This window comes from Triticum urartu, chromosome 3 (assembly GCF_003073215.2).
Source record: "Triticum urartu cultivar G1812 chromosome 3, Tu2.1, whole genome shotgun sequence".
Classification (NCBI taxonomy): domain Eukaryota; kingdom Viridiplantae; phylum Streptophyta; class Magnoliopsida; order Poales; family Poaceae; genus Triticum; species Triticum urartu.
Window position 1 is genome coordinate 265,063,293 of NC_053024.1, and position 72,089 is coordinate 265,135,381.

The 72,089-nt window shown below is 45.2% G+C and overlaps 1 protein-coding gene across 3 annotated transcripts; it reads right to left on the minus strand.

The window, feature by feature from the left end:
* Positions 1-2,839: 2,839 nt before the first annotated feature.
* LOC125543787 (bifunctional 3-dehydroquinate dehydratase/shikimate dehydrogenase, chloroplastic-like) lies at positions 2,840-29,953 on the minus strand. 3 transcript variants are annotated; one of them, XM_048707255.1, is made up of 11 exons: positions 29,597-29,953; positions 23,487-23,592; positions 22,967-23,185; positions 21,436-21,782; positions 18,030-18,093; positions 17,837-17,933; positions 17,607-17,747; positions 6,106-6,254; positions 5,793-5,958; positions 5,604-5,687; positions 2,840-3,117 (listed from the first exon to the last, which is right to left on the minus strand). In XM_048707255.1, the coding sequence occupies exons 1-10, from the start codon at positions 29,782-29,784 to the stop codon at positions 5,644-5,646; spliced, it is 1,521 nt and encodes a 506-aa protein (XP_048563212.1). In that variant the 5' UTR covers positions 29,785-29,953; the 3' UTR covers positions 2,840-3,117; positions 5,604-5,643. The 3 variants fall into 3 exon arrangements, with proteins under 3 accessions (XP_048563212.1, XP_048563211.1, XP_048563210.1); XM_048707254.1 differs by having other exon boundaries at positions 5,641-5,687; positions 17,828-17,933; XM_048707253.1 differs by having other exon boundaries at positions 17,828-17,933.
* Positions 29,954-72,089: the final 42,136 nt, after the last annotated feature.

Below are 72,089 nucleotides of genomic sequence, written 5' to 3' on the forward strand. Positions count from 1 at the left end.
TCCTAGGCGCGGTCGAGCACTGTTCACGGCGGCGCGCACTATAGCACGGCGGGGACGAGGACGGCGGCCGGTGAGGACGAGGTCGCCGGTGGCTGGGGCGGCGGCGCAAGGGCCCGCGACGGCCGGATCTCGTGGCGCCGGAGGCACCGGGCGGCGGGCAGAGGCGGGGGCCGGCGGGCGGAGGCGAGGGCCGAGCCGCCGGAGTTGGCACGCGGCGGCCGGCGAGTCGGCGGCGAGTAGAGGCGGCGTCGGCCGCGGAGAAGAAGGGCGGCGCGGGCGGTGGAGGACGACCCGGGCGGCGGCGGCGGCTACGGGCCTCGGGGGCCGGCTGCAGGCCTCCCGGGCCGGCGCGGTGGGCGGCGGCGCGCGGCCACGTGGCAGGCAGGGAGTGGTTGCGGGCGGCGGAGCGGACGCGTCCGGTCCGCCCGGACGTGTCCGGCGGCTACGGAGGAGAAATTAGGGTTTCGGAGGGAGAGGAGGATCCGGATTTGGAGGGGGCTTTATATAGGCATAGAGGGAGTTAGGAGAGTCCAAATGAGGTGCGGTTTTCGGCCACGCGATCGTGATCGAACGCTCTAGGTGATGGAGCAGAGTTAGGTGGGTTTGGGGCCAAATAAGAGGGGTGTTGGGCTGCAACACACACGAGGCATTTACGGTCCCTCGGTTAACCGTTGGAGTATCAAACGAAGTCCAAATGATACGAAACTTGACAGGCGGTCTACCGGTAGTAAACCAAGGCCGCTTGGCAAGTCTCGGTCCAACCCGGAAATGTTTAATCCCCACACACGAAAGAAAGCTAGAAATGACCACCCGAGGAGAACGAAGCGCCGGAATGCAAAACGGACAACGGGGAAAATGCTCGAATGCAAGAGATGAACACGTATGCGAATGCAATGCACATGATGACATGATATGAGATGCATGACGATGATAAAAACACACGGAGACAAAGACCCAAACCCGAGAAAATAAAATAACTTAACGCCGGAAACGGCAAGAGTTGGAGTACAAATTAGGAAAGTTACATCCGGGGCGTTACACAAGGTTAACTCACTCCTCTCCGAACCTTCACTTTCCGCATGTGAGACATGGTTACTACCTCAAGCGAAGACACTTATGTGTGCTTAGGTACCGAGGAGACGACCATGGAGGATCTTAGATCATAGGACAAGTCACCACGGATGCGGATCAAGAATTGCCTCAAGTGGAGTCGCCACCAAGCTACAACGGTCAGGCGTCTGGCCGAAGCCCGAACATCTGGCACCACCAAACAGTGGAAGATCAGAGCAAAACAGGCGCCAGGCGAATCTACAACGGTCGGGCATTCAGACAACCCCCAGACATCCGACGCCCCGTGACAGGCCGAACATCAGGCGCCTCTCCGAAAATCCGCCAGTACCGATGTAGATGTGGACCACCACCCCGCCGGACATCCGGCGCCCCGAGTCGTGCCGGACATCCAGCGCCTGCGGCGCAGCCACGGCCAAGAGGCCATATAACCCTCCCCCCCCCCCCACTTCACCTAGACTATAAATAGACCATCCCCATCCTCTTGCTAGGGTTAGCAAAGTGATAGCTCGGATTAGAGAGACCTTTGCTCATCTACCTCTCTCCCATGGAGATCAAGGCCTCCATGTGAGAAGACCCCCTAGCAAGACCCCATCTAGGGAAGATCCATCTTGGATTCAAGACCTCATCTCCTTTATTGGATTTTGGATGAACCTTGTATCTTTGTTCCCTTTGTTGTTCATGTATCTTTGTGGATCTTGTGTGGATGTGTGATTTGACTTGTTCTTGAATCTTTCTCTTGTAATTTCTTCATGTTCTTCCCTATGTTCATTGTGTCGTGAAAGATCACTACCTAGGGCTTTGGCCCTACATCAATTTTGCAGATGCCTCTTGGCGATGTCCATCACTGCCTGACCCTACAGGAATGTGAATATACATTGCAGTGAGCAGGATGATCGAAGGATCCACTTCATGATTATGGCTTCCCGCAATACATGAGCCCCCCTCCTACAGCTGAAGCCAAAGCTAACTTGCAGTAGAAAAGCACACATCCAACAATGCTAATTGGTCCATGGACAACCAAACTCTTGCCCATGGAACAATTTCAAGGAACATTTGCTCCAAGCCACTAGGAAATCAGAGCTACAACCTCTTCCAGGTTTCCAGAAATGAATCCATGAAGATCTTCCTTATCAAAAGGAATCTCAATGGAGTGCCCGCAACCGAGCTAAAGATTCTCCCTGGAAGCTCCCAAATATAGCGACGGCATACATAAAATGAAAATGAGTCATTGGTGGTGAATATTCTACTATTTGGAAATATTGACGGTTAATCCATTTTGAATAAAAAAATGAAAAAAATCCATAGTACTAGTAAATTAAACTCTGAAAATAGGCTGTTCATGCCTTTGTCAATGTATATACAACCGAGCTGGAAGGAAGAGGATGATGTAAAAAGAAGGCACGAGCTCAAAATCACTTGAATTGACCAAGCAAGTGGACATGTGCAGTTCTCACACTAGTACTCCCAGTCTGCATATAAAGTTTGGTCAAAGTCAAACTTGGTAAAGTTCGACTAGCTTTATATTAAAAAATATCAACATTCACAATACGAAATCCATATTTTCAGATGCACCATGAAATGTATTTTCATATTATATAGTTTTAATATTGTAGATGTTCATATTTTTTAATATAAATTTGGTCAAACTTTGTGTAGTTTGACTTTGACCAAAACTTATACGCGCAGTAAAAAGAAATGAAGGGAGTAACATGCAACCACCACATGTAAAACAAAAAACATGCAACCACCGCATGTAAAACAAAAAGCATGCAACCACCGAATCATAGTTATGACATTTCCTTTTTGTCAATATGATTTGATTTGAACCTGAATTTTCTCTTTATTCGTGTGCCCCTTTTTACTACTTATACGTTGATAACAAGACGAATGCAACACTTTTTATTTAGATCAGGTGACAAGTAGGTGATACTTGACATTACAATAAGCCCCCACAGTGGAAAAATGGGTAGGCGTCAAAATTTGATATCCACTCATCTTGAAGAATCTTTGGGCTAATTTGTCCAAGCCAGTTATTTCACCATCAGCCTGAAAGCAAAAACAAACAGTAGTTACATCTTGAGCAATCCATAGAAAATATACAACTATAATACTAGCTTGTCAATATCTGTTATCCACTCAACTTGAAGAATCTTTTGGATAATTTGTCCAAGCCAGTTATTTTTGTTAGAGTAATCATATCCTATATACCTAAGAGAGTCATCCTCTTAACTTATTTATCTAATATGCCACCTCACCATACAACTATGAATGGGATAAGGCTCATCACAACATTCAACCATGCATGGGAAAATGTTTTCCATTCAATTATTCTACTTATATTCAATAAATATTGTTACAACTATACATAATAAAATATAAGTTGTGTACTTTAATTTTGGTTTTCATATTATCAACCCAAATTTTCATCAACCAATTCCTGCAGCAACGCACTGGGCATCCTCTATTATATATAATATAGTCATGTACACTTTGTATATTTCCCGTTTATAAGGGAACTCAAACATAGAGCTTTGCCAATGTATAAGGGAACTCAAACATAGAGCTTTTCCGTTTATAAGGGAACCAATTCTCTCCTTGTGGGAACTCTCCTAGTGGAGATTAAAGCCTCCTCTTGAAGGGACTTCATGGGAGTACAAGACCTCCTGAGGGAGAAAACTCCGTGGAGTACAAGGCCACCCTTGTGGTGAAGGCTCCATGAGCACAAATCCTCCTTGTATTAGGATTTGGGGAAGAACTCTATCTTGCTCCCTCCGTCTCTTGTGGATGGCTGGGATCAAGGAATTATCCATGTGTATCTTGCGTTGCCACTTGTGTGTTGATTTGTGCTTGTTTCCCTTGTGTTTATCACCTCTTTCTCTCGTGTTCTTCACGTTTTCCCTCAAATCCAACTCCAAGTCGTGAAGACCAGGCCACCCCTACGGGTTGCCCCGGATCAACACCCGGAGATACCCCTAGACACTCCGGCCCCAAGCCAAGAGCGCCCGGAGAAACAGCCAAAGCCTTCGGGCCATGTGCCTTCACCGAGCCTCTAGGAGACAGCTGGAGCTTCCAAGCCAACCACCCCGTACACTCCAGACCTTGGAGACTCCGGGTAACTGCCTGTGTGCAGCTTTTAGGCTCTTCCCTCCTTCCCCCTTCGTGGGATCCCCACCTCCTCTACAGGGTTAGCAAAGATTACTAGATAAGAGGGTGACTGTCTGTGTGCAGCTTTTGGGCTCTTCCCTCCTTCCCCCTTCGTGGGATCCCCACCTCCTCTACAGGGTTAGCAAAGATTACTAGATAAGAGCTTTTGCCATCTACCTCCCCTAGTGGCATTCCTCCATTGTGGAGAAGACTCCGAGGAGCACAAGGCCTCCCTTGTGGAGAAGACTCAGAGAAGACTGCACTGGAGTACAAGGCCTCCCTTGTAGAGAAGACTCCATTGGAGTACAGGACCATCCTTGTGGTGAAGGCTCCCATGGGCACAAGAACTCCTTCCATGGAGAAGATTCTGCATGTGAAATTCAAGACCTCCATCTCTTCGGATTTGGGGATGAACTATTCTTCGTTTACTTTTCCCTTTGATTGTTGTTTGGATTCAAGTGCATCTCTTGTATTGACCTTCGTTAGCTCGAGGCTTTTTTCCGTTGTCATTACTAGTGATTCCTCGTGTTTTTCCCCGTGTTCTTCATCATATCCACCTCCAATTCGTGAAGATCGGGCCACCCCTACAGTTTGCCCTATACCAGATGGTCTCCAAGAAGCGACTTTGGAAAAGTAGTTTTGATCAGTACAATGTGTGTTGGTGTTTCGCAAAATATATAGCACGGAATAAGTATTTTCTAGAATCAGCCCATGTTATTTTCATGTGTCAAAAGAAAACTCTTACAAAAATTTGCACAACAGAAGCTGAACAAAATTGGCAATACATCTACAGCAGCAATATCGCAAATTATATGCCTAATTTACACCCCATTATTATTACCATAACCGTTGTAAATAGCACACCTCTTCTGTGAAAATAAAAGAACAGCAATCTTTGCATTCTAACCCTACGAAATTCGCACTTAAATTGCTCTGGCAACCAAACAATCTGGTAAGGGCTACATTCTGCTTAGTAAAAGTAAGTAATAACCAGCCCGAACTTGTCACATTATGCACTACGAATAGTTGAATACTATTCCCAGCAAGAAAAACATAAGAAACTGCTTGCATTCATTCCCAAAGTCCTTTGGGGTTTGAGCAACCTTTGTTGTACAAATTCGTGAAAAACATGCGTGCATATAACATATAACAGGAAAGCAACAAAGCTAAATGAAGCATGACAACAATTCGAGATATTCTGTTCTTTTTTACTTTTCGAGTGGAATTGAGGATTTGACCTATTGTAGGTATGCATGTTGGACTTCTGGTTTTGATATGGCATGAAAGTTCATCGTTATAAGAATTAATGAGATAATCAAATCTGGTTAACATAAATCATGTTCTTAGCTTCACGCATTGTTGTGTTATGCATGTGTTACCACAATGACCTGTACGATGAAGATGCCAAAAGATGGACAAAGGAACCTGCTAGGTATACTGTGCTGCTATCTCGCGCATCAGGCTTTCAGGAGCTGCAGAAAAAGAGTGTAAAAAATAGTAACTTATGATAAGTAAGCTGCGGGTGCAGTCACATCATTTGGTAAAGTAAGGGTTATCCTGAAGTTGATAGAAGATACCTTCTATACCACCAGTGAAATGCTCAAATTGGCCCATGGCTTGTCTAACAAACATCTCTACACCGCTAACAACTTTCACTCCATGTTCTTTTGCTTCTCGTAGAAGCCGGGTAACTTTTGGGGCATATACCGCATCAAACACTACATCATAGAACCTTAAAGCTTTCTGCAGATCCAAAGGGAGAATTCCTCAAATACACCGAGGGGGCATGTTAAAGATGGAATGAAAGATTAAAAGGAAAAGGATCCCCAAATTTAATTTTGTTAGAATGAAACAAGTTTGCTTGCTTGCTCGTGTGTGTGTGAGAGAGACCTTCGGAACAGGAGTGCCATCAACATTTGGGTACATCCCCAATGATGTTGCATTAGCGAGGATCGTCCCTTCTTCAGGCCTGAAATTTTCCAGGTCGGCTAACCTCAGGGCCTGGCCACCAACTGCATTGGCAAGAGTAACTGCCTTTTCTGGGGAAATGGAGAATATTTTCAAATTACAAGATGTATTACGATACGGACATCATTCATCTAAATGACCATTTGGCTTACATCGAGTATGGACCAACAAGAGATGAAACAAAAAGCAATCATGTAAGAAAATCATACTAACTTTAAGATGGTATGGTATCTAGCGCAAAGTAGGTTCACTGCTCAATACGGTGTAAAGTGAGCCCTTTTAGGGAAAAAAAAGGGGGAGGTCTTAATCCTCAAACAGTTCTGAAAACAAAATTATACATCTCTACTATTAAAGGGGAGTTTGTTGGTTTCACTTACATCGCTTCCACTCCTCAAATCGATACATGCCACCTCCTATCGACTTTTTTTTAAACCATGCAATAACCCCCATTAATATTTTTCCAAACCAACTCAATACCACTCTCACTTTCCGCAACCCCCATTGTTTACTCACTTCGCACTCCGACAAAATTTTGCCACATTGTGCTTTGAGTATTTGAGTTGCGGTTCCCGTTTCCTAACGTGTTTCGGCTACTTAGGGACGGTTCGACATCAACATCACCGCCGCTCATCATCGACAACAACCACTTCACCATTTTGACACCATACCATAAGCAAGAATCGGTAACCTCATCTTGGTATCGTGACACCCCATTATTATACAATCTTGCCATTTACATTGATAACCACCATAGCCCAATTTTGCGTATCTTACCCATCGAGACTAGCCTTTAAGTATTGCCGGCAACGTGACTTGTGCACCTTAGTGATCATACTTTCCATAGCATACATACCATATCATCTTGGTGCATATCTCGGTATCATCTTTTGGTGTCATAAAGTTGTCATCGCATACACAATTGCTATCTTGGTTCGTGAAGCATTGCATGAGAAAAGAGCTCAAAAGAGAAAGAGCCAAACAAGCTTTTAAGCAAAAGGGAAACATAAGCAAAGAGCTTTTAAGCAAGAACCATAGCATCATACTACATTAAGATTGTCATACTAGATCATCTTGGATCATATCATTGAAACACCATACATAGAGCATACTTGGGATAGAAGTCGTTGCATTTTTGCTTAGTAGGTTGTGCACAAGTCTTCGTATCCGCCTATTATGCAATCGTGCTAGCATCTCTCTAGTGTTGTGCAACAAGAGCATTTTCGTGGATTTCACATTTTGGCTCACTCCTTGGTTGCACGACCCCATTTATCTCTCCGTGTGTGAGTTCCCGTGTACCATATCTTGCTATTAGTCTACTTGTTGCATTTGCAAATTTGTGAATCTTTTCCAACATTATTGAAGCTCACTAACAATTGCATCAAATTTTGTGCAACCATCCTAACCGAGCTCCACCATAAGCTTTTACTTGTGTAGGTGTGAGAAACTGACAAGAATTGGTACCAATTGTGCTATTTCCTTGTTCCACATTTGAGTGATCATTGATCCGTCTTGACCGCAACATCGGTCAAGGTACATTTGGAATAAGTTCTTCTCTTTCTCCCACTCACATATTTGTTTAGAATGATGGATAGGCCAAGCACTTCTACCAATCCACTCTTCATTGAGCAAGACGACGACATGTCCTCCTACGTCACAAAGAGCCACCTCTTTGGTGCACAACGTGCTTTGCATCAAGAGCAACAAGCAATGAACGAACACATCAACAACCTCGCCACCGACTTGCGACTCTCCGAGCAACGTACAAGAGACTATTTCGACAACAAGCTCGACGACCACAAACAAGAGAATGACGCAAGAATGGACGAGATTCGTGCTTTGTTGCTCAACCGCTCTTCTTCCACTTCATCCTACTCAAGACGGAGCCGCTCAAGTCGACACTCCGATGACACCATCTCCCGCTCAAGTACTCCGACATCGAATACTCTTTGAAGTGCCGCGCGCCAAGATCGTCAAGCAAACCGTAATCCTCTACACGACAACGACTCTCAAGAGCAACGACACCGTCAAAACCAAGCTACTTTTGCGCAAGCACGAGAACGGCAACGCCAACGCCATCAAGAAGAGGAAGAGCGAGCGAGACTACATCAAGATGAACAAGATGCCGAGGCACAACGTCAAGAACAACAACTACGTGAAGCTCAAGCACTTGAGGCGCAACGTGCCTTCGAGATTCAAGTCGAGTCGTAGCCACGCGCAACCGACAAGCTCGTGAACAACAAGAAGCGCTTCGCGAAGAGGTTCAAGAGAGGATTTTTCAATCAAGAGTGCATCGTCAAGTTCCTCAAGCTCCTCCACAAGTTCGACAAAGCACCTCAAGTTCACCAAGAACAAGAAGACAATGGAAATCCTTCAAGACAAGAGCAAGTTGAGGGAGACAATCCTCCTCATCAAGGATGTCATCACCCTCGACCCCAACACAATGAAGAGCAACGATACGGCAAGCTTAAGTTCACCATGCCCAAGTTCAATGGAAGCAATGATCCCGAAGAGTACCTATCATGGGCATTGAAGGTTGACAAAATCTTCCGCTTGCACAACTATGAGAAAGAGAAGAAGATCGCGATGGCAACCCTTGAGTTCCAAGACTACGTCCTCATTTGGTGGGAACAAGTCATTGAGCGCCGTGAGGCAAGAGGTGAACCACCCATCACTACTTGGGCGCAAATGAAGGATGTCATGAGAGCACGTTTCGTGCCAACATACTATAACCGTGACCTCTTCAAGAAACTCCAACTCCTCAAGCAAGGATCCAAGAGCGTTGAAGAATACTACAAGGAAATGAAGATTGCCATGATACGAGCTAATGTCACGGAAGATGATGAGAAAACTATGGCACATTTCTTGAATGGACTCAATCATCCTATCAAGAAGATCGCCGACTTCCAACCATACTCGAACCTCATCGAGCTAGTGCATCAAGCTACCAAGGCGGAACGTCAAGTGCAAGATGACTTCAAATATGCCAAGTTCGCATCCAAGACCTATGGTTTCTCCAAATCTCAAGTTTCAACGACTCCAACACCTCCTACCTCAACCAAGCCATCTACAAGCAACGGCGACAAGTCAAGTTACAAGAAAACTTCGACAACCTTAAGTCATCCTCCTACAACAAGCAACTTCAAGCCGTGAGCTTCGTCATCCTCTACCCCAACCGATGAGACCATCAAAACAAGTTCCTTCAAATGTTTTACATGCGGCGGTCGAGGCCACAAGTCCTTCGAATGCACAAACAAGCGCACCATGATCTTCAACGACGATGGTACATATGACTCCATGAGCGAAGGAGAAATGGAAGCCCTTGACCAAGTGGCCATGCACTGGCAAGTGAACGAAGATGAAGATGATCAAGTCTTTTGTGACAAAGATCCGAGCCCCGCTCTCGTTGTCTTCAAGGTCTTGACTCTTCAACATCAACAAGAAGACGACCAAAGATGCCATATATTCCATACCAAGGCCGGCATCAATGGAAGGTCCGTCAAGGTCATCATCGATGGAGGGAGTTGTCATAACTTGGCAAGTGAAGAACTATGCTCCAAGCTCCAATTGGCCAAGATGAAGCACCCACATCCCTACAAAATTCAATGGCTTAGCGACTCCGGCACTATCCAAGTCGAGCATAGAGTGCAAGTCTCCTTCAAAATCGGAGCATACGAAGACACAATGGAGTGTGATGTCGTTCCAATGTCCGTCTGCCACCTTCTTGGGCGACCATGGCAATTTGATCGAGGTGTCATCCACAACGGCCGCACGAACCACTATAGTTTCAAGATGAAAGGAAAGGAGTACGTCCTTCTACCTATGTCCCCAAGCCAAGTGATCGCCGACAAGCAAGCCACCTATCGTGAAGAGAAGAGTGAAAGAGCGAACCACCAAAAAGAGAGTGAGCACCACAAGCCAAAATTGAGTGCCTCCACGATGAGCGACAAGAACTTAGTTCTATTTACCACCAAACGTGAGATGAGAGAAGTGTGTGAGAACCCATCACGTGTCATGCACTATGTCCTTTTGTGCAAGGATGACGCACCAAAAGCTAACACCTCTCACAATCTACCGTTAGTGTTATCTTCTCTGTTGTAGGAATTCCAAGATGTTTTCCCCGACGAGCTACCTCCGCGTCTACCTCCACTACGAGGCATCGAGCACTGAATCGACCTCATCCCCGGAGCACCCCTTCCTAACAAGGCTCCCTACCGCGTCAACCCCGAGGAAACTAAGGAGATCCAATGGCAAGTACAACAACTCATCAACAATGGCCATGTACAAGAAAGTTTGAGCCCTTGTGCCGTCCCGGTAATCCTTGTTCCCAAGAAAGATGGTACATATCGCATGTGTTCTGATTGTCGTCCTATCAATGCTATTACCGTGTGGTATCGTTACCCTATTCCACGCCTAGATGATATTCTAGATGAGCTTAGCGGAGCCACCAATTTCTCTAAGATTGATCTTAAAAGTGGCTACTATCAAATATGCATCCAAGAAGGTGATGAATGGAAAACCGCATTTAAGACCAAATTTGGCTTATATGAATGGTTTGTTATGCCAATGGGTTTATCCGAAGCACCCGGTACTTTCATGCGACTCATGCATTTTGTTTTTCGACCCTATATTGGTGTATTTGTTGTGGTCTACTTTGACGATATTCTTGTGTTTAGCAAATCTCTCAAAGATCATGTCACCCACCTTAGGACCGTGTTGCAAACCCTTCGAAAAGAGCGCCTTTATGCTAATATGGACAAATGCCTTTTGGTGTTGATAAGCTTGTTTTCTTGGGTTTCGTTGTGTCTTCTAAGGGTATTCATGTAGATGAATCTAAAATCAATGCTATTAAAACTTGGCCCCAACCAACCAACTTGCAACAAGTGCGTAGTTTCCTTGGTTTAGCCGGTTTCTATCGTCGATTTGTGAAGGATTTTAGCACCATTGCTTCACCTTTGCATGCTTTGAGCAAGAAGAATGTGCCTTTTGTTTGGGGACCATCCCAAGATACCGCATTCAATGAGCTTAAGAATTTGCTTACTCATGCTTCCGTGCTTGCATTACCCAACTTTGACAAACCTTTTGAAGTTTATTGCGATGCTAGTGGTAATGGCATAGGAGGTGTGTTAACGCAAGAAAAGCGCACCATAGCGTACTTTAGTGAGAAACTTTCTGGAGTGCAACTCAACTACCCCATCTATGACAAAGAGCTATATGCTTTAGTGCGAGTTTTGCGTGAATGGGAACATTACCTTCGCCCTCATGAATTTATCATTCATACCGATCATGAAACGCTTAAGTACCTTAAGGGTCAAACTAAGTTGAACAAGCGTCATGCTAAATGGAGTGAATTCATTGAGTCATTTCCTTATGTCATCAAGTATATCAAAGGCAAGGAAAATGTCGTGGCGGATGCGCTTTCTCGTATATGCATGCTTGTTACTCAACTGGAATTGAATGTCATAGGCTTTGAGCACATAAAAGACTTGTATGCGCATGATCCTACTTTTGCTATTCCATATGCCAAATGTTTGACGCATACATCTTGGGAACGCTATTACATCAAGGATGGTTATCTTATGAGAGCTAACAAACTTGCATCCCCGAGTCTTCTCTTCATTTGTTGCTTTTGCAAGAATCTTATGGAGGACTAATGGGACACTTTGGACGCGACAAGACATTCGCTACGCTCTCCAAGAACTACTATTGGCCCAAGACGTCCCACGATGTCTCACGCTTCACCACCCGATGTTCGACATGTCGCAAAGCTAAGTCCAAAGCTCAATCTCATGGTCTTTATACACCCCTTCCAATTCCTTATCACCCATGGGAAGATATTAGCATGGATTTTGTGCTTGGTTTGCCTAGAACTAGAAATGGCAAAGATTCCGTGTTTGTTGTTGTGGACCGATTCTCTAAAATGGCTCATTTCATTCCTTGCAACAAGATAGACGATGCTTCACATGTTGCAAACCTTTTTTGTAGGGAAATCTTGCGCCTACATGGAGTACCAAAGACGATTGTCTCGGACCGCGACGTCAAGTTCTTGAGTTACTTTTGGAAGACCTTATGCACCAAGCTCGGAATCAAGCTACTATTCTCCACGGCATACCATCCACAAACCGACGGCCAAACGAAAGTGACGAACCGAACACTCTTCACTCTACTACGCGTGTTGATCAAGAGGAACATCAAGGAGTGGGAAGAGTGCCTACCGATCACCGAGTACGCCTACAACCGCGCAAGACATTCGACTACCGGCAAGTCCCCCTTCGAGGTCGTCTGCGGATTCAACCCGTTGTCCCCATTGGACATTCTCCCTCTACCACTACAAGAACGCGAGTGAACGAGTGAACTATCTCAAGAAGATGCATGAAGATACAAGGCACACCATCAAGCGCCAAGTACAACGACTCGCGACCAAGCTCAACGTCAACAAGCAACCCATGATATTCAACATTGGAGATCTCGTGTGGCTACACCTTCGCAAGGAACGCTTCCCCAACGAACGCAAGTCCAAACTTCTACCACGAGCCGATGGACCCTTTAGGGTGCTAGCACGCTACAACAACAACGCTTACAAGATCGACCTCCCGCACGACAAACACAACGTGAGCGACGTCTTCAACGTCAAGGATCTCTCGCCGTGCCATGGTGATGAAGATTTCGATCCGAGGTCGGATCTTTCCGGCGGGGAGGGGGGGAGATGATGCGGAGCATCCCAAGGTCATCCCCATGGACCTACCTACGCCCCCTACGACACCACTTGGACCAATGACAAGAGCCCGAGCAAAAGCTATCCAGGATAAGGTGAACTCGCTCCTCTCCGAACTACCACTTTCTATACATGAGACATGGCTGCTACCTCAAGCGGAAACACTATGTGTAATCATGTACTTGGAGGAAAGCCAAGGAGCAACTACATCCAACGGACAAAACGGCGAGGACACCAAGTGCCAAGGACAAGAAGAAGAGCTGCCACTGAAGCTACAGCCACCGGATGACCGGTCAGCGCCGGACGTCCGGCACCCGAAGCCCCAGCCTGCCCAGGCCCCGGCCAGTGCAAGCTACAACGAGCGAACGTCCGACGTCCCCGCACCCGAGCCAAAACAGCGGATGTCCAACGCGACCGAACGACCGGCCATCTTCGAAAATCCGGTGCCACCTCCATCGAGCCAGAAGCAGCGGAAGTCCGAAGACTGCCGAACGTCCGAACGCCCACGAGCCACCGGACGACCGTAACCCACCGGACGTCCGGTACCTGTCTGCGCACAATTTCGGGCCCGAGGCCCATGTACCCCTTCACTTCGCCCCCATTTGCACTAAGACTATAAATAGACCTCCTCCTCCTACTAGATAGGGTTAGCATAGGTTTAGCTCATTTGAGATAGAGCTTTACTCATCCATCCGGATCTACTCCATCGGGAGAGACCGCTCCCTCTTCGGAGAAGATCCACCTTGGATTCAAGACCCCTTCATGGGATGACCCCTCAAGACCTCCTCACGGAGATGAACTAGTTACCGTCTGTATCGTCCTTTGTTGGATTTGGACCGTGTGATCTCTATGGGTACTTGGATCTAGCACATGTGTGATTGTTTCTTGTTGATTTGAGTGATTCCTCCCCTTCCCCTCGTGTTTTCCCCCTCGTGTTCTTTGTGTTCTTCGTAGGATCTGCTCCAATCATGAAAGATCGGCCCCTAGGGTTTCCACCCTACATCAGCACGGGTATTTAGCTAGTTTACATATGTGCAATATTTACGCACAACTTTTCATCCATATCTTACCAACTGTGTTGTACATAACATAGACAAATATGTGGATCAAATAGAGAAACTTTTTGGTTTTTGGAGCTATAAATTCATCCTTTTGTGTAGCCAATAAATTAATGTATTTTTTAATAAAAACTTTACAGATATGTAGAACACATCCATGGAGAAAAATTGGAATTTTTTGAAAGTTCTAAATATATTTTTCGTATTTCTCAATATATTTTTCATATTTCCCAAAATATCGGGATCCATTGAGCCCGGGAGCTAAATTGCTACAAGCATCTAGATGAGGATTGCTTGACTGTTCCAAGACCTAGTTCCAAATTAGCGAGGATGATATAAGAGAACCGAGTCATGGGAAAGTCAAGTAATCCGAATAATAAGTTGGATGCAAATTAGTTAGAACAAACAAAGACATATCGGGGATGAGGCTGGCAAAGGTGGGACGTGAAGCGTTGATACCACACGAAAGGTGTTTGTTTCAAACCGTACCGAGAGCAGTGTAGCCTGCTAACATGGTTAGATCGCAATGGAACGACGAAGCTAGAAGGCTGCTTGCGGTAAACCTCTTCGTCAATGGTGACATTGACGAAGGTATTCTTGATGTCTAGTTGCCGAATGGCTCAACCGTAAATCTGAGAACGGTTGGGGAACTGAACTAAACCTCAATTGAACCCGCATGATCAATTTGGGCAAACCGAACCTAACTAAACCTCTTTAATTTTTATTTAAACCCAAACCAAACTAAACCACGTCCTCACTCCACCTAAACTAAACTGAGCCGATGGTTGAAACCATGGTTTTAGCCAATGGGTAAATAACAGTTCCATACCATGTTGCCTCCTACGTTCATGGCAAATGGCCTGGTGCTGCTCCCATCTCTCTGCCTTTGTGAACAGCTTGTAAAGGAGTGGTTGAGTGCGGCAGTGGTCGAGCAGAGCGATGCACCTCAGGCGCCGACGCCGCCCGTTCTTGTCAGTGCGGTGGGTCGTGCATGCGCGCGGCCGCCGTCGCACCTCCGAGTCCTGAGCTGAGCATGATCTTCAGCTGCTCCCACGAGGGTGTCGACGCCGCCGGCGCCGCTGGACGACTCTCCTTTGATGCGGCACTGCGGTTCAGCATCGCGTGGGCGGGAACGCCGAGACGGGAAGAGGTGGCGGCGGCGGCTATAGGAACAGGGAAAGAGCGAGTTGTCGAGCATACCCACGAACTAAAAAGCACCGATACGGCCAGAACTGCCGATTTGCCGTCCTGATACGGGGGGACACGGGGATACGCCCGGATACGGCTGGATACGCGTATCCCGCAGTATCCCATCTTTTTCGAATTAAAAAAAGAAATAAAATCGGGATACGGCCTAGATACGACGTGGACACGGTGGGGACTCGGCAGCCAGCCTCCAGTGACCATGCTGCTACCCAGTTATCTTCCCGATAGCAACCATGGTCGAGCAGTTAACCTCAATGGCTGCTAGCAAGGAAGGAGATCTTGGTAGAGAAAGATGGCAAGGCGGCCGCCAACAAGGAAGAAGCTCCGGCAGGAAGAAAGATGGGGAGTGTGGTGGCCAGCGAGGAAGAAGATTTGGGCGGGAAGAAGATGGGTGATGCAAGCTGCCGATTTGGCGGCGCTGTCGTTTCCTTTCTTCACTGGCGGCTAGAAAGGGAGTACGAGAATGGGAGGTTGGGGTCGGCTGGAGCAGCTGGAGTGCTACTACTAGTCTAGGGTTTTCTGAAATTGGGCCTTACATGGGCTCTAAGTGGACGGACAACTACATGGGCTCTGAGTGCACTGCTCTCAGTCTTTGAATAGAAAGGAGACAATATATATCCAGTACTAAAAAAATTTCTCATTACATCTTAATTCAAATTTATTTTTCTAAATACTTCCATATCTATTTTTCTAAATACTTATATACCCCGCCGTATCCCCGAATGGCTGTTTTTGGAAAATGTCGTATCCCGTATCCCCGTATGCGTATCCCCGTGCTTCCATCCCCGTATCCGTGCTTCTTAGCCTACGAAGTTCGAACCAATCTCAGGAACCGGTTTGGAACCACGGGTTGAGCTTGGTTGGAAATAGAACGGTTCAAGCCCATACCTGATCACACCCACCTATTATTCACATGAAATTGAACCCAACCAAACTGTTAGCAGATACAATCCATTAGCGACCAAACCAAGGAAGCCCACTTGATTAAACTGAACCAATACACCCGGTTATACGAAAACCATCCCCAGGTTTGGTCAACCGCGGTGATGGCAAGACTAAAGGTCTCGTCATAGTCGACCCACCGGCTAAGCCTTTGATGATCCAAAGCGCTTTGTACCGAGCGAAAGGAGCGACCACCTGCCCTTCTAAAGCAGCGCGCTTTGGTCATGGTGTGGCGCCAATGAGGGTCCCGAGAGTACTGCGGTAGGACTTGGCACATGTAAGACGACGGCGATCTCAATGGATGATTAGACAGTTCACCAAGACGACAATACCGTCCTTTGCAAGAGACCTCATGATGCGGGTCAATCCTAGGACAAAGCACAAGAGCACCAACGCGAACCGAGCATGAAGGCACGAGAGTGGCGTCGCCGGAGGCAAGCTTGACTGTGACAAGCCTGACCGCCAAGGAACTCGAGGAAGAACATCCAGAGTTTGAATAATTAGAGGCGTCAAACACAACTGGAATAGGTAGCGGGGGGCTAGGCTTGGACGTGCATGAGGGGGATGGTAGCAACGCCCGAGTGAGGACATGGTGGAGAGGCTGAGAGCACGTATGGTGGTTGCGAACTCAGCGGCGACAGTCATGGCGGGAAACCATGCTAGGTTGGATTTAACTAATTTGATATCATGTGATAGAGAAGCTTGTCCAACATCGTCTGAGATGGTTTGGGCATATTCAGCACAGGCCTCCAGAAGCTCCAGTGCATAGCGGACGGCTAAAGCGTGCGGAGAATGTCAAGAGAGGGCGGGGTAGACCGAATTTGACATGGGAGGAGTCCGTTAGACCTGAAGGATTGGAGTATCACCAAAGAGCTAGCTATGGACAAGGGTGCGTGGAAGCTTGCTATCCATGTACCATGAGTTGGTTGCGAGATCTTATGGGTTTCACCTCTAGCCTACCCCAACTTGTTTGGGACTAAAGGCTTTGTTGTTGTTGTTGTTGTTGTTGTTGTTGTTGTTGTTGTTGTTGATATCATGTGATAGAGAGCTGGGGAACACTGCACATGGCATGATGCACACGCAATTGGTACAACCACCATACAATCAAAATAACATATTGTTAGGAGGATAATCTAGGGTTAGGTGCAACTAAAAGCTAACTATCTATATTGCTAACAGTTAAATTTTAACATGAAGCTCAATAAGAGGTGAAGATATCAGGAGAAGGGCGAAATCACGATAAACAACGATCCATTGCACTAAGGTTGGCGCGCTCTAATCATAACACGACATGGCACTGGATTTGGTCGTTGGGAATTAAAACATGGGTGCAACCAATTGCTCTGTGCAATAGAGTTGGATGCTTGTCAGGAAGCCTAGTCAGCGTCACCAAGGGATTGGCGACAATGATAACATGTCCCGACCCTTCATTTTCCAAACATGTGGGCCCAAAATATCAAGACCGTATGAATATGAATTTCAAATCGGATAAATACAAATCTTACCATAGGTACGATTTGCTACTACAACTCTTGCACCCTTCTTCTTTGCCCCATAGGCAATTGCCTTAGCAGCACCACCAGCACCTACAACAACAATAAGCCTGCCAGACAATGGTGACATAGCAGCATCCTTTGACCCCAGACCTGTGGAACATAAATCATGTGATATTTGTGCATGACTCCCAAATAACTGTTAAAAGGGAATCGATTAAGATTGCTAAAACCTCCTATGCCATCCTCAATAGCAGAAATTGCTCCAATGTAGTCTGTATTGTAGCCCACTAATTTGCCATCTGATTTCCTAACTATAGTGTTTATGGCACCTATTGACTGCAGATTAACACAACAAAATAGCAGGTCAAACAAAGAGAAAGTGGAAGCTAATTAATGAAGTAGACACAAAAGAAGTACAGTGCATCCAGGTACCTTAGCAACAGCATCATGTTCATGGCAACAATGTACTGCATCCACTTTGAAAGGAAGAGAGCAACTGCGTTACACAAAGTCAAATGGTGTAAAACAAAATTGCTCTTGTGAAATGTGCCAATGAAAAGGGCTGAAATGACTTTCTAGAAATTGATTTTATAGGAGTGCAAGAGTTCTGGTTTTCTGAGGTACTGCTCGTGTTATGTGGGGTATTCCCTACACAAGGTGCAAAGCCCAACCTGGGGCTGGTTAGGTTGCAGAAGAGCAAGGGCATGTTGCCCTTCGAGTTGTCTTCTAGTAACTAAATTTTCTAAGCTCCCTAGGAATAGAGCGCACACGGTGTCCGGCATTCTTTTGCGAGGCGGACTCCACAGGTCCGCGTGAGGTTGCGAGTTGCAGTTGCTCTCCCTTTGGGGTGCTCCCGGCCGTCAGTGGGCGAGACATGCGTGTGGAAAACACTTTCTGTACTCTCAACCTTTCCTCTGAAATCTCAACCCCTTCCCCAAGCTCATCCCCTCACCTCTCTCTGGATCGCTGATCCCCTTCCTCGATCAGGGTATTACAAACATCAATGTTTTTTCAAGCAATGGGTTGCTGAAAATTTGGAGTTATCTATCAGTCCATGCATTTTTATCTATTTACTTTTTGTGTCATGTTTTCTTGTAAATTTGAAAGGTATAGCCAGGACCTAGCAATACATGGTTACCTTGCTTGGTGGATTGTAAATCTCAAATGCCTTGGTAGGTAGTAAGCTCAGGCACACATGGACAGAGTTACTGTTCAATTCTTAGCATGACTAGCAAGGCTGTTATCCTGGAGTTCCTATATCACAAGTGATCCTTTTGTTATGTCGAAGTATTGAATTTACATCTTTAGAAAATCAGTTCTTTTTTACGTACAGTAGCAAAGAAGCAGGGTCTGTCCTAGAGCTACACACTCTCCACAAACAGTCTAAGAGAAATACAATCATTATAGATTTTAGAGAGAGGTACCTACTTAATTCTTCAGTGCTTCATATCCTAGCGTTCTTCTTATGCTTAATGGTTTAGATTCTGATATTTTGGGATGATCTGACTCATACTTACTGATGAAGTAAACGATTACCTTCCCTTGATTTCCTTTCTTAGTTCTATTCCTTGATGTTGTGTTCTTCATCCAGTCTTCGTGTTCTATATTGTGCCAGTTCAAAAAAAATTTATTGTACATAACAGAAAACTTCAGTATTTAGCACCCGTTTGTGTAACTTTTGCTGGATCATCGCCTAGTTACTAACTAAAAGAATAAGAGAAGTGATGCATGGTTTTAAATTACATGATATATTTATAGTTGATGCTCTATAAGAATTTTTTACCATGCATGTATGTAACTTTCGCAAGAGTCCATCTTTCAGATTAGATTCATTCCAATAAATGAATAGTGTGTCTACACATTCTTATTTATGAATTTAAACCAAATTTAACTCCATGAAGTATTCTACATTAGTGCTCTTACTTCTTACTTCTATTGGCCGGAGAATCTCGAAATCCAGGTGAACAATGAACTACAAATAAGCAAAAATACTTTAAGGAATTCCAGGGCAACCAACAAACAAGATGGCTCATGCTGTTTTTTTGTCAACTAACGTACCATGAATGAAGACACGATCAACCGTAAGTCCCCGATTCCTATTGTCAACGATTTGTTGGATGAGCTTCGAGATGTGTGCTTTTTCACTAAGCTCGACCATCGCTCTAGCTACCATCAAGTGTGCATGCACCCCGATGAAATCGCCAAGACAGCCTTCCATAGCCACAATGGCCATTATGAGTCAACTAACGTGCCATGAATGAATACACGATCAACCGTAAGTCCCAGATTCCTATTGTCAACGATTTGTTGGATGAGCTTCGAGATGCGTGCTTTTTCACTAAGCTCGACCATCGCTCTAGCTACCATCAAGTGTGCATGCACCCCGACGAAATCGCCAAGACAGCCTTCCATAGCCACAATGGCCATTATGAGTAACTTGTCATGCCATTCGGCCTGACTAATGCTCTGGCGGCATTCCAAGCTTTGATGAATGATATCATTCGACCATTCCTCTGTCGATTCGTACTTGTATTGTTTGATGATATATTGGTTTATAGCTCATCCTGGTTAGAGCACCTTCACCACCTACATGCTGTTTTCCAGGTTTTACGCCAACAAATACTCTTCCTTGTTGGATTAAACACCTGGTGCAGCCAACACTGAGTCAGTGCCTCAGTGGATTCAGCTCTACGGGACCGCAATGCCTTCCTCCAGGATGTCCGGGGACACATCCTGCAAGCCCAGCAATATGCTAGAGTTATATGATGATAATCACCGGGAACTCTTGTTTGAGATGGGAGAATGAGCTTGGTAGTGACTACGCTGCAGAACAGTAGAATCCTTGGCAGAGCATGTGCACGGGAAGCTCGCTCCCACATACTATGGACCATTCAAGGTATTGGAGCGTATATAGGGTCAGTAGCATACCGTCTGGAACTCCCTCCAGGTACAAACCGACATGATGTCTTTCATGTTAGTCTTCTGAAGAAATTCCATGGTGACCCTCTGGCTAAGACCTCCTCACTGCCTCGTGTGGAAGACGGCAAGGTGATCATGCAGCCAGCCAAGATCCTCGGTGTAAGCCTACGTCGTGATGTCAAGCATGTGCTTGTTCAGTGGGAAGGTACAGCTGAAGATGATCGCTAATGGTCAGGCTGCAGCAGAGCAAGGCAAGTTCCCTTTTGAGTTGTCTTCTAGTTAGGATTGATCCCTAATGGAATAGTCAGTTCGTACTTGAATAGTTTGATTGAGTATATGCAGGTAAGAGTCTGAATTCTAGTTGTGTTCCAAGTCGAGTCACGTGTAAGGCTTCAACGAAGGTCTGGTTCCTAATCTCCTGTTGTCTCCTCTACCCCGTTACCTCTCTCATAGCAGATGGGGCGTCACCTGCCGGCCAGCAACTCATCTGCCCAAGAGTATCTCCCCCGGCACGGCATAAACCTCCTATCTAAGAACCATAATAGCTCGTTCTCTAGTTCACTCCTTGTGTTAAAAATGCTTGTGTTAGCTACCTTGCACAAACCACGCAGATCAGTGTTTATTAAGCATGCTAAGAATGTTTGAACTTGAAAAAGGAAAGATGATGAAAAAACACATTAAAAGGGCAAAAGTGGGGATATGCATAGCTAGTGATACAGTTATACAAATGCACAAGTGAACAATTATGAGATCTGATGTGGTGGGAACCTCTGATAGATTTCTCAGTCTTTCAGGGATTATTTCCAATATGCACAGCCACGTGCTCATCAAGATCATAGCAAAATAATCATTTCATTCTAAGCAATCCTACAGATTAGTAATGTATTCTTTTTCTACTTTGCTGAATTAGAATTAGTACCTAAATCCTGAAAAATCTGGAGATGAATATGTGTCAAGAAATCTAGCAAGATCGTCTGCCAGAAGTGGAAGATAAACAGCATTGTATCCAACAGACTGTAGACATTTATTGTGCAAAATTGGGCTCTTGCTCTGCTTTACTGGGTTGGCTATAAGACCAAGAACTTTTGTATCAGGTCCTATACACCTTATATTGTAAATGTCCAATAATTCTTCAAGTGTTGGTTGCCCAGATGCTGATGTCTTAGTAGCATCAAGTATTCCAAAGGTAAGATATCCACCAAATTTTGGGGATAACACCCTTGACATCAAACCTCTCTCACTCATCACCAATCCAATCATAGGCACCTGTCATTTCTATTAATCAGTGAAATGGCAATGTATAGGCCGGCATGAATTAATAAATCATGTAACTTAAATCCTTAGCATGTAAGTGCACATCAGATTGCAATTAGCCAAACTGATGTTTGGCTTCTTATCAATAATATCAAGCTTTAAAGCCAAGATAAATGAATAATAAGATCGAAAAAATAGCAGATTATATCTTTTGGTCCCCAGATTTATTTTCTTCACCCAGGCCACAAAAATGCAAGTTTTCACGAAATTTGTACGTGCAGAAAGTACAGACATTACCATCAGTAATTTTAAAAATTTGGCAATTATATCTTTAGCCCGAGAGCATATGCCGCTGGGTGCAAATCTAAATTAGCAGAGATAAAGGATTATATGAAACAGCTGTTGAGTACCTTAACTCTTGTTCTCTGTAGGATATTAATTCTTTCAAGATGGAAAGTGCTAATTTGCTGATTATAAGTAATAGTAGTTGAGAAAATAGCAGAAACTACTGTCATTATCACTTGAATTTGAGAAAAAAAACTGTAGAACTAATTATATTATGGCATTAACACCATGGACGCTTATTAACTTACAATTACTAAATAAGCATACCAATGGGTTAGAGAGTAGTGACATGTAAATATGTGATTATTGACTATTGTAATTCAATGTCCATGTCAACTTTGGTAAATATGGTATTTACGACGATCATACCAAAATATTTTGATAATGCATTTATTATTACTAAAAGTATTGTATTTACAAAAAAAATGATACCGTATTTGCCAAAATACCGTGTTCAGCAGACAAACCGGATGGACACAAAGGTAGCTAGTTAATAAAGTAAGGACAGGGAAAATTTCACAAATTAAGACAGCTAGCTTGTTTTTCTTCGATATTCTATTCTATATTGAATAAACTATTATTTGAACATACAGGGAAATGGACCAACTAATTCTTGCACAGTACATACAGGTGGGTGCTGTTCATCTGGCTTAACTGAAGCACAACTGTAGAGATTCAATTTTTTTAACAGCAATGGGCCATAGTTAACTTTCAAGTTCTACGGAGCACATCTTCAATATTGAGAAGGCCAAGTTCAATCAAAAGACATAAGGACTGAATATACAAGACAGACACAAGTTTCTGGGAGGAAATAGTGAAATCTTTCTTGGATTCTAGAAACTGTCACTTACTTGGCAGTGCACCATCACTTGGAACATCCTTGACACATCAACAATGTCTGTAGCAGTTGTTGCAACTTTAACTATGTCAGCTCCAACTTCTTGTATTCTGGCTACAAGATTTGCAAGCTCCTCGCAGGATGGGGTACTTTCATAATTATGTGAAGAAACAATAAGTTTACACTTATCTGGCTTATTACCAGAAAGAAAATCAACAAATTTGTCAGCAACCTGCAACATAGCAAAATATGTTGGCCATGAGAGTATCCATATGATTATCTAACACACCAGCTAACAAATCTAGTAGCAAAACCATTGTATCATCAGTGGTAGAAAGAGAACAAAACAGAGTTTCTTTCCATATGTAATACTTGTTTTTTTTACTAATCTACGTTTAGGGACAAGTTTAATCATGAAATGTCTTGTGCAAACTAACATGACATTGACATGTATCCACAGAATTTGTCCATATTGCATTATCCAGTATTCACAAAATGGTGAGCATCAGAAAATTTCCAATGTGTAAACAAACCTTTAACTCGATGTCAACATAGTCTACACCTAGTTCCATAGCTAAACAGAGTGTTTCAAATCTAGTGGCATCATCACCATCATAGCGACCTCCTTCCCAGTTAGGCCTGCAAAAAACAGACACATATGCACAGCATTTATGTAAGGCATCATGGTGCTTAGTTGTACAGTGGAAATTAGTTATATTTTGCAACAACGAGCCACCACGGCAATACAGTCCAACAGGTGACTCGGTAAGGGACTGGAGGTGATGGCTTAAACGACAATGAAACGGCTTTACTTAGACCTTTTCCTAAAGCTTGGCAGGTGGTAGGAGCTAGGGCCCTACCGGATCTAGGGCGTAGGTTGTAGGGGAAGGAGGGGGAAGGGCGAGGGCTGGTGCGCGGCGGCCGGCGGCGTGGCGCCGTCCTTGCGACGGGAGCAGCCGCGGCGAAAGCAGGAGGCGTCTAGGGTTTAGGTCTCCCGGCTCCCTAAGGGAAGCCGAGCAAATATTGATTGCTTCTTGCTTGATTAGATTGATACATCTCCTCTCCTTATATAGAGAGGTTTACTTGAATCCTAAGCAAACGATCCTAATACGATAAGATAATTGGGCTAAGCCCCTAATTAAGATACTTGGGCCATAACCCACTGGGCTAAGCCCTATGCCAGTCATAACACTTCTCCCCGCCTGCACAAACAGCTCGTCCTCGAGCTGTAAGGTGGGGAAGCGCTTGCTGAACTCCTCGAGGTGATCAACCAGCGTCAAACACCTCCGCGACAGCTGGGGCGGCAAGGTCGGCGGCGACGGCGTCCTCCGGAATGTAGTCTGCAACCTCCAGGTAGAAGAGTCGCGGGCAGGCGTGGCCGGGCGTGTAGGGCTCGTCGCAGTTGAAGCACAACCCTTGGCGGCGACGCTCGAGTAGCTCGGCCGAGGTGAGCCGGCGGAACGGGCGAGCCGCGGTCGCAGCGAGGGGTGCCGCGGAAGACTGAGCAGGCCAACCCTGAGCGAGATCTGGCCAGGGTAGCGACCCAGTGGCCCGGGACGGTGACTCCTGCTGGACGGCCACCGCGCGGCGCTCGAACGCGCAGGCATAGTACATGGCCGTCTGGATATCCTGGGGTCCCCGAAGCTCCACGTCCACGCGGATGTGATCCGGAAGTCCACTGACAAAGAGGTCGGCCCGCTGCTGCGCCGTCACGCCCGACGCGTGGCATGCCAAGGCCTGGAAACGGTCGGCGAAGTCCTGAACCGTGGAGGTGAAGGGAAGGCGGCCTAGCTCCGCCAGGCGGCTCCCGCAGATCGAGGGCCCAAAACGAAGGAGGCAGAGCTCGCGGAAGCGCTCCCAAGGGGGCATGCTGCCCTCGTCCTGCTCGAGGGCATAGTACCAGGTCTGTGCCGCGCCGCGGAGGTGGTGAGAGGCGAGCCAGGTGCGCTCCGAGGCGAGGGTGCGCTGCCCGCGAAAGAACTGGTCGCACTGGTTGAGCCAGTTGAGGGGGTCCTCCATGCCGTCATAGGTGGCGAAGTCGATCTTCGCGAACCGCGGCGGTGTCTGGGTCGGAGCGTCGTGTCGAGCTGGCTCGGAGGTGCGGAGCAGCGAGGCGGGTGGCGCCTGGTCGGAGTACTCCGAGTAAGGACCCGCGGAGCTGGATGGCCCGCCGAACTGCGAAAACAGGGTCGGCTGCTCCGGAGCCGTGGTGTAGACCGGCGATGGCGAAGACCCAGCCGCCCAAGCTGGTAGTGGCGACGGGGAGGCCGGAAACCGGACCTGATGTATCAAAAGGCCGGCCGGCGAGGACGTCCCTGAGCTGGGCAGAGGTGGCACCGGTGGTTGCAGCGTCGGCTGTGGAGGGTGGGCGGGTGCGTCGGTTGCCACGGGGGAAGGCGGCTGCAGATGCCATAGGGGAGCCGCAGCTAGCGGCGGCGGCAGATGCCATAGAGGAGCCGCGGCCGGAGTGGTCTCGCCGGGGTGCCCCGCCTGGAACGGCAGTAGCGGCAGCCTGGTGCAGGCCGGCGCGCCCTGGGCCGGCCACGGCAGCACAAGGGGAACCGCCTGGAACGGCAACAGCGGCTGCCCGCTGTAGGCAGGCGCGCCCTGGGACGGCCACGGCAGCGCAGGGGAGCCCGCCTGGAACGGCAGCGGCGGCTGCCCGCTGTAGGTAGGCGCGCCCTGGGACGGCCATGGCAGCGTGGGGTGACCGTAGGCGGCGATCGACGCAGCCGGCGGAGGTGCATACGGCCCAACCATATACTGGTGGTACTGGTTGAGGTGGAGCCCTTGGACGGCCGTCACGAGATCCCGCAGCGTGCTGGTCATCTGTTCCGGCGTGAAGACGGCGGTCGGCGGCGGCGCGGACGTGATGGGTGCCGGCGGCGGTGAGGAGCCCGCGGTGGTGACCGGGCCCGACAGCGTGGAGACCCCGGCGGTGGTCATCGGGGTGGACGTCATCGGCGCGGTGGTCATCGGCGCGGAGGTGGAGGCGGGCAGCGACGGCAATGGTGTTGACGAAGACATGATCGGACCCAAGTCTCTAGTTACCAAATTGGTAGGAGCTAGGGCCCTACCGGATCTAGGGCGTAGGTTGTAGGGGAAGGAGGGGGAAGGGCGAGGGCTGGTGCGCGGCGGCCGGCGGCGTGGCGCCGTCCTTGCGACGGGAGCAGCGGCGGCGAAAGCAGGAGGCATCTAGGGTTTAGGTCTCCCGGCTCCCTAAGGGAAGCCGAGCAAATATTGATTGCTTCTTGCTTGATTAGATTGATACATCTCCTCTCCTTATATAGAGAGGTTTACTTGACTCCTAAGCAAACGATACTAATACGGTAAGATAATTGGGCTAAGCCCCTAATTAAGATACTTGGGCCATAACCCACTGGGCTAAGCCCCTATGCCGGTCATAACAGCAGGCCTCTGCTGCACTTTGTATTTAGAAGATTGCAATATGATTATTATATAGGAAGTTCTTTTACTATAGTCATTGTTGGTTAACCCCATTCTCCAGATCACTGCCATGGCAGCGTTTTCGCCTAGTATCTTTGTTAGCGTTCCATTTCTTCAGAAATAACGCCCGGTAGGCTATGTATCGGCCTAGCCGGTTTATTTGCTTTCTGTTAGAGTATTTAGCGGCCTCAACGAGCTGGTCATGGGATGGCACAGAGCAAGGAGCGGGTCAAGGCCACAGTAGCCGGGGGACTAGCGCCACTTCTTTGTACTCTGAATAAATAGCGGAGAAATACAGAAAAGCAGCAAGTCAGTGCGCTAAGCAAAATCTCGTGTGTGTTCACTGTGTTCATCGCGATCCAACTGCAACTACAGTCGTCTCCCTTAAATCTACCAAGTTCAAGCTTTGTCTTTCCCATCAGTTTAAACTCAATAGTTTATTGGCCTCTGTATGATGTACATGAATCATGTTCTGTGTAGATGCTCTATGATGTACACAAAATGAACTGCTCTTATGATGCAGTGGTGGCACAACAATTGGGAGTTATTGTTTGATGAATTTTCCTAAAAGCATTAGTTGATTTTTTGTGTGTAGTTTTCCTGATTCCTGTCATGGGGCCATTGCCACAGGGAGCGAAAGCTAGGTAGCGTACAATTGTTACTTCAGCACATGTCTTCTTACTATTAGTGATTTCAAATTTAAGGGCACAATTAGATGCTTAATTAGAATTTTTCTTGCGAAATATGTCATTTCTAAATAATGATGTTTGATCGATATATGATATGACCGCAAATGTAATAGTTCTTCATGAGATTAGTCAGTGACATCCAAGGCCCTTCAAATTTTCTTTCCCAGGGTCAGATCTGCCTCGGGTCATAATTGGTCCACAGTTGATCCTTGATTATTATTTTTGTGGTTTTTGTATCAGGTAATTCGCGTCTTGCATGAATTTGTATTTTAATTCAGTCGAACTGTACCAACTTGGCAGTATGCTTTTGAATTTAGTATCATAATCATCCACTTATTAGGTGAACAGATTGACTTTGGGGGGATTCCACAGTCCGTGTGTACCTACATACTCGTTGTTTAAACTGTTTTGGCAAAGCACTACATGTGCGGGGAAAGAGCGCAACTGTGCCATCTATAACAGGCTTGTTAGTTTCTTCCCTATCATCTTCAAGTGTCACATAGTTGTGCGTAAATTCCTGACATGGTCCTGCTCCAACAGAGAAGGATGGTAAGATATCAAGTTTGGTGTTCAAAATAGTGTTGACTTCTATGTTGTTTCATTCTGAATGACACCAAAGACCCAAAGTTACTCATGAACTTTCTTTCTTGTCCATGGCCACTACAAGCAAGTGTTGCATCAGGTACGTAGTGTTCTTGCCATGCTTGAAGCTCTGCAGGAATGATCCAACTGGTGCTACCCATGCCTCACTGACCACCAGCATTAGTTCGTTCTATAACCACAGCTCGTCGGAGCAGATCGGCAACATTTGGGGCCTGTTCTGCTGTTTCAATGCAATCATTTGCAGTTGATACTTAGTTTTATGTGTATGTTGAGATCTAACGTTAAATCATCATCAGCTCTATGGCAAGCATTAGCATCCTGTATTTTTTACAAACAAGAACAAACTACTGTTTGTTGTTAACTATTTAACTAATTAACCTGACCAGTTATTCACAGCCTCCTTGTATAAAATGATTTAGCAAGCTAGCTGGACATATGAAATTGTTTGATCTTCGCATTTCCGCTGGCATCCTGCTTTTTTGATACCTTTCATATGGTGCTTCATATTCTTGTCAATGCCATAATTTTACCACCACTAGAACTAGAATAATTAGGCTTCTTTTCATAATTAATCTCAATGCATATGACTCACAAGCAATGATGGAGGAAGGTGCTAACTGTTTTGTTGTCAATGCCATAATTTTACCACCACTAGAACTAGAATAATTAGGCTTCTTTTCATAATTAATCTCAATGCATATGACTCACAAGCAATGATGAAGGAAGGTGCTAACTGTTTTATTAAAATTTATTTATTTTGTACCTGTTGCAACGGACCCTTTTGCTAGTACTCCCTCCATTACACAATATAGTGCGTCCGCGTTTCCCAAGATCCAAGTTTGACTGTAAATTTAACCAACGAGACCGATTGCGGCGGGGGCAAAAATTATACCACTAAATTCACATCGAAAATACGAATTCAGTGATATAATTTTTGCCCCTGCCGCAGTCAGTGTCGTTGGTTAAATTTACGGTCAAACTTGAATCTTGAAAAGCGCGGGCGCACTATATTGTGGAATGGAGGGAGTATCAAAAAGTGCATGTTCGTAAAGGACTTCTACCATAAATGTGTTTGTAATAAAGTATAATCTTTTATTTATTTTTCTATTTAATGTGTCTAGAAAATTTTCTGTCAGGAAAGCTTGAGATCACAAGGTTTTGGTTCTTGCATCGAAACTGATTAGGAGGGACCCTAATAAGGTGCTGCATACGGTGCTTGGTGACGTTCCCTCATGTGCGAGATTGAGCCCAAAATTTTCAAAAATCAACTTTTTAAGTTTCAAAAAAAAACTGAAAACAAATACACAAGTACTTAGATAGCTATATTAGATGCGCGTGAAATTTCATCACCAAATACGTTTTGATTTGAGCTGTACCAAAAAAAATCATGTGCTTTTATAGTCATGTGCTAGAAATACGTGGTTTTGTCATTTTTGTGTACCTCGCTCAAAAAAGTATTTCACCATGAAACTTTGCAGACAAGTACTCCCTCCGTATTAAAATATAAGACGTTTTTTGACACTAGGGAGTAGTATACATCCATATGTATGTGTGTGTTTTTCAGAATTTTTCAAAACCTAAAAAATTGTTTTTTGAATTTTTCAAACCAAGGGCTCCATGGAGCTCCAGCTCAATTAGCAATTTCCGTTGTGTGAATATTTTTTTGCTAACTAATATATGGTGAGGTGTTAAAAAAACCAACCCAAAACTAAAACAACACAAAAGCTAGGATGCACAAAAGCAAGCAAGGGAACACTCCAGGCCGGTGAGCAGCATCTGCGCGCCCGTTCCGAATTTGATTATTCGCAAGTATCTGCACGCCCGTTCCGAATATTGCAACACGGACGCGAAATTTCAGAACAACCAAATCGGGGATCGAGAAGCAGGCGAAGAGGAGACCGAACCGGTAGGTGACAAGGACGGGGAGTGGGCAGCTGTGGAGCAGACGTGGAAGGTCCTCCCGCGGGCGGAACCCCTCGATGTAGTCCAGTCGGATCTCGACAAGGTCGCCCCCTGCGGCCGCTGCGGCCGCCGCGTCGATCTTCATCTCCTCGACCGTCCGCCCCACCAGCGGCACACACAGCAGCGTCATGTCCTCCTATTTTTTCTTCCTTCACGCTCCCGATGCAGATGCGGGCGATCAGTGTGGGGGTTGGTGTGAACTGCACACGTACGCGACTGGGAAGCGAGGGTGGGTGGAGGACTGGAGGTGTGAAGAAAGATAGCACAAAGGTCCTAGGGTTGGTGGGGGTGAGGTTGGTGGAATGCTGGCAGCAGAAGTTAAATATCCGAATTGTGCCGTTAGACATTTGAGGCAGCGAAAAAGACCGTCATCCAATACATTAACATATGCGATTTGTGCGTCCGCTTATGCAGTCCACATAGGCAGAGGGACACTATGCATCGCAGCCAGTGAAACGAACGGAGGTCTTATGCTATCAACGTCAAAAGAGAGAAAAGGGAAAATGGCGTGGATTCGATAGGGACCTTTTTCATCTCCCACACACAACCTTCTCTTTGATTTTTGTCTTCCCATTTCCCAAGCTATGGTTCAGGCTGCCGCCGGTGTCGTCCCATCGCTCCTCCGACGCTGGCCACAAAAGGAAGGTAGGCTTCTCCACATTTCTTTTCCTCTTGATGGCACCCTCGTAGTAGTAAGGTGTGGGCAAGGTCGACGACGAGGCTGCGGGTGCCGGGGACAACCTTCTCCAGGTGCGGCTGCTGCCCCTCCTCGCCTCCAGATGCAACTTGACCGGCTGCGTGGGCGGGGTAGCCCTCTTTTGCCGCAAGGCCGACGTCGGCGCAGGGACGTGGCGGCGCACGTCCGTGGAGATGCCTTCCCGCATGTGGAGCTCGTCGGGCGACGCTGCTCAAAAGATCGCCGCCACAACCACCTCGAGCCTTCCGCAGCTTCGCCCGTCTTCTAACTCTTATCGCCGCCTTGCCGTCGGGGCCATGGCGGAGAGCAGCGGCACACCTTACTACTATGAGGGAGTCACCAAGAGGAGAAGATATGTGGAGAAGCCGGCCTTCCTTCTGTGGCCAGCACCGGAGGAGCGATGGGACGCCGGCGGCGGTGGCCTGAACCCTAGCTTGGGAAGTGGGAAGACAAAATCAAAGAGGGGGTTGTGTGTGGGAGATGAAAAAGGTCTATCGAATCCACGCCCTTCCCTCCCTCTCTCTCTCTCTCTTTCTCTCTCGGCGTTGATAGTGTAAGACCTTCGTTCGTTCCATTGGATGCGATGCACAGTGTCCCTTTGCCTATGTGGACTACGCGAGCGGACGCACAAGTCGCGTACGTTAATGTGTTGGATGGCGGTCTTTTTCGCTGCCTCAAATGTCTAACGGTACAACTCAGATATCTAACTTCTGCTGTCAGCATTCCACCAACCTCACCCCCACCAACCCTAGCACCTTTGCGCTCTCTTTCTTCACACCTCCAGTCCTCCACCCACCCTCGCTTCCCAGTCGCGTACGTGTGCAGTTCACACCAACCCTTAGTCTTCATCTTCATGGACTTAAATCTGAATATATTTTGTTTTACTACATTATCTGAACTGTTAATTTTGGGGTCTGCTACCAGGCATTGGGTTTAAATAGTTTTCTTAAAAGTTGTGTGAAATAGCGTTTATTCCAAGAAATTGCAATGAATATAATGCTAATTCCTTATATATTTTTATTTTAAAAATTGTTCCTCAACACTTCAAACTCTGCATTTTTACAATTAACTCTTAAATCGGAAATTACTTGCCATGGTGATGAGGACATCAATACCATTGTTACACCCACAGCCCCTACTGCTACATATATTGGACCAATTACTAGAGCTCGCACACGCCAATTAAATTATCAGGTACTTTCGTTTCTTGGTAATGATTCTAATGTTCATGAGAATATGATGCTGCCTAAATTGAATACATTTGTTTTACTTACAAATGAAGGGCCTGGCATGGAAAAGAGGGATGAACACTGGAGCAAGACCAAGCATGGAGATGATGGCATACGCAAGGGGAACAAGAACGAAGTTGCAAGTGATGATTTCAGGACTTTGAAGCCACCATAAGGAGTGCATGAAGTCTTGGACGAAATATACAAGATGTCACTTCATAAATTTCGTCCAGAGGCTATTCTAGGTGCCGCGTCACATTATTATTGGGTCAGGCCCATGTAATTTCGAAATACTTAAGTATAGGTTGTTTTAGAGTCCGTATGTGTGGGGAAACAAGAGTTAGGGTTGCTTTCGGACCCCTCCTCCAAGGGACACAAAATTCCCCCTTTTTCTCCATATATACAGCCTTAGGGCGTCGTTTAGACTTTGAGTTTTAATTAGTTAAAAGTTAGCCACTGTTGCAACTTTGTGTACTTCGTTTGTGTCCAACAACCAGACCAAGACCGCCTTTAGAACCTCACTTTTATCAACACTTCATATATATTTGCAATATTCAGATTGCATTATCATATTCTTGCTTGTTCTTCAATTGCATGCAGGAATAGACCTTCATGGTCGGGCTGATCGTGCTTCCGGCATCGTCAGTAACCTCCGGAGATTGGTTTAGCGATTGTTAAGGCGCAACATCGTGCACATCTGTAGTAGGTTTGTCAAAGTCGTCTCCACCAAATCGATAGTTATCATCTCATGGAAAGATCAGGACACCTCGCCTGTATCAAGTGGTATCAAATTTACAGGTTGCTCGGTGAGATTTTCCAGTTTTTCGTAGTTTAGACCGAGTCTGTTCTTCATACCTATAGTGCACGAAAAAGCCAAAAAAATTAGGGTTAGTTTATCATATCCGAACCAATCTGAGCCTTTGCATAATCTTTTTTGGGGTTTGATTTGTTGAATTTGTGGTTGCACCGTCGTGTCTAGTTGCTGGTCTTAGCGTCTAGTCCTTGAGAGTTTCGAGTTCTATCACAGTTTGTCACGCCGCTGCCGCACCATCTTCATCGTTGCTGCCATATCCCACCACCGCTGCCATATCCCACCACCGCTAACATATACCACCACCGTTGCCATATCCCACCAACGCTGCCATATCCTACCACCATATATCCACCACCAATCCGAGTTCTTTTCATATTAGGTTTGTTTTCGAGATCCATCTAATTTTCGATTCATGTTTCCTTGCCTGAGTAGGTTTCAAAAAAAAAGAGTCTGGAGACCCTCGGGCAGTTTTTAGGCCAAAATTTTGGCACGCGCAAATATTTTTCCCTATCTTGTTTTTAGGCTTTTCTGAGTCTTTTGAGACACTCGCCATCATAGTGATTTTTTGTTACACTTTTTCGTCGTTGCTGCCCTGATTTCCGGAAAAAAAATAGTCAAAAACAATTTCGTGCCTATCTTGTCAATTTGACTTGGGAAGAGTTTTGAGACACTCGCCATTATAGTGATTTTTCGCAAAAAAAAGAGTAGCGCAAAAAAAGAGAGATTTTTTTTCCAGAGTGGGCTTTTCCCTTGTTTCTGTGCTGCACCGTGATTTTGGTAGTGTTCTAGGCTCGCGTCTCTAGTACGGTCTAGCCTAGGACCAGCACAGTACCGTTGTTGAGCGTTTATTCAATTTTGCATCTCTGAATTGATTATTACTGACCCTTTTTGCTACCATATTATATGCCTTCCCAGCTCCACATACATCTACGTCGTGCGTTTGACTCTCCCTGGTAATTGCTTTATCCAAGCTTTGAGATTTTTGACTACAACGGTTGCCAATCACCACCTGTCACTTGGTAAGAACTGGTAAGAATTTGAGATTTGCTTGACGGATTTGTGACAAACTGCCACTTTCTAGTAGTCTGTAGGATCATATTCTTGTGTGTTTCTATTGCTGCTAACCATGGCAGGGTCACAAGCCGAAGAGATTGACTGGGAGAACATGACGAAGAAAGAGCTTCATGATAAATTTCAGTAAATGTTAGGTCAACAGGTGGAAGACGTGATGGCCAGCTTTGGAAAGGCACTGGAGAGGATTGATGACATTGAGAAGACAGTTGACGCCAAGTTGGACGCCAAGTTTGATGAAGTACTCGCGCGTCTACCACAACCATCAGCGGCCTCTCCTGCACCATTGCAAGAACAACAACCACCACCTCCATGTCGCGAAACAGCCCTTCGACGAGCGATCCGTGTTCCTCTTGAGCATGGCCAAACTTCTGGTGTCGCTGCTACTACTGTTGATGCTTCTGTGGATCATGCTGCGGAGGAGGAGGAGGACGATTACGTGCGCGATTATGAGGATGAGGTTGATCAAAATCAGAACTACGTGCAACCACCAGCACCACCACCAGGTCGTCCGCATGCAAATAATCGCAATGGTAGGCCTGCACCACCACCTCAGGTACGAGATCATGACCATATTCCTAAACTGAAATTGAATATTCCACCATTTGAGGGTAGATATGTTCCTGATATATATCTTACTTGGGAGTTAGAAACTGAACAACGTTTTACATGTTTACGATATCCCGAGGAGAGACGGGTTGCTGCTGCTGTTTGTGCTTTCACTAGTTTTGCATGTGTGTGGTGGTCTGAACATTGTAGATTATATCCTATTCCAACTACTTGGGCTGCTTTGAAAACTGCTATGCGCACTCGTTGGGTTCCACTATATTATCAACGTGAATTACTTCAAAAAACTGCAACGTTTGAGACAAGGAAAAAATTCTGTAGAGGAGTATTATCAGGAATTACAAACTGGCATATTTAGATGTGGTATTGTTGAGGATAATGAGGCTATGCTTTCACGTTTTATGGGTGGATTAAATAAAGAGATTCAAACCATTCTCGAGTATAAGGAGTATAATAATATCACTCGTTTATTCCATCTTGCCTACAAAGCTGAACGTGAAGTTCAGGATCGACAGGCATTGGCGCGAACTAATTTTTCTGCAGGACGATCTTCATCATGGACACCACGTACATCCTCTACTTCCACACGTCCTACTGCAGCATCGCCTACTTCATCCGCCAACTCGAACCGTGATACAAGAAAGCAGGCACAACCACCACTATCTGGCAAGAGCACACCTTTTGGGCCTGCACAGAGCTCTGCTTGATCCATGGCATCAACTGGACAAACACATGATATTGTTTATTGTCGTTGCAAGGTTGGAGGTCATTATGCGAGAGAATGCCCATCTAAGCGTGTGATGATTGTTACTGAAGATGGTGGGTATGAGTCCATGAGTGACTATGATGAGGAGACTTTGGCTCTTATTACAAGTGAAGAACACAGTGGAGATGATTTTGATCATGAGACGCAATTCATGGCTGTTGACGACGCTGACGGGTATGAAAGTTTAGTTGCTCAACGTGTTTTGAGTGTGCAGGTCATGCAAGCTGAGCAAAATGAGAGGCACAATTTGTTCCATACAAAGGGAGTTGTGAAGGAACGTTCTGTTCGCGTCATCATAGATGGAGGGAGCTGCAATAATTTGGCTAGCATGGAGATGGTGCAGAAGCTATCTCTCACCACAAGACCACATCCACATCCTTACTACATCCAATGGTTCAACAACAGCGGCAAAGTTAAGGTAACATGTATTGTTCGTGCGCATTTTAGTATCTCTACATATTTTGATTATGTTGATTGTGATGTGGTACCCATGCAAGCATGTTCCTTATTACTTGGTAGACCATGGCAATTTGATAAAAATTATGTACACCATGGTAGAAACAATCAGTATACTCGTGTTCATAAGGATAAACATATTACTTTGCTTTCTATGACTCCTGATTCCATTTTGAAAGATAATATTAATAGAGCTAATAAAGCAAAACGGGAGAAAAATAAGAGTGAAAAATCAGATTGTGGCAAAAGAATTTGAGCAACAAATGAATCCTAATAATAAACCATCTAGTGTTTCTTCTGAAATTAAATTGAAAAGTGCATGTTTACTTGCCACCAAATCTGATATTGATGAGCTAGATTTCAGCAAATCTGTTTGCTACGCTTTTGTGTGCAAAGAGGCATTATTTTCATTCGAGGACGTGCCTTCCTCTTTGCCTCCTGCCGTCACTAACATTTTGCAGTAGTTCGTTGACGTCTTTCCACAAGACATGCCACCGGGATTACCACCTATTCGCGGGATTGAGCATCAGATTGACTTAATTCCCGGTGCTTTGCTGCCAAACCATGCGACATACCGTACCAATCCACAGGAGACGAAGGAGATTATGCATCAAGTACAGGAGCTGCTCGATAAAGGTTATATACACGAATCTCTTAGTCCTTGTGTTGTTCCTATTATACTAGTGCCAAAAAAGGATGGTACATCGCGTATGTGTGTTGATTGTAGAGGCATTAATAATATTACTATTTGTTATCGTCATCCTATTCCTAGGCTAGATGATATGCTTGATGAATTGAGTGGCTCTATAGTATTCTCCAAAGTTGATTTGCGTAGTGGATACCATCAAATTCGTATGAAATTGGGAGATGAATGGAAAACAACATTTAAAACTAAGTTTGGTTTATATGAGTGGTTATTCATGCCTTTTGGATTAACTAATGCACCTAGTACTTTCATGAGATTAATGAACGAAGTTTTATGTGCTTTCATTGGACGATTTGTGGTAGTCTATTTTGATGATGTACTGATTTTTAGCAAATCTTTGGAAGAACATTTGGAACATTTACGTGTTGTTTTTATTGCTCTACGTGATGCACATTTGTTTGGTAACCTTGGGAAGTGCACCTTTTGCACCGATCGAGTATCTTTTCTTGGCTATGTTGTTACTCCACAGGGAATTGAAGTTGATAAAGCCAAGATTGAAGCTATTGAGAGTTGGCAGCAGCCCAAAACGGTCACACAAGTAAGGAGTTTTCTTGGACTCGCTAGTTTCTATAGGCGTTTTGTGAGAGATTTTAGCACCATTGCTGCACCTCTCAATGAGCTTACAAAGAAGGATGTGCCTTTTGTTTGGGGTACCGCACAGGAAGAAGCCTTCACGGTATTGAAAGATAAGTTGAGACATGCTCCTTTACTCCAACTTCCTGATTTTAGTAAGACTTTGGAGCTTGAATGTGATGCTAGTGGAATTGGCTTAGGAGGTGTGTTATTACAAGATGGCAAACCTGTTGCATACTTTTCTGAAAATTTGAGTGGGCCTAGTCTGAATTATTCTACTTATGATAAAGAATTATATGCTCTTGTCCAGACTTTAGAAACATGGCAACATTATTTATGGCCGAAAGAATTTGTTATACATTCTGATCATGAATCTTTGAAACATATTAAAAGTCAAGCTAAATTGAATCGTAGACATGCTAAATGGATTGAATTCATTGAGACTTTCCCTTATGTCATTAAACACAATAAGGGTAAAGAAAATGTTATTGCTGATGCATTGTCTCGTCCTTATACTCTGCTTTCACAACTTGACTTTAAAATGTTTAGTTTGGAGACCATCAGAGATCAATATGTGCATGATGCTGATTTTAAAGATGTAATGCATAATTGTAAAGAAGGAAGAACGTGGAACAAGTTCGTCGTTAATGATGGATTTGTGTTCCGTGCTAACAAGCTATGCATTCCAGCTAGCTCCGTTCGTCTTTTGTTGTTGCAGGGGGCTCATGGAGGAGGATTAATGGGACACTTTGGCGTGAAGAATACGGAGGACGTACTTGCTAAACATTTCTTTTGGCCAAAGATGAGACGAGATGTTGAGCGTTTTGTTGCTCGCTGCACTACATGTCAAAAAGCTAAGTCACGACTCAATTCTCATGGTTTATATATGCCTTTGCCTGTACCTAGTGTTCCTTGGGAGGATATATCTATGGACTTTATTTTAGGTTTACCTCAAACAAAGAAGGGGAGGCATAGCATATTTGTTGTCGTGGATAGATTCTCAAAAATGGCGCACTTTATACCATGTCATAAAAGCGATGATGTTGTTAATGTTGATGATTTGTTTTTTCATGAAATTATTCGCTTGCATGGTGTGACAAGTACTATTGATTCAGATCATGATACTAAATTTCTTAGCCACTTTTGGAGATGTTTATGGGCTAAGTTGGGGACTAAACAACTTGTTAGTACTACTTGTCACCCCCCAAACTGATGGACAAACTGAAGTAGTCAATAGAACATTGTCTACTATACTTAGGGTTGTTTTGAAAAATAATAAGAAAATGTGGGAAGAATGCTTGCCTAATATTGAATTTGCTTATAATCGTTCACTGTATTCTACTACTAAAATGTGTCCTTTTGAAATTGTGTATGTTTTCCTACCTTGTGCACCTATTGATTTGTTGCCTCTTCCATCTTCGAAGAAGGTTAATTTTGATGCTAAACAACGTGCTGAATTGATTTTAAAAATGCATGAGTTAACTAAGGAAAACATTGACCATATGAATGCTAAATATAAACTTGCTGGAGATAAGGGTAGAAAACATGTTGTGTTTGCAATCTAGCTGAATCATAGTCTTAGCAAGTGACATCACAATGAGAGAAAAATGAAGATTATTTGCAATAGCATTCCATAAGTTTATTGATGCATTTTGTATTTGCAAGCATCAGTTTGACAATAACTGTTTGATTATTCAATGGTCAGTGGACAATCCCAAAAACATTTGCAGGTACTTCACCGTCATCTCTGATTCTTGCACGAGTTGCTGGCGTAGTCATTTTTAATGCGGTGCCAGTGTTATATCATTTAACAATCATAATCCAATCAACAACAAGTGATTATTTGTCCTTCTCTCTCTTTTTGTGTAGACCTGATCCATGTGGGTTGTACACAGGGCTTGACGAAAGTGAATTAGTGTTTTCACTTCCTTGGACGATCTCTTGTCTGTTGGTCTTCAAAGAAGCATAACCGTGTATCACTCTCCACTGCTGAATATGAACACATTCCTGCTGGATCTTGCTGCCCTCAGCTTCTATGGATGAAGCAAACTCTCAAGGACTATGGCATCCACCTGAAGCATGTGCGACTCTACTGCGACAATGAAAGCGCCATCAAGATTGCCAACAATCCAGTTCAACACTTGAAGACAAAGCACATTCAGATCCATCATCACTTTCTCGCAGATCATGTCATGAAGGAAGACATTGATATCATTCACGTCAACACTGAAGAGCAATTAATAGATATCTTCACAAAGCCCTTGGATGAGAAAAGGTTTTGCAAGCTGCGGTGTGGGCTAAATAACTTAGAATCATCGAATGTCTTGTGAATGGACACACATCCTACCGCTTATGCATGTTGATGACTTAGATATGCAACACACGAAGTAACGTATATCTTAAATAAATGAAGACCTACCCTCTAAGTGTGAATTCATTAATGCAGAATTTGACTTCAGAGCGCCACGATAATTGTGCGTTGTGTCTGGGTCTAATAATTCCTATACGGTGGGTAACGCCACCTCCAAACTTTCTTGAAGATTTTCATTTGGCGTCATGATTACATTATCTTCATATTTAGTTTGTCTTCAACATTGATTTGTCCTTAAGGTTTATCTTCACAATGTTGATTTGGTCTTTTCTGATATATATATATATATATGTGTGTGTGTGTGTGTGTGTGTTCCTCCACAACATTCATTTATAGCTATGTATTCGAACTTGCCATTTTCTGAACTAAGTGAATGTGATCGGACCCTAACCCCTTCTATGCTTCTACCTCAATTTCTGTCTATCTAGTCATATTCATTCTGTTGAAACATTTCAAATGTCTTCACTACGTCCTTGTCAGCTAAAGATACAGATACGCACATTTAAAACTGTTTTAATGCTATATCTCTTTTGGCTGAATACCGGAGAAGCTGGAATGACCACCCGACAAACCAGACGCGCGTGGGAACATGGAACAACTCTCAATGAGTTGCATGCATGCCACGTGTTCATCAGATGTGAACCGCTAGGGGCACCTACGTAATTGCGCTGCACAGCCCTTCACCTTATAAATACACACCTGCACGGTCATTATCTCCTCTTCCACCTCGCCATCTCGCTCAAACCCTAGCGCCACCGCTAGCTCGCGTCGACACCGGAGACGAAGCGCTTAGCTGCCGCGACCTCTTCGACACCGTCCTCACACCCGTCGCGGACCTCGTCTTCTCCACCGTCGCGGTAGGTGTCTTCCGCCGCCAAGTTAGGGTGCGGGAGATTGGACTGCTCGACATCTGTTCTACCCCGTCTAGCAGTTCTTCAGTGGTAAATAAAACTCACTTTTTACCACTTTTTCGATCTGTCAAATTCATCCACTTCAACCAAAAGTGGTTTCTGCACTTCCAAATCTGGATCTTTCTCTTTCTGAATCTCATATCTTGCAAAGTATATTCACTTATGCTTCATAACTAGTTAGATTCCTCACTTGTACTTATTCATGGATTCATACAAATCTGGAACCAACTCACTTCAAATAAGTGAATGTCTTCGCACTATGAGGTCAATATCTTCAAACTGATTTATCTTCAAAATCTTCTAAGAATGCACATGACCTCTTCCCCTTCCCTCGCATCTCTAATGCTGTCACAGGTACATGCCCATGGGAGAATCCCTTGGTTCTCATAGTCTGCATTCATTTGCAGAATACTTACAACATCACATTGACTCTCCTGAAGCCAGTTCTTGTTTGACAAGTCGTCAAAAGCCTTTCACTGTCTTGAAGCCTCTTTGTCTGAATATAATGGCAACTGGAAAATCTGCAAGAAAGGGTGGCAGGTAGCGTCGTGGAAATACTGCTCTAGATCTGCCTCCGGATCTCTATGAACTTTACAAGTCTGATCCTGAGGAGAGCTACAATCAGCGCAAGACCAGATACAGTGGATCCGAAGATATTGGGCTGAACAGTGGTTCAAGTATAACTTTGTCACTCCTGAGTATGCTGAAAAGAATGCTATCAAGCACCCGTGGGGCGATATTCTTTACAAGAATTTGCAACCCAAGGTGAATCCTGAAGCTATTGCCCAAGGCTTCTATCCGTGCATGGTCCGAGGACCTCAGCCAGAAAATGCCGACCCATCATCTCTTCGATGGTGTCATGATGATGATCTCTTGAAGCGCAACTTTTAGTTTGCAAAGGAGTCGGCTACCAAGAACAGGAAGGCATTCAGACTCAACTTCAACCCTGGTCCATCTACTCCAAGGCTGGATGGCACACGAGACGCCAATCCTAATGTCATCGGCCCCTTTAATAGCTTTGATGGGCTCCTCTCCCATATTGCTGCTCAGAGGGCCATTGTAGAACAATCTGGTGATGATGCAGACTCTGAGGATGCACCTACACCACCAAAGCAGAAGAAGAAAAAGTCAAAAGCCTCAAAGCCCTCTACAACACCAAAAGCTTCGACTGTGAAGACATTGAAAAGTACACCTCCTGAACTCAGTGTGCAGCTTGAAGATCAATCTCGCGTCTCCAAGAAGACCAAGAACCCCAAGATGATTTCTAGGCATGACCTCACACCTGCTGTCGTTCTACGCAATGAGGACAATACCATCGATCTATCAAGTGATGAAGATCTTGGAGATGAAGCTCTAGAAATGTTGATCAAGAGCAAGTAAGTGTTGGAAATATGCCCTAGAGGCAATAATAAATTGATTATTATTATATTTCCTTGTTCATGATAATCTTTTATTATCCATGCTAGAATTGTATTGATAGGAAACTCAGATACATGTGTGGATACATAGACAACACCATGTCCCTAGTAAGCCTCTAGTTAACTAGCTTGTTGATCAATAGATGGTTACGGTTTCCTGACCATGGACATTGGATGTCGTTGATAACGGGATCACATCATTAGGAGAATGATGTGATGGACAAGACCCAATCCTAAGCCTAGCACAAAGATCGAGTAGTTCATGTGCTAAAGCTTTTCTAATGTCAAGTATCATTTCCTTAGACCATGAGATTGTGCAACTCCCGGATACCGTAGGAGTTCTTTGGGTGTACCAAACGTCACAACGTAACTGGGTGATTATAAAGGTGCACTACAGGTATCTCCGAAAGTGTCTGTTGGGTTGGCACGAATCGAGACTGGGATTTGTCACTCCGTGTAAGCGGAGAGGTATCTCTGGGCCCACTCGGTAGGACATCATCATAATGTGCACAATGTGATCAAGGAGTTGATCACGGGATGATGTGTTATGGAATGAGTAAAGAGACTTGCCGGTAACAAGATTGAACAAGGTATCGGGATACCGACGATCGAATCTCGGGCAAGTATCGTACCGCTAGACAAAGGGAATTGTATACGGGATTGATTAAGTCCTTGACATCGTGGTTCATCCGATGAGATCATCGTGGAACATGTGGGAACCAACATGGGTATCCAGATACCGCTGTTGGTTATTGACCGGAGAACGTCTCGGTCATGTCTGCATGTCTCCCGAACCCGTAGGGTCTACACACTTAAGGTTCGATGACGCTAGGGTTATACAAGAAGTTTGTATGTGGTTACCGAATGTTGTTCGGAGTCCCGGATGAGATCCCGGACGTCACGAGGAGTTCCGGAATGGTCCAGAGGTAAAGATTTATATATAGGAAATTCTGTTTCGGCCATCGGGACAAGTTTTGGGGTCATCGGTATTGTACCGGGACCACCGGAAGGGTCCCGGGGGTCCACCGGGTGGGGACACCTGCCCCGGGGGGCCACATGGGCTGTAGGGGGTGCGCCTTGGCCTACATGGGCCAAGGGCACCAGCCCCAAGAGGCCCATGCGCCTAGGGTTTAAAGGGGGGAAGAGTCCCACAAGGGGAAGGCACCCCTAGGTGCCTTGGGGGGAGGGAAACCTCCCTTGGCCGCCCCCCCTAGGGGAAACCCTAGGGCGGCTCCCCCTTCCCCTTGTCCCTATATATAGTGGGGAGGGTGGGCCTCTCAAGACACACCTTTGCCTTTGGTGCAGCCCTCCCCTCTCCCAAGTCCTTCTCCTCTCCCGTGGTGCTTGGCGAAGCCCTGCAGGATTGCCACGCTCCTCCATCACCACCACGCCGTTGTGCTGCTGCTGGATGGAGTCTTACTCAACCTCTCCCTCTCTCCTTGCTGGATCAAGGCGTGGGAGACGTCACCAGGCTGTACGTGTGTTGAACGCGGAGGTGCCGTCCGTTTGGCACTTGGTCATCGGTGATTTGGATCACGACGAGTACGACTCCATCAACCCCGTTCACTTGAACGCTTCCGCTTAGCGATCTACAAGGGTATGTAGATGCACTCTCCTTCCCCTCGTTGCTAGTCTCTCCATAGATAGATCTTGGTGATACGTAGGAAAATTTTGAATTTCTGCTACGTTCCCCAACAGTGGTATCAGAGCCAGGTTTATTGCGTAGATTCTATGCACGAGTAGAACACAAAGTAGTTGTGGGCGTTGATTTTGTTCAATATGCTTACCGTTACTAGTCCAATCTTGTTTCGACGGTATTGTGGGATGAAGCGGCCCGGACCAGCCTTACACGTACTCTTACGTGAGACCGGTTCCACCGACAAACATGCACTAGTTGCATAAGGTGGCTAGCGGGTGCCAGTCTCTCCCACTTTAGTCGGATCGGATTCGATGAAAAGGGTCCTTATGAAGGGTAAATAGCAATTGGCATATCACGTTGTGGTCTTTGCGTAGGTAAGGAACGTTCTTGCTAGAAACCCATAGCAGCCACGTAAAACATGCAAACAACAATTAGAGGACGTCTAACTTGTTTTTGTAGGGTATGCTATGTGATGTGATATGGCCCAAAGGATGTGATGAATGATATATGTGATGTATGAGATTGATCATGTTCTTGTAATAGGAATCACGACTTGCATGTCGATGAGTATGACAACCGGTAGGAGCCATAGGAGTTGTCTTAATTTATTTATGACCTGCATGTCAACATAAACGTCATGTAGTTACTTTACTTTATTGCTAAAGCGTTAGCCATAGTAGTAGAAGTAATAGATGACGTGACAACTTCATGAAGACACGATGATGGAGATCATGGTGTCATGCCGGTGACGATGATGATCATGAAGCCCCGAAGATGGAGATCAAAGGAGCTATATGATATTGGCCATATCATGTCACTATTATTTGATTGCATGTGATGTTTATCATGTTTATACATCTTATTTGCTTAGAACGACGGTAGTAAATAAGATGATCCCTCATTAAAATTTCAAGAAGTGTTCTCCCCTAACTGTGCATCGTTGCTAAAGTTCGTCGTTTCGAAGCACCACGTGATGATCGGGTGTGATAGATCCTTACGTTCACATACAACGGGTGTAAGACAGTTTTACACATGCAGAACACTTAGGGTTAACTTGACGAGCCTAGCATGTACAGACATGGCCTCGGAACACAGAGACCGAAAGGTCGAGCATGAGTCGTATGGTAGATACGATCAACATGAAGATGTTCACCGATGATGACTAGTCCGTCTCACGTGATGATCGGACACGGCCTAGTTGACTCGGATCATGTAATCGCTTAGATGACTAGAGGGATGTCTATCTGAGTGGGAGTTCATAAGATGAACTTAATTATCCTGAACATAGTCAGAAGATCTTCGCAAATTATGTCGTAGCTCGCGCTTTAGTTCTACTGTTTAGATATGTTCCTAGAGAAAAATTAGTTGAAAGTTGATAATAGCAATTATGCGGACTAGGTCCGTAAACTGAGGATTGTCCTCATTGCTTCATAGAAGGCTTATGTCCTTAATGCGCCGCTCAGTGTGCTGAACCTCGAACATTGTCTGTGGATGTTGCGAACATCTGACATACACGTTTTGATAACTACGTGATAGTTCAGTTAAACGGTTTAGAATTGAGGCACCGAAGACGTTTTGAAACGTCACGAAACATATGAGATGTTTCGAGGGCTGAAATTGGGATTTCAGGCTCGTGCCCACGTCAAGAGGTATAAGACCTCCGACGATTTTCTTAGCCTACATACTAAGGGAGAAAGCTCAATTGTTGAGCTTGTGCTCAGATTGTCTGAGTACAACAATCATTTGAATCAAGTGGGAGTTGATCTTCCAGATGAGATAATGATGTTTCTCCGAAGTCATTACCACCAAGCTGCTAGAGCTTCGTGATGAACTATAATGTATCGGGGACATATATGATGATCCTTGAGATATTCGCGATGTTTGACACCACGAAAGTAGAAATCAAGAAGGAGCATCAATTGTTGATGGTTGGTGAAACCACTAGTTTCAAGAAGGGCAAGGGCACGAAGGGATACTTCATGAAACGGCAATTCAGCTGCTGCTCTAGTGAAGAAACCCAAGGTTGAACCCAAACCCAAGACTAAGTGCTTCTGTAATAAGAGGAACAGCCACTGGAGCAGTATTACCCTAGATACTTGGTAGATTAGAAGGCTGGCAAGGTCGATAGAAGTATATTGGATATACATTGTGTTGATGTGTACTTTACTAGTACTCCTAGTAGCACCAGGGTATTAGATACCGGTTCGGTTGCTAAGTGTTAGTAACTCGAAATAAAAGCTATGGAATAAACGGAGACTAGCTAAAGGTGAGCTGACGATATGTGTTGGAAGTGTTTCCAATGTTGATATGATCAAATATCGTACGCTCCCTCCACCATCAAGATTGGTGTTAAACCTAAATAATTGTTATTTGGTGTTTGTGTTGAGCATAGACGTGATTGGATTATGTCTATCGCAATACGGTTATTCATTTAAGGAGAATAATGGTTACTCTGTTTATTTGAATGATACCTTCAATGGTCTTACACCTAAAATGAATGGTTTATTGAATCTCGATCGTAGTGATACACATGTTCATGCCAAAAGATAGTAATGATAGTACCACCTACTTGTGGCACTGCCACGTAAGTCATACCGGTATAAAACGCATGAAGAAACTCCATGTTGATGGATCTTTGGACTCACTCATTTTTGAAAAGTTTGAGACATGCGAACCATGTCTATTGGTGTATATGCATAAAGAAACTCCATGCAAATGGACCATTTGGACTCACTTGATTTTGAATCACTTGAGACATGCAAATCATACCACATGGGCAAGATGACTGAAAGCCTCGGTTTCAGTAAAATGGAACTAGAAAGCAACTTGTTGGAAGTAATACATTTTGATGTGTGCAGTCCAATAAGTGCTAAGGCGTGTAGTGGATATCGTTATGTTCTTGCTTCACAGATGATTTGAGTAGATGTTGAGTATATTTACTTGATGAATCACGAGTCTGAATTATTGAAAGGTTCAAGTAATTTCAGGGTGAAGTTGAAAGATCGTCGTGACAAGAGGATAAAATATCTATGATATGATCATAGAGATAAATATCTAAATTACGAGTTTGGCATAGAATTAAGACATTGTGGAAATTGTTTCACAACTAATACAGCCTGGAACACCATAGTGTGATGGTGTGTCCGAACATCATAAACTGCACCCTATTGGATATGATGCATACCATGATGTCTCTTATCGAATTACCACGATAGTTTATGGGTTAGGCATTAGAGACAACCACATTCACTTTAAATAGGGCACCATGTAATTCCGATGAGATGACATCGTATGAACTATGGTTTAGAGAAACCTAAGCTGTCATTTCTTAAAAGTTTGGGGCTGCGACGCTTATGTGAAAAAGTTTCAGGCTGATAAGCTCGAACCCAAAGCGGATAAATGCATCTTCATAGGACACCCAAAACAGTTGGGTATACCTCCTGTCTCAGATCCAAAAGCAATAAGGGATTGTTTCTGGAATCGGGTCCTTTCTCAAGGAAAAGTTTCTCTCGAAAGAATTGAGTGGGAGGATGGTGGAGACTTGATGAGATTATTGAACTGTCACTTCAACTAGTGTATAGCAAGGCACAAAGAGTTGTTCCTATGGCACCTACACTAATTGAAGTGGAAACTTATGATATTGATCATGAGACTTCGGATCAAGTCACTCCCAAACCTCGTAGGATGACAAGGATGCGTACTACTTCAGAGTGGTACGTAATCTTGTCTTGGAAGTCATGTTGCTAGACAACAATGAACCTACGAGCTATGTAGAAGCGATGGTGGGCCTGGATTCCGATAAATGGCTCGAGGCCATATAATCCGAGAGAGGATCCATGTATGAAAACAAAGTGTAGAATTTGGCAGAACAGCTCGATGGTCGTAAGGCTGTTGAGTACAGATGGATTTTAAAAGGAAGACGGACAATGATGGTAAGTATCACCATTAAGAAAGCTCGACTTGTCGTTAAGATGTTTTCCGACAAGTTCAAGGAGTTGACTACGGTGAGACTTTCTCACTCGTAGCTATGCTAAGAGTCTGTTGGAATTGTATTAGCGATTACTGCATTATTTATGAAATCTTGCAGATAGGATGGCAAAAAACATTGTTTCCTCGATGATTTTCTTGAGGAAAGGTTGTATGTGATACAAACGGAAGGTTTTGTCAATCCTGAAAGATGCTAATAAGTATGCAAAGCTCGAGCTATCCTTCTAAGGACTGGAGTAAGCATCTCGGAGTTGGAATGTATGCTTTGATGAGATGATCAAAGATTTTGGGTGTATACAAAGTTTATGAGAAACTTGTATTTCCAAAAGAAGTGAGTGGGAGCACTATAGAATTTCTGATGAGTATATGTTGTTGACATATTGTTGATCAGAAATGATGTAGAATTTCTGGAAAGCATATAGGGTTATTTGGAAAGTGTTTTTCAATGGAAAGCCTGGATTAAGCTACTTGAACATTGAGCATCAAGATCTATAAGGATAGATCAAAATGCTTAAATGGTACTTTCAAAATGAGCACATACCTTGACATGATCTTGAAGGTGTTCAAGATGGATCAGTCAAAGAAGGAGTTCTTGCCTGAGTTATTAGGCATGAAGTTAAGACTTAAAAGCTCGACCACGGCAGAATAGAGAGAAGGGCGAAGGTCGTCCCCTATGCTTAAGACGTAGGCTCTACAATATGCTATGCTGTGTACCGCACCTGAAGTGTGCCTTGCCATGAGTCAGTCAAGGGGTACAAGAGTGATCCAAGAATGGATCACAGGACAGCGGTCAAAGTTATCCTTAGTAACTAGTGGACTAAGGAATTTTCTCGATTATGGAGGTGGTAAAGGAGTTCGTCGTAAAGGGTTACGTCGATGCAAGCTTAACACCTATCCGGATAGCTCTGAGTAGAGATACCGGATACGTATAATGGAGCAACAATTTAGAATAGCTCCAAGTAGAACAGTTATTTGGAATAACTCCAAATAGAACGTGGTAGCTACATCTAGGAGATGACATAGAGATTTGTAAAGAACACACGGATCTGAAAGGTTCAGACCCGTTGACTAAAACCTCTCTCACAAGCAACATGATCAAACCCAGAACTCATTGAGTGCTAATCACATAGTGATGTGAACTAGATTATTGACTCTAGTAAACTCTTTGGATGTTGGTCCCATGGCGATGTGACCTGTGAGTGTTAATCACATGGCGATGTGAACTAGATTATTGACTCTAGTGCAAGTGGGAGACTGTTGGAAATATGCCCTAGAGGCAATAATAAATTGGATTATTATTATATTTCCTTGTTCATGATAATCGTTTATTATCCATGCTAGAATTGTATTGATAGGAAACTCAGATACATGTGTGGATACATAGACAACACCATGTCCCTAGTAAGCCTCTAGTTGACTAGCTCGTTGATCAATAGATGGTTACGGTTTCCTGACCATGGACATTGGATGTCGTTGATAACGGGATCACATCATTAGGAGAATGATGTGATGGACAAGACCCAATCCTAAGCCTAGCACAAAGATCGAGTAGTTCGTATGCTAAAGCTTTTCTAATGTCAAGTATCATTTCCTTAGACCATGAGATTGTGCAACTCCCGGATACCGTAGGAGTTCTTTGGGTGTACAAACGTCACAACGTAACTGGGTGACTATAAAGGTGCACAGGTATCTCCGAAAGTGTCTGTTGGGTTGGCACGAATCGAGACTGGGATTTGTCACTCCGTGTAAACGGAGAGGTATCTCTGGGCCCACTCGGTAGGACATCATCATAATGTGCACAATGTGATCAAGGAGTTGATCACGGGATGATGTGTTATGGAACGAGTAAAGAGACTTGCCGGTAACGAGATTGAACAAGGTATCGGGATACCGACGATCGAATCTCGGGCAAGTATCGTACCGCTAGACAAAGGGAATTGTATACGGGATTGATTAAGTCCTTGACATCGTGGTTCATCCGATGAGGATCATCGTGGAACATGTGGGAACCAACATGGGTATCCAGATCCCGCTGTTGGTTATTGACCGGAGAACGTCTCGGTCATGTTTGCATGTCTCCCGAACCCGTAGGGTCTACACACTTAAGGTTCGATGACGCTAGGGTTATACAGGAAGTTTGTATGTGGTTACCGAATGTTGTTCGGAGTCCCGGATGAGATCCCGGACGTCATGAGGAGTTCCGGAATGGTCCGGAGGTAAAGATTTATATATAGGAAATCCTGTTTCGGCCATCGGGACAAGTTTCGGGGTCATCGGTATTGTACCGGGACCACCGGAAGGGTCCCGGGGGTCCACCGGGTGGGGCCACCTGCCCCGGGGGGGCACATGGGCTGTAGGGGGTGCGCCTTGGCCTACATGGGCCAAGGGCACTAGCCCCAAGAGGCCCATGCGCCTAGGGTTTAAAGGGGGGAAGAGTCCCACAAGGGGAAGGCACCTCCTAGGTGCCTTGGGGGGAGGGAAACTCCTCCCTTGGCGCCGCCCCCCCTAGGGGAAACCCTAGGGCGCCTCCCCCTTCCCCTTGTCCCTATATATAGTGGGGAGGGAGGGCCTCTCAAGACACACCTTTGCCTTTGGTGCAGCCCCTCCCTCTCCCAAGTCCTTCTCCTCTCCCGTGGTGCTTGGCGAAGCCCTGCAGGATTGCCACGCTCCTCCATCACCACCACGCCGTTGGTCTGGCTGTTGGATGAGTCTTCCTCAACCTCTCCCTCTCTCTTTGCTGGATCAAGGCGTGGGAGACGTCACCGGGCTGTACGTGTGTTGAACGCGGAGGTGCCTCCGTTCGACACTAGGATCATCGTGATTTGGATCACGACGAGTACGACTCCATCAACCCCGTTCACTTGAACGCTTCCGCTTAGCGATCTACAAGGGTATGTAGATGCACTCTCCTTCCCCTCGTTGCTGGTCTCTCATAGATAGATCTTGGTGATACGTAGGAAAATTTTGAATTTCTGCTACGTTCCCCAACAGTAAGAGGCTGAGATCTTCCACGATTTGCCTCTATTTGATGCTGATATACTAAACAACTTCATTGATGAATGGTTTGAGCACTAAAGCATCAACATTGATGATCTACAGCTGCCTGTGGACATCAGCATCACCTTCCATGGAGCCATTGCCAATGAACTTGCTTTGGCTCAGAAAATAATCGAGCTAAAGAACAAGATAGACATGAGAAAGCACATTTCAAGAAGCACATGGCCAAGCTCAGTGTTGCTGATGTGCAAATATTCAAGAAAATGATGAATGACCTCAAGATCAAGTTCAATAAGAAGCGTGAAGAAGCCAAAGGCTCACGCGAGCGCATGACATACTATGCGCAGAAATGTGTGCAAGCGCACAACGAGGCTGAGAAGAGAAAAGCACTTGGGCATCCTAGCATCGACCCAAAGATGGCTGTGAAGAAAAAGAAGAAGTCTGCTGAAGCCATTCCCGAAGCTCCAAGGCAGGAACGACCAATCATAGTATTCCCTGCCAGCATGACTGGCTCGAAGCCAAAGGTCCCCTCAACAGCTTCTGAGCAGAAAAAGACTAGGCAAGTCGAAGCCGAAGCCAGGAAGAGGAAGCACAAAGACACCTCTGATGATGCTCCCTCGAAGAAGAAGTTAAAGACAAAGGCTTCAAAGTCTTCAAGAAAAGAGCGTGCCTCTGCCCAAGTACCGCTAAATGTCAAGCCAATCTCTGTTGCTCCACCTGACAACCGCGAACACCGCCTTGTGATTCATGAGCCTGCTTCCATAGAGGCTCCAGAAAGTGAAGAGATTCCAGTTGTTGACCCCAACACAGCTGAAGACATTGGTCGTGAAGACAATGTTAATGATGATGAAGTCCTTCCTCAGCTCGAGCCCCAACCGGTATTATCGCCCGCTCTCATGAGTAGTGAATTCATTAGCATTGGTCGTCCCTTGACGCCAGTTGCTCAAGATGACTCATGGGTAGAGCAACAACCAGACACCCCCTGCAAGATGAGATCCCACGTACTCCACCAGCTCAAGTCACCACTCCGGTGCTTGATGATGACAACTACATGGAACAGACCACTTCCTCTCCAAAGGCGTCGCCAGCATTCCGCAGGCTTCACAAAGGCCTCAGGCTCAGGTCTCCATGTCAAGCATTCTAGAAGAGGATGTGCAACACACAAGCTCAGTAGCACGTCAAGTGTTCCCTGAAGCCATCCCTTTCGTGTCTGCTTCTGAGTCTGAAGCTAAAGGTGCTGAAGAGATTCCGGTTGCATCAACCGAAGAAGAAAAAGAAGAAGAGAGAGACGCTACTCCCCCTGCCAGTGATCCAGTCACTCAAGAAGAGAATGTGATAGTGCCTGACCCTCCAGTCATTGAAGAGATGGAGGTTGAAAACAATGAGGCTGCCACCACCAACACCACTGAAGCCAATGACACTATCATAACTGAATACAATGTGGAGCCCGAAGCCAATGCTGCAACTGACACCATTGTGCATCCAATCACTTCACATGACGTCGTTCCTCCACCAAGGCCTCATACAATGGAACGCGCTTTCAATCGTAGTGGCGAGCTTGTGAAAGTGCGTTAAGTCGACCAGAGGGGGGTGAATAGGCGATTTTTATGAATTCTTCACCGAGGAATTTCAGGGTGAGGAAATTCCTAAGTGAAGAACTACTTGCAGTGGAATAAGTACTCAGACGCAGACATGACATAACATAAGCATGGACATCATGATGAAATGAAAACAAACATAGAGTACAGAAGGCATAAGCACAGGATAAAATAGGGTGACGACAAACAGACTGAAGAAATTGAACTAAGGAAATTGAGAAAGTCTTCAGCCAAAGCCTTCAAACAGATATGAACGGCACAGTAATGAGGAAATGAAGGGGTTGAGGAAATAGAACCAGTTAGCTCGGTGAAGATAATGATTTGGTAGACCAGTTCCAACTGCTGTGACAGTCGTACGTCTGGTTGGAGTGGCTAGGTATTTAAACCCGAGGACACATAGTCCCGACCATATTCTCCTTGAAGTAGGGTCACACAGACCTCGTCCAATCACTCGTGGTAAGTCTTCAGGTGACTTCCAAACCTTCACAGACTCGGTCACTCGGTGATCCACAATTTCCTCTTAGATGATCTAGACCATGATGCCTAACCGTCTGGAGGATGCGCGGTCCTCAAAGGTAACAAGCATCGGTTCCACACAGCGACAATCTCTTTAGTGATGCTCAATCACTTTGGGTTTGTAGGTGTTTGGGTTTGGGTTTTCCTCACTTGATGATTTTCACTCAAAGTCCTCGGAGGATGGGATGCTCTCAATGACAAGTGTCAGTTTTTCGCGGAGCAGCCAACCAGCTAGTGGTTGTAGGGAGCGGCTATTTATAGCCTAGGGAGCAGCCCAACAAGATAAGACATAAATGCGCTTCAATGATATGACCGTTAGCTAGATAAGATATTTTAGGACAGCTGGCGCATAGCACAACAACGGTCGGAAATTTGAGGTTCAAATTCCTCAGGGCTATCATGTTCCTCACTTGTAGGCAATCTGCACTGGCGAATTACTAAGTCCTCAGTTAGGACAAATTCCTCAGAGACCAGAAGAATTTCATCTCTGTCACTGAAGAACTTGACTAAACTGTATGAGATTTCCAACGGCTTCACTCGAAGAGATTGGTAGGTGTAGGATTTTGAGTTGAGCATCACGTGAAAATGTTTCCTTAGTTTTTCCTTGATCCCCTTTAACAGTACGATGTTTCCGATGACTCAAGAAAGAGAAAATGAGACTAGGAAAACAAAAGTCTTCACGCTTCATATTCCTCGCATGAGTATCAAGTCTTCACAGTCACACCAATTTCTTCACTTTCAAAGTCTTCAGAAATCCAAAGTCTTCAGTTGAAGACATTCATTTTTAGGGGTCGACTTTCTCTATAAATATCAAACTCCACATAGACTTATGGACCTATGTACACTCACAAACGCATTAGTCCCTTAACCTATAAGTCTTCAATACACCAAAATCACTAAGGGGCACTAGATGCACTTACAATCTCCCCCTTTTTGGTGATTGATGACAATATAGGTTAAGTTTTCAACGGGGATAAACATATGAAGTGTAAATACTGATATTGAGGAATTTGATTGCAAGATATAGAAGAACTCCCCCTGAAGATGTGCATAGTGAGGAATTTGCTTTTGAAGCAATGCACATTGAAGAGTAGAATCATGGAGATCTCCCCCTATATCTTGTAATTCATACACGCATTTAACATATAATATGAAGAATTTGAAATGCATGATGAAATATGGTGACTGATGTAATTCAAGCATGCGTGCATTATCATACATGAGGAAATAGCATGCAGAAGAACATAGCAAAAGTATCAGACCACCATCGACTTAAGTTTACAACTTGATCCAATAAATCTTCAGAAGAACGAGAGTTGTAACTTAGCAAAAAAACGCCCATATAAGAGACCCGCTTGAAGACTAACTCAAATTTCTCCCCCTTTGTCATCGAATGACCAAAAGGGACGAAAAAGTGAGGACTAACGCCCCTGAAGAATATCATCACTGAGTCGATGGAGGAGCGCCATCGTTGTTGGGGTCGGTTGTTGAAGTAGGGCCTGCCGCAATCGTCCAAATCTTCATGCTCATCAGTCTCGCGCGATGAAGAATAAGAGCTGGCCACCAAGTGAGGAACTTTGACCTTCTTGAATTTCTTCGAAGGTGGCTGAGACCAGTCAAAATCTGCTTGAAGCCCATCTTCTTGAGGTCATCTTCACCGTAGAGATGAGTCAGAATAGCCCAGGTGCGATCAAATACTTCATGGAGGTAGTAATGGTTCTTCTTCACTGAATTCTGAGTGATGGTCATGTTCTGAAATAATTGAACCAAACTGACGCTTGACCCATTTGTATGGTTGCGATCGACCTTCTGGTGAAGACTGAGGAGAAGCTCACGATCAGTCAACACCCTTGGAGCTGTGCCTTGAGGATTTTGCTTTGAAGCATTGGCGGCAGAGTCATGAGTGGCAGAGTCATCATTGGTGGAGTAAGATGCAGCTTTGCGGAACTGACAATCCAATGGACGAATGCCTTCATCGATAACAGCAGGTGCCTTGACCTTCTCATCAGATGAGGAAATAGGTCGCTTGAAGACTTCAATTGGGGGCAAATAGCTGACGTAATTCTGCAAATCAGCCTTGTAATTGATTGAAGACCTTGATATGAGGAATCTCATAATCCAAGGAGCGTAAGGCTTCAACTCAAAAGGCGACAATGCAACATTTGCCACAGTCCTCATGAAGAAATCATGGTAGTTGATTGGCACTCCATGGATGATATTGAAAAGCAAATTCTTCATGATGACAACAACCTCTTCTTCACTAGAGTCGTGGCCTTTGATGGGACTCAATGTTTTGGTCAAAATGCGATAGATGGTCCGATGCACGTACAACAATTCCTTCACGAGGAATTTGGTCTCGGGGGCTTGACCAGGCTTCAGCGGTTTCATCAACACTTGCATGTAGTGATCTGAAAGCTCAGGTTCTTGGTAGGTCAGTTGCGCACCTTCAAGGGGAGTACTGACAGGCAGGGCATGAAGCAATTCAGAGGTCGGTGCTTTGAAGTGAGTGTTATCGGTCATCCAGTCCAACACCCAAGAATTCACATCTTTCAGCATTTCCTGTGATGTGCATCATCGCGTAGAACTGAAGAATTAGTTCTTCATTCCAGTCTATGATGTCGGTGCAGAAGTTGAGCAGCCCAGCGTCATGAAGCACACTGAGGACTGGTGTGGAGCAAGATAGTGATTCCATGTCCACATGAGGAATATGCACTTGATCAAATACTTTGTCCTTATCGAAAAGTAGTGAAGAATAGAAGTTGGCTTGGCTTGTGGTCCAGAAACGCTTCCTTCTCAGACGAGCAGAGTCATACAGTTTGTAATCTGTGAAGAATACATGCTCATGGAAGAAGTCATCAGCCTTGAATTTTTGCTTCTTGGAGAAGGGATTCTTCGGCTTGGGCTGAGGAGTGTCAGTCAAAGTCATCACAGCCTCAGGAATCACATTCTTAGGAACCACAGGCTGAGGAATTTCAGTTTCTGCTTTAGTAGCAGCCTGGGTCTTCATTTCTTCATCAACATTGACATCAACACTAGTGGCTGGAATTTCTTCAGGAATGGAAGGTGTGGAGTGATGATCTTCAGAACCCATTTGAACTTCAGTGTGCACTGGGGACCGAGGAATTTGTTGTAGTGGGTTGAAGAGCGGAGAGTTGGGGTGCTGACTATCCCAATAGTCATCATTCAGCATAGGAGTGGAGCACCCAATGTCCACGTCTTCATCTTCTTCATTCAATTCTTCAACGCCTGCCTCTTCAGCTGGGAAATGAGGCATAAGCAATGAGATGACTGGGGTTGAAGGGATATTATCCGCTTCAATTTCTTTGTTCAACTGCTCTGAAGAAGCAGCAGAAGGAACATCTTCATCAGATCCGCTAGGGATCACATAATCCTCATCAAAGGGAATGAGTTTCTTTGATGGCATGCTTGAAACTGGAATAGCATCAATTGGATTCTGAAAAGAGCTTGTCAATTTCTTCATCTTCTTCGGTGCTGAAGAAGATGATGAAGCATATGCTTTCCTTTTCTTTACTGCTGCTCGCTCCGCATCCTTGGTTTTCTTCGCTTCTGATGCAGAAGGAAGAACTGGACTTGGTGTTGGTGCAGGAGGAGCAGAGGAAATAGGTTCATTCACCTCAAGCACAACTGATGCAGTTGGCTTGGTTGGTTCAGTTTCTTCAGGCTCAGCGGTTGATGTCTCAGCTGGCCTGGATTGTTCCTCAAGCGCAACACTAGTGGTTGCCCTGGCAATTTCATCAGCGGCTGGAATGAAGTCATCAGCCATGGTACTAGCAGTTTCATCAGCAGCCTGATTTTCATCAGCAGTGTTGGCATGTTCTTCACTGGGCTGAGAGATGCTTCACCCTGAGGAGATTCAGCTTTTGAAGTAAATTTCTCAGCCAACTTCACAAATCTGACTTTGGCTCCAAGCCAGTCTGTGCCGTAGACATTGAATTCATCACTGAGTCCTTTGATCTCAGTTTGGATAGCCACAAGTTCATCAGTTGTCATGTTGACAACATTTTTTAAAGAAAAATGCTCCTTCTTGTACTGCACTTTCTTCAACTACCTAGCCTTCTCAAATTTCCACTTTTCTTCGCCAATGAAGGCAGTCAGCATGTGACTTTGGCCAGGAGTGAGATTGAAGTCAGGCAAAGGTGTGTTAGGATCCTTGTGCCAGAGATCAACATACTCAAGGATCAGCTTGGGATCCAACATCAATGGCACATTTGTGCCTTTGGCTCTAGTGGCCCTCTGCTGTCTGTCTTTGATGATTTCAGTGAGTTCATCATCATCAACTTCATCATCAGTGGACGGTACTTGGAAGCCGACCTGCTTCTTGTGAGGACTTAGTCTAGTGCCTCGTCCAGCAGTGGCCTTAGTCTTCAGCAGAGTGGGGCCTGTTGAGGAATGCGGAGGAGCTGAAGAACTTCCCGAGGCTCCTGAGGCAATTGATTTGCCTAAGGTCCTTTGACACGTGGCGAGATGCGTAGGTGCACATGACTTTGCCAGAGGAGCTAAGGACTTTGGAACTTGAGGAACTGGGGCAGCTTGAGGAACTTTTGGTGATGGCTTTGAAGAACTGGTGTAACTCCCTCGATACGGCTATATCTCCCACGTGTCGAAGCATGACTTAGAGGCATAACCGCATTGAAAGCAATGTCGCAAGTGAGGTAATCTTCACACAACCCATGTAATACATAAGGGAAAGAGATACATAGTTGGCTTACAATCGCCACTTCACACAATTACATGAATAAAGCATTACAACATCCAAATACAATCAAGGTCCGACTATGGAACCAAAATAAAAGAAGAACCCCAAATGCGACAAGGTCCAGATCGACCCCAACTGGGCTCCACTACTGATCAACTAGAACGAAACAACACAAGGACAAGATCTTCATCGAGCTCCTCCTTGAGCTTGGTTGCGTCACCTGCTCGGTAACATCGGCACCTGCAAACTGGTTTTGGAAGTATCTGTGAGTCACGGGGACTCAGCAATCTCGCACCCTCGCGATCAAGACTATTTAAGCTTATGGGTAAGGTAAAGGTATGAGGTGGAGCTGCAGCAAGCGACTAGCATATATGGTGGCTAACATACGCAAATGAGAGCGAGAAGAGAAGGCAAAAGCACGGTCGAAAAACTATGATCAAGAAGTGATCCTAGAACAACCTACGTCAAGCATAACTCCAACACCGTGTTCACTTCCCGGACTCCGCCGGAAAGAGACCATCACAGTTACACACGAGTTGATTCATTTTAATTAAGTTAAGGTTCAAGTTATCTACAACCGGACATTAACAAATTCCCATCTGCCCATAACCGCGGGCACGGCTTTCGAAAGTTCAAATCCCTGCAGGGGAGTCCCAACTTAGCCCATGACAAGCTCTCACGGTCAACGAAGGAATAGACCTCCTCCCGAGACATTCCGATCAGACTCGGTATCGGTTCTTCAAGACACTTCGACAGGTTAAAACAAATCCAGCAACACCGCCCGAATGTGCCGACAAATCCCGATAGGAGCTGCACATATCTCTTTCTCAGGGCACACTCAGATGAGACTAGCTACGAGTAAAACCAACCCTCAAGTTTCCCCGAGGTGGCCCCGCAGGCAGCTCAGTTCGGACCAACACTCAGAGAAGCACTGGCCCGGGGGGGGGGGGGGGGGGGGGGGGGGGGGGGGTTAGAATAAAGATGACCCTTGAGTTTGCAGAACCCAAGGGAAGATGGTAGGTTGTTAGTGCAAATGGTAAAACCAAGGTTGGGCACTGCTGGAGGAGTTTTATTCAAGGCGAACTGTCAAGGGGTTCCCATTATTACCCAACCGCGTAAGGAACGCAAAATCCGGGAACATAACACTGATATGACGGAAACTAGGGCGGCAAGAGTGGAACAAAACACCAGGCATAAGGCCGAGCCTTCCACCCTTTACCAAATATATAGATGCATTAATTAAATAAGATATATTGTGATATCCCAACAAGTAACATGTTCCAACAAGGAACAACATCTCCATGTTCCAACAAGGAACAAACTTCAATCTTCACCTGCAACTAGCAACGCTATAAGAGGGGCTGAGCAAAGCGGTAACATAGCCAAACAACGGTTTGCTAGGACAAGGTGGGTTAGAGGCTTGGTTCAACAATATAGGAGGCATGATAAGCAAGTGGTAGGTATCGCAGCATAGGCATAGCAAAAGAGGGATCAACTAGTAAGCAAAGATAGAAGTGATTTCGAGGGTATGATCATCTTGCCTGAGATCCCGCAAGGAAGAAGAACGAGTCCATGAAGAAGACAAACAGACGTAGTCGAACGGATCCTCACACACACGACGTTATCTGAACCAACCCGAAGAAGCAACACCGGAAAGAAGCAGACAACATAGTAAACAACCACCACATAGACATGGCATGATGCACAACCAAGTATGATGCATGTCCGGTTTAATGAAGCATGGCATGACAAAGTGCACAAACAATCCTACAAATTAAGTGGAGCTCAATATGCAACGAGTTGCATATTGACGGAGCACCACATCAATTATTTAGTTCGATCTCATTTATGTACCCAACAATATTAAATGTTGTTAAACATGGAAAGAGGGTGAAGCAAATGAAAACTACCCATCTAGTCAAGTTTAAATGAGGCCGGGAACAACAAACAACAAATCCGGAACTCCTCATGTGCATATATTAGGTTAGGTCCTGTTCTACCCTAAACCATATTTTAGAGTTGTTAAGCATGCAAAGTAAGGCCACCATGTTAAACTAGGCATTTTTCTACCCCATTTACATATAAAGTTTATTAAGTTCAGAGCTACGGTTAATTAGTTATGAACTAAAGCATTTTAGCATGGCATAGGAGCAAATTTAATCAAACATCATTTTAAACATTTCAAACATAGATGAAAGTTGCATATTATTAAACTAGACAACATTCTAAGCAACTTTCATATATAATTTATTTAGATCCGATGCACGGTTATTAAGTTATTATATGCATGAAGTTTAGGGACCTCTCTGTAAAAACTACAGTCTCAGGTTAAATGGACAAATTCGCAGCGCACAAAAAAACAACTATGGGCTGAATCTGTGAAGAACTGGGCTGCTCACCCATGGACTTGACACGTGAGGCAGAGGCGAACTGGGCCGGCTGGGTGAGGAGTGTGCGCTGGGCCTTGGCCCGTTCGGTGGAGGAGGGAGGCCTGGCGCTGGCTTGCGGCTGGGCTTGAGGCGGTCCGCTGGGCCTCACATGGTGGATGGGAGGAAGGCCGACGCAGCGGCTCGGGTCAACGCGAGTAGCTGGACTCCTCGTTCATTGCAGGGGAAAACAGGGCGATGGCGCTGCTGGACAGCGGCGAGGCGGGGAACTCCGGCGGGAAGACGGGGATGGAGCAGACGGGTGAATCCGGCCTTGCTGGAGACTAATCTAGCCGGAGGAAGGGTCGAGCTCGGCCAACGGGAGTGGGACATGGTGCTGGGACTTGGCGGCGACGGCATCCTAGGACTTGGGCGGCTCGATGAAAAGGAGCAGTAGCGGACAGGCGCGGCTCCTGCAGAGGCTCCGGCGTCGCTGGTAGTGGCCAGAGGGAGCGGATCCGGGCAGCAAGATCCTCGAGACCCACTGGATCGAGTCAGAGGGCAGGTAGAGGTCGCAGGCGAAGCAGAGCTCCTGCTGGATGGTACCATGGCCGCTGCCTGAGTTCCTGGACAGAGAGAGTGGAAATGAGAGAGGAGGAGGAGCACGGGAAGGAGGAAGAATGGCAGGGAGGAGGCCGGCGCTCATCTGGTGGCTGCTGGTTCGCTCGCCGGCGCGGAGGTTGGCGGTGATGTGGGGTCGAGGGGCTCCTCCCTCGATCCAATCGAGAGCGAGGGAGCAGGGAGGAGCACGAGAGGTGGCTGGGGATCGAGAGAAGTGCTGGTGGAGGCGGTGTGGTGATCCAGGAGGTGCTCGGTGGTTGGCCTGGTTTGCAAATCTAGGAGGGGGATCGACTGGATGAATGGATCGGGAGGAGATGAAGCTGGTTGGCTGTGGGTGAGATCCCAATGGGGATTTGGGGAAAAAGTGCGGCGGCAGCAGGGACAAGTGCCTAGAAGTTAGGGTTTGGCTAGTTTAGGTAGGGTTTCATCTGCTATAAATAGCAACTAGGAATTGGGTAGGGGCTATCACGTCCCTACGATCGCAATCGAACGATCGCGAATAAAATAGCTAGGAAGCCCAAATAAGAAAATGGTGACGTTTTGTAGACGTTTGGGGATGATCTGGATCCAACGGTGACGACTGCCCGGGTCGGGTCCGGGACAGCTTTTCGGACGCGTGTGCGAGGGGTTTTGATGCACTGAGCAGAGAGGGTTTTCGGACCGTGCGGTCGCATCGGACAACTCCGGAAGCGAAGAGGGATGGACTAGGTGGGCTGTGGCGAGACTGCGAGGGGGATAAGAGAGAGAGAGGGCCCGGCATCTGTTTCCGGAGACCGAAAACGTCCGACGTTAGACCAATTATAACGTCGATATAGTTTAACAGTTGGGCTATCAAACAAACTCCGAATGCGATGAAACTTGACATGCGGTCCATCTACACTATAATAAGACCACACGCCAACTTTCATCCCATTCCGAGAAAATTTTCCGGCCACTTATAAAATAATATTTCGGACATGCCGCGGGCGCGTGCAAGTGTGTCTAGGCTTAGAACGGACAACGGACGGAACAAGGAGACCGGGACGGATGCAAGTTTTGAAAACATGATGATGCAATGCACATGATGACATGACAAGATGCAACACGCAAGCAAATGACAAGGCAACAACAGCGAATAACTGGACGACACCTGGCGCAACGGACTCGGGGCGTTACAATTGGGCCGTGAGGGCATTGCTGAGGAGCTTGGCCATGAGGGCATTGAAGAAGAAGCATTGGGCTTATGTGCAGGCTTCTTTGGCATGGCCTTCTTGGGCTTGCTAGCAGAGGCCTCAGCAGTGGCAACAGTAGCAGAGTCTTCATTGAATTTCTTCACTTCCTATTTTGCTATCTTGGCTAGTTTAGCTTGATGCTTTGCCCATTCATCAGGATAATCCTCAATGCGCTTGAGGTTGGTGGGATCTGCAATTTGGCCATGTGCCAATGGAGGTCTTGGACAAGGAGGGTGAAGAGCGAATTTCTTCATGTACTTTGGAGTGACATATCGGTAGTCCCTCCATTCTTTGGCCCATCTCCTCTCAATTTTCTGAATGCGCACTTTGTGCTCATTCTTGATTTCTTGAGGGGGTGTGCAGTACCCATCATAGATATCTTCAGGGATTTCAAAAGCTGTGTTGACTTCCAGTCTCTTGCCTCCCTTATGAGGTTTCTTGCCATTTGCCATTTTCTTCAGCTGAGGATTTTGAACTATTGAGTTCTCTGAAGAGGTATGCAATTTTTCTTCGAGGAACGCTGCAAATGAGTTAAGTTGATGAGAACCTAGTGATTCAATAGCGGGCATGAGTACCTGTGAACAAAGTATAGGTGCGAAGAATTTGAAGAGGTCATATGCATTCTCAGAAGTTTTTGCAAATAAGAACAAGATTGAGGAATTTGACCAGATATGTCTTGAGGAATTTCACTAAGCGTTCTTTGTCTTAGGTTCCAGAGTTGTATAGATTGAAAATCCACACAATTGAGGAATCTTGGAGAAAAACATGGCTTAGGGAAACAGATCAAGAATAGAAGTTTGTGTGAGGTGTCTAGAGTGTGAAGATTGAGGAATAAACACCTTTTGAAGATTTTGAAGAAATCACTGGAATCAATAAGGGCTATAAAAGTAGCTTTTAATTACCCTTGACGAAGAACACGAGGAACTGGGAATGTAGATTGGAAGTTCGTCAGTCCAGATCTTCCATGCCGTAACTTGGCAGAGGAAGACAACTACGGCGGCGACAGAGTGAAGAAATCCGCGACCGGCGCGACTACGACGATGACAAGGTCGAGGCAGTGAAGCTCTTCCTCAACGGCGACGATGCAAGTAGCAGCGGTGCTAGGTTTTGAGATCTCGAGCGAGGGAGTGAGGTCAAGCAGAGTAAAAACAGACTGAGGAAGGGAAGGGGTATATATAGCCATGACGAAAAACTGCTCGTCCGAAGAAAATGGACGAACGTGCCCCTGACCTTTCTCATCCATGTGTCACCCACGTACTGAGAGGTGGAGATTGTGTGAGATCGTGGGTGAATAGATAAGTATTATCATGGGATGTGGAACGGTTTAGGCGGCAACAACCGAAAATTCAGATTAGAATATTTTAAAGTTCTGTTCACAAATTCTTCAGCTGACAAGGACACAGTGAAGATTTTGAATGTGTTTCAAATAGAATGCACATGAAGAATTTGTGAACAGACTAGGTTGAGTATAGCATAGAGGGGGAAGGGTCCGATCATGTTCACTTAGCAAAAAGATTAACTTGAAGAAATAGCTATAAGTGAATGTTGTAGAGGACATAAACTCATATATAATATGTATAGTCAATGGAGAAAAACGACGGAGAGAGTGAAGAAATTGCAAAGTTGAAGAAATCAACTGAGGAATTTTAAGACTGAAGAAAAACTCAAATTGAAGATTTTCAACTTTTGTTGGTGGCGTGACCCACCGTATAAGAATGTTGATTTCAGACGCCGCGTACAATTGTCGTAGGGCTCTGAGAATCAAAATCTTCATTAATTTCTTCACACTTAGAGGGTTAGTCTTCATTGATTGAAGAAAAAAGTTACTTCATGTGTTGCACATCTAAGTCATCAATTTGCATAAGTGTTAGGATGTGTGTCCTTTTCAAAGGACATTCGAAGATTCTAAGATATTTAGCTCACACTGCAACTTGCTAAATCTCTTCTCATCTAAGGGCTTTGTGAAGATATCGGCTAGCTGTTCTTCAGTCTTCACATGCTCGATGGATATATCGCCCTTCAACACATGATCACGAACAAAATGATGACGAATCTGAATGTGCTTTGTCTTCGAGTGTTGAACTGGGTTATGAGCAATCTTGATGGCACTCTCATTGTCACAATAGAGTGGCACATTCTTCACATTGATGCCATAGTCCTTGAGAGTTTGCTTCATCCATAGCAATTGAGCACAACACGAACCAGCAACAATGTACTCAGCTTCAATAGTAGAAAGTGTACACAGTTCTGTTTCTTTGAAGACCAACAGACCAAGGATCGTTCGAGGAAATGGCATGTGCCTGACGTTGACTTGCGGTCCACACGATCACCAGCATAGTCAAAGTCTGAATATCCAATGAGATCAAAAGCCGAGCCCTTGGGGTACCATAATCCTAGTGTTGGAGTGTGAGCTAGATATCGAAGAATATGCTTCACTGCCTTATGGTGTGACTCCTTCGGTGTAGCTTGAAAACGGGCACACGTGCAAACACTAAGCATAATATCTGGCCTAGATGCACATAAGTACAATAAAGAGCCAATCATGGAGCAGTATACCTTTTAATCGAAGTCACTGCCATTTTCATCAGTGGATAGATGGCCATTTGTGGGCATAGGGATTTTGACACCTTTGCAATCTTGCATGCCGAATTTCCTCAATACATCCTTGAGGTATTTCTCCTGAGATATGAAGATGCCGTTTTGTTGTTGACGAATTTGAAGTCCTAAGAAGAATTTCAGTTCTCCCATCATAGACATTTGATATTCTTCACTCATCATATAGGCAAATTCATCACTGTAACGTTGGTCAGTACAACCAAAGATGATATCATCAACATATATTTGGCACACGAATAATTCATCATCATAGGTTTTGGTGAAGAGAGTTGGGTCAAGTGAACCGGGTTTGAAGCCTTTCTTCATGAGAAATTCCTTCAAGGTATCATACCACACCCAAGGGGCCTGCTTGAGGCCATAGAGGGCCTTATTGAGTCTGAAGACATTGTCAGGATTCTTTGGATCCTCAAAACCCGGGGGTTGAGCAACATATACTTCTTCCTCAAGCTTACCATTGAGGAATGCACTTTTCACATCCATTTGATATAAGATGATATTATGATGGTTAGCATAAGCAATTAATATGCGAATAGCCTCAAGTCTAGCAACAAGTGCAAAAGTTTCATCGAAATCAATTCCTTCAACCTGTGTGTAGCCTTGAGCTACCACTCGTGCCTTATTCCTTACCACAAGGCCATTTTCATCTTGCTTGTTGCGGTAGATCCATTTTGTGCCGATGATATTGTGCTTGCGGGGGTCTGGTCGCTTGAAAAGTTCCCAGACATTGTTGAGCTCGAACTATTGTAATTCTTCTTGCATAGCCTGAATCCACTAAGGCTCAAGAAATGCTTCATCTACCTTAGTGGGCTCTGTGATAGAGACGAAAGCAAAGTGCCCACAAAAGTTAGACAAATGTGAAGCTTTTGAGCATGTGAGAGGACCTGGTGCTTTGATGTCGTTGATGATTCTCTCAATCTGCACTTCATTAGCAACGCGAGGATGAGCTGGTTGACGATGAGGAATTTTCTTAGCATTTTCTTCAGAGCCATTTTCTTCAGGTGCACTAGCATGATGTTCTTCACGTTCTGGAATGACTTCTTCAGCAGATTCTTGGTAGGAACGACATCCTCAGTATTCTTGAGCTTAATGGATTCCTCAGATGGTATTTCATCTAGCACAGGAGGTAGGTGCTCTCTTTGCGAGCCATTAGTTTCATCGAACTACACATCTACAATTTCAACAACCTTGTGGTGATAGGTGTTGAAGACTCTGTAGGTGTGCGAGTCCTTACCATAACCAAACATAAAACCTTGATGTGCTTTCAGTGCAAATTTAGAATTGTGATGAGGATCTCTAATCCAACATTTAGCACCGAAGACTTTGAAATAACTCACATTGGGTTTCTTGTCAGTGAGGAGTTCATATGAGGTCTTTCTGAAGAATTTGTGAACATATACCCTGTTGATGATGTGGCACACAGTATCAATTGCCTCAGGCCAGAAGCGAGGAGGCTTCTTGTACTCATCAAGCATAGCGCGGGCCATCTCAACAAGAGTCATGTTCTTGCGCTCCACGACGCCATTCTGCTAAGGATTATAAGGAGCAGATAACTCATGAGTAATACCAAGTTCATCAAGATAGTCATCAAGACCAGTATTCTTGAACTCAGTTCCATTGTCACTTCTGATGTGCTTGATCTTCACACCAAATTTGGTTGAAGCCCTCGAGGAAAATTGTTTGAAGACTTCCCGCACTTTAGTTTTTGAAGTGATGATATGTAACGAGAATAGTCATCAACAATGACAAAGCCATATAAAGATGCAGCATTGGTAAATGTGGCATAATGAGTAGGTCCAAAGAGATCCATGTGAAGCAATTCAATGGACGAGTGGTAGTCATGATGGTCTTTGAGGGATGCTTGGCCTTGGCCATCTTTCTTACTTCACAAGCTCCACACAAATGGTCCTTGCGGAATTTGACACCCTCGATGCTGATGACATGCTTCTTCTTCGCGAGCGTGTGCAAGTTCCTCATGCCAGCATGACCAAGTCATCGATGCCATAATCAGCCTTCTAAAGCTTTTACAAGTAGACATGTGGCAGGTTGTGGTCCTTTAGAGAAATCAACAATATACAAATCTCCTCTCCTAAAGCCTTCGAAGACTTTGGAATTGTTAGCTTCCATGATCACAACACAACGATACTTGCCAAAGACAACAACCAGATCAAGATCACAAAGCATTGAGACAAACATGAGGTTGAACCCTAAGGACTCGACAATCATGACTTTGTCCATGTGTCGATCCTTTGAGATTGGAACCTTACCTAGACCCAATACCTTGCTTTTGCCTTTGTCAGTGTAGGTGATATGCTTCAGATGAGACGAAGATAAAGCAGTGTCCATCAACAAGCTCCTGTCACTAGTCATGTGATTTGTACATCCACTGTCGAGGACCCACTCAGTGGCTTTGGGTTGATCATCCTGCAGATGAATTAGTGCAGCTTACGAACTCTATACTTCATCAGTGAAGAATATGGCATCAAATTCATCAGATCAATTTCATCAAGCGATAGAACAGGTAAAGTAGTATGAGGACGTGAGAAATGAAAATTCATTTCTTCATGATTAGCTCGCGTCCTTTCAAGAATATCAGGTCTCCAGCAAGTTCTTCAGACGTTTAGGTTTGTCTGGAAACCTGACCCTGCATAAGAGATTAGTTCTTTTTCTTCACCACCCACATCTGAAGGGGTGGTAAAGAGTTCATCATTCTACGAGCTCCATAAGAGAAAGGTGGCATAGATGCCAATCCACTTCGTTTCACATAAGAGGGGTTAGGGTAAGCATATGAGTAAGCAGAGAAATTCTTCGATGATTTATGAACATAATGATTTGAAGAATAATGCACACATCCATAATCCTTAGTCTTTCCTTGCGAAACAGAAGCGTTAGCACGATGATATTCATGTGAGGACTTTGATCCATGTGAGGAAAGTGGTCCATATGAGGACTTCGATCCATATGAAGATTTCGTCCATATGAAGAATTCGATCTGGGGTACCCATTCTTCACTGGTGGTGTCATGATGACATTCACCTAAAGACTTTCAAGGCACCTTTTGGGAACCCAGATTTTCTTCATAGGAGGACCGTTCATGCAGTTAGTGCCAACAAATCTAGCAAAGACTTCACCATTCTGATTTTTGAACAACTTATAGTTGGAGTCAAATGACTCATCAGAGGAATATGAAGACTCACATGTAAAGCTAGATAAAGTAGATGGATCCAATGAAGGTCCCTTTGCAACAACCCATGAGGTTTTGGGATACTGCTCAGGCTTCCAGTAGGTCCCATCAGCATTGAGTTTCCTCTCAAAGGCAATACCCTCTTTCCTAGGGTTCCTGTTGAGGATCTGCTTCTTAAGCACATCACAAAGGGCCTGATGCCCTTTGAGGCTTTTGTACATGCCTTCCACATACAATTCCTTCAGCCCTGCATGGCCAGTGATACTAGCAGCACCCTTAGATGAGGAATTAGTGATAGCAGAGATCGTTGAAGAATTTGCAGCAATAGAAGCATTTGAACTTTCAGGTGAAGAATTGGCAGATTCACGTTCAATGCACTTCAAACATGGAGGATTAAATTCTTCCTGAGTAGCGCTGATTTGTTGAGCAAGTAATGAATCATGCTCCTTCTAAAGATCTTCATAACTTCCCCATAGCTTCTCAAGATCTTGCTTTCTTTGAAGAAATTCATAAGAAAGCTTCTCATGATCAGATAAGAGAGTGTTATGATGACTCTGAAGATTATCAAACTTGGTCTGAAGTCTTTGAAGATTTTTAGTCAAAGTTTTAGTGCGATCCACTTATTCACCCAACCTATCATTGCTCTCATCCAACATGTTTTGAACTTTATCCAAAGCTCTTTGTTGTTTAGTGACAAGGGAAGCAAGTTTGGTATAGCTGGGTCCAAAATCATCACCATATTCATCATCATTGGACTCAGATAGGTAGCATTCAGTTACCTTGGCACCTTTTGCCATAAGCCATGGTGAAGAGGATGATGATTCCGGATTGAAAGTCATAGCCTTGCGCGATTCATGAAATCCCCAAACCAGGGATCATGATGAGTTCGATGACCTTCATAGACCTCAGATAGACGGTCCCAGATGAGCTTCGCATGGCAGAGATGCATAACATTCCTGAACTAATTCTACGACAAGCCGGAGCAGATGATGTCCTTTGCCATGAGGTTAAGTAGAGTGTACTTGCGAATATCACCAGCCTCCGCCATCTTGCATAGGTCAGTAAGACCAATCTCATGACGGTCCAGAGTTCGCTGTTCATCGTCATGAGGCGCTTCTTCATCATGGCCTTCCACTTGGGATAATCATGATCGTCAAAGATGGGGCATGTCACTGTCTTCATTCCTGCGGTCAACATAACTAGAACTCCAGTCGGTTAAAACAAAATCACACAGAACAAGGGAGTACCTTGCTCTGATACCAATTGAAAGTGTGTTAAGTTGACTAGAGGGAGGGGGGTGAATAGGCGATTTTTATGAATTCTTCACTGAGGAATTTTAGGGCGAGGAAATTCCTAAGCGAAGAACGACTTACAACGGAATAAGTACTCAGATGCAGACATGACATAACATAAGCATGCACATCATGATGAATTGAAAACAAACACAGAGTACATAAAGCGTAATCACATGATAAGATAGGGTGAAGACAAACAGACTGAAGAAATTGAACTAAGGAAATTGAGAAAGTCTCCAGTTAAAGCCTTCAAACAAATATGAACAGGTACACAATACAGTAATGAGGAAATGGAAGGGTTGAGTAAATAGAACCAGTTAGCTCGGTGAAGACAATGATTTGGTAGACCAGTTCCAACTACTGTGACAGTTGTACGTCTTGTTGGAGCGGCTAGGTATTTAAACCTGAGGACACACAGTCCTCACCGTATTCTCCTTGAATTAAGGTCACACAGACCTCATCCAATCACTCGTGGCAAGTCTTTAGGTGACTTCCAAACCTTCACAAACTCGGTCACTCGGCGATCCACAATTTCCTCTTGGATTCTCTAGACCATGACGCCTAACCGTCCGGAGGATGCACAGTCCTCAAAGGTAACAAGCGCCGGTTCCACACAGGAACAATCTCTTTAGTGATGCTCAATCACTTTGGGTTTTTAGGTGTTTGGGTTTGGGTTTTGGGTTTTTCCTCACTTGATGATTTTCGCTCAAAGTCCTCGGAGGATGGGATGCTCTCAATGACAAGTGTTAGTTTCTCGCAGAGCAGCCAACTAGTTAGTGGTTGTAGGGGGCGGCTATTTATAGCCTAGGGAGCAGCCCGACATGATAAGACATAAATGCCCTTAAATGATATGACTGTTAGGTGGATAAGATATTCTGGGACAGCTGGCGCATAGCTCAACAACGATTGGAAATTTGAGGTTCAAATTACTCAGCGCTATCATGTTCCTCACTTGTAGGAAATCCGCACTTGCGAATTCCTAACTCCTCAGTCAGAACAAATTCCTTAGAGAGCAGAAGAACTTCGTCTCTGTCACTGAAGAAATTGACTGAACTGTATGAGATTTTGATGTAGGGTGGAAACCCTAGGGGCCGATCTTTCACAAAAGGAGCGGATCCTGCGATGAACACAAAGAACACGAGGGGAAACACAAGGGAGAAAACACAAAGGGGCACAAAGAGAAACACTCAAACCAACAAGATTAAGTCACACATGTGCTAGATCCTCGAAACACGAGAGGAGATACAAGATCCACGATCAACAAAGGATGATACAAACGGTAACCGGTCTTCTTCGTGAGGAGGTCTTGATGGGGGTCTTCTCCGATGGGAGGTCTTGAATCCAAAGGGATCTTCTCCGAAGAGAGGCCACAGTCTCCCTCAAGGAGTAGATATGATGTGGATGAGAAAAGCTCTAAATGAGCTACTACTTTGCTAACCCTAAAACATAGGTAGGAGAAGAGTATATATAGTCTAGTGGGCGAAGGGGTACACGGGCCTCGGGCCCTTACACTATGCGCAGGAAGGGGAGGCCGGATGTCCGGGCGTCGGGCTGGATGTCCGGGCTTTCACGAGGGGCCGGATGTCTGGGCTGGGGTGGCCGAATGTCCGGGCTGGAGGCGCTGGCCTTGTTGCTCTCTAGATAGGTGGTGTCCGGATATCCAGGCGGGAGGCCGGATTTCCGGGAGCTCGGGAAGGGCCGGATGTCCGGGCTGGCAGGGCCGGATGTCCGAGGCCTGTAGATGCTTGGAGGCTGTGCAACTGTGGGGGACGACGCTCCAGGGGCCGGATGTCCGGGGTTGTGGCCGGATGTCCGGGGCCTGGGAGGTGTTCTTGACTCCTTCCGTTGGTTCTCTTCATCCGTGAACTTGGGGGCTTGTCCGTCTTCACGTGCATCATCGGGAGGGTCCTCTTGGTACCTAATCATGCACACCATCTCTGATTTAGGTAGTAGCCATGTCTCGAGGGGATCATATGCAATATCACTAAGGAGAGAAGTCACCTCGGTCTCAAGAGCTCTAGCTCTAGCCCGAGTCAAAGGTCCTCTTGGCACTTCGTGAGATGATGGTAGGTCCATGGGGATGACCATAGGATGCTCCGCATCATCTTTCCTCCCTTGGGGAAGATCCGACCTCGGATCGAAATCCTCGTCACCGTGGTAGGGTGAGAGATCTTTGACGTTGAATATGTCGCTCACGGAGTACTTGTCGCGTGGAATGTCGATCTTGTAGACGTTGTTGTTGTAGCGTTCAAGCACCTTGAAAGGTCAATCCGCTCGTGGTCAAAGTTTGGACTTGTGTTCATGGGGGAAGCGGTCCTTGCGAAGGTGTAGCCACACAAGATCTCCAGTGTTGAACACCATGGGGTGCTTGTTGATGTTGAGCTTGGTCGCAAGTCGTTGTACTTGGCGCTCGATGGTGTGCCTTGTATCTTCATGCACCTTCTTGAGATGGTTCACACGTGCACTTGCGTCCATATTAATGTGCTCTTGTAGTGGTAGAGGGAGAATGTCCAAAGGGGACAATGGGTTGAATCCGTAGACGACCTCGAAGGGGGACTTGCCGGTCGTTGAGTGTCTTGCACGGTTGTAGGCGAATTCAGCGATAGGTAGACACTCCTCCCACTCCTTGATGTTCTTCATGATTAGCACTCGAAGTAGAGCGAAGAGTGTGCGGTTGGTCACCTCCATTTGGCCGTCAGTTGGTGGATGGTACGCCGTGGAGAAGAGTAGCTTGATTCCGAGCTTGGTGCATAGGGTCTTCCAAAAGTAACTCAAGAACTTGACGTCGCGGTCCGAGACAATCGTCTTTGGCACTCCATGTAGCTGTAAGATTTCCCTACAAAAGATATTGGCAACATGTGAAGCATCGTCTATCTTGTTGCAAGGAATGAAATGTGCCATCTTAGAGAATTGGTCCACAACAAAAAATACTGAATCCTTTCCATTTCTAGTTCTAGGCAATCCAAGTACAAAATCCATGCTAATATCTTCCCATGGTTGATATGGAATTGGGAGAGGCATGTAGAGGCCATGGGATTGAGCTTTAGACTTAGCTTTGCGACATGTAGAGCATCGGTTGGTGAAGCGGTTGACATCGTGAAACATCTTGGGCCAATAATAGTTCTTGGAGAGCGTAGCAAAAGTCTTGTCGCGTCCAAAATCTCCCATTAGTCCTCCTGCACGAGATTCCTGCAAAAGCAACAAACGAAGAGAAGACTCGGGGATGCAAAGTTTGTTAGCTCTCATAAGATACCATCTTTGATGTAATAGCGTTCCCAAGATGTATGCGTTAAACATTTGGCATAAGGAGTAGAAAAAGTTGGATCATGCTCATAGAAGTCCTTTATGTGATCAAAGCCAATCACATCCAATTTAAGTTGAGTAACAAGCATGCCCATGCGGGAAAGAGCGCTCGCCACAACATTTTCCTTACCTTTGATGTACTTGATGACATAAGGAAAAGACTCAATGAATTGACTCCATTTAGCATGAATCTTGTTCAACTTGGTTTGACCCTTAAGGTATTTAACCGTTTCATGATCGATATGAATGATAAATTCATGAGGGCAAAGATAATGTTCCCATTCATGCAGAACTCGCACTAAAGCATATAACTCTTTTTCATAGATGGGGTAATTGAGTTGCGCTCCGGAAAGTTTCTCATTAAAGTAAGCTATGGGGCGCTTCTCTTGTGTTAACACACCTCCTATGCCATTACCACTAGCATCGCAATGAATCTCAAAGGGTTTGTCAAAGTTGGGTAATGCAAGCACGGGAGCATGAGTAAGCAAATTCTTAAGCTCATTGAAAGCGGTGTCTTGGAATGGTACCCAAACAAAAGGCGCGTTTTTCTTGCTCAGAGCATGCAAAGGTGAAGCAATGGTGCTAAAGTCCTTCACAAATCTATGGTAGAAACTGGCTAAACCAAGAAAGCTACGCACTTGATGCAAGTTGGTTGGTTGTGGCCAAGTTTTAATAGCATTGATCTTAGAGTCATCAACATGAACACCTTTAGAGGAAACAACAAAACCCAAGAAAACGAGCTTATCAACGCTAAAAAGGCACTTCCCCATGTTAGCATAGAGACACTCTTTTTGAAGAGTTTGGAAAAC

Excerpts from the sequence above, each read along its gene's own strand:
- LOC125543787 (XM_048707254.1), bottom strand. The coding sequence starts at position 29,784 with ATGACGCTGCTGTGTGTGCCGCTGGTGGGGCGGACGGTCGAGGAGATG. Across the intron at positions 23,186-23,486 it reads ATGTTGACATCGAGTTAAAG|GTTGCTGACAAATTTGTTGA; the intron begins GTTTGTTTACAC and ends GCTATGTTGCAG. Across the intron at positions 5,688-5,792 it reads TTTCACTGGTGGTATAGAAG|CTCCTGAAAGCCTGATGCGC; the intron begins GTATCTTCTATC and ends CTTTTTCTGCAG.